The following is a 72089-nucleotide window of genomic DNA, read 5'->3' as shown; positions in this document are numbered from 1 at the left end:
ATATCGCCGAACTAAAACAGGTTGCATTGAACTCGCTTATTGTTTTCTTAAAAAATCAGAAAATAGTGCAAAAGTAGAGTTGTCGAAATTGTTTTTATATTGTTTTACAATTTTGTTTTAAGTAAAACATGTGTTAGGTATTTTATTTCTATCAAAAAGATCAACAGACTATTGTATTTAGTCTTTTCCTCGACATAAGTTGAGAAAAATTCATTTTTTATTTTCATTTTGTCATTGGATTGTAATCTTCTTATTTATACTATTTCGTATTCTTTCTCACTTTACTAGAGCTAATAAAAATACTATTATATACTTGCTATAATGCTAAACCTTTCATCCAATACCGCTTACTCTCCCTCTGTCTGTGGGGAGTTAATAAAAACCTGTGTTAGTTAATGAATGTGGAATAATTACCAAATATAGATAAAAACTGAAAAAATAAACAATAAAAACTGATGGTTAAGAAACTATTTCCACCACGAAAAATGTTTCTAGCGGTTAGAGGCCCCCAATCTACGTGGATAATCTAGATTTCATACAATGAAAAACGGTCTACGGATTTACCGATATGTTTTCCGTTTCGTATGTTATACCAGAAGTAACAATTTTAATGTAAAATAACCACATGTTAGAGCATGATTACGTCAACATTTTTAGAACAATCGTAACGTCGATACTTCTTTGTGTCTATTTTGAGCCAATCACATTGTTTAATATATTGTTATTTAGAGACATATATCACAACGAGCTTTAGTTTGTAAAAAAAGATATTTACATTACAGTGAATCAAATTTTTCATTTATTATGTCATGTCCGTTTCTAGGGAACTGTCGTGGAGTTAGCGGCTCAGAGAGGAGACAAAGACATCTTGACACTGTTACTTGAGAAAGGAGCTGACGTAAATAAAGTTAGTGTCTAAACACATTTCTATAGATACATATGTGTACGACTTATTTATTATGTTGACCGGAAATAAATGATTTGTTTTGTTACTCTCAGTAGGTAATTTTCAGATCTGGCCGATTTCAGTGACATTAGCGGAATTATTTTACCTCTTTAAAACGAAAATAGTACAAATGTTATCAAGCTATTGAAAACATGTTAGTTACATTTCTCTCTTTTAAACCCGTTTATTTTTATAATTAATCTTTCAAAAACACCAGTTTATGCTCATAAGCTTACTTTATATCGCCGAACAAAAACGAGTTGCATTGAACTCGCGAATTGTTTTCTTAAAAAATCAGAAAATAGTGCAAAAGTACAGTTGTCGAAATTGTTTTTATATTTTTTCACAATTTGTTTCTAAGTAAAACATGTGTTAGGTATTCTATTTCTTTCAAAAACATCAACAGACTATTGTAATCAGTCTTTTCCATGACATAAGTTGAGAAAATGCATTTTTTATTTTCATTTTGGCATTGGATTGTATTCTTCTTATTTATACTATTTCGTTTTCTTTCTCACTTTACTAGAGCTAATAAAAATACTATTATATACTTTGTTATAATGCTAAACTTTCATCCAATATCGTTTAATCTCCCTCTGCCTGTTGGGGGTTAATTAAGGACGTTCCGATCAGTGATCGAATGCGCCGTTCGTTCGGACCTCCTCGGGTCAATGAGTCCATTCGGAACTGCACATGAAAACTCTTTTGTGACTAAGATTATGAAGAATAGCGATCTATATGTTATCCGTCTAACAATATCTGACCTTTTAACGTTAAAATTAGGATAGTATAGTCGATAAACGGCGTATTTGTCGATATTGTACTTAGTAAGGTTTGCCGAAAGCTTGATACCGGGTGAAAATCATAGTTTATACGGTAGGTGTAGGACCTAGTTTCGACAAACTAGAAAAAAAATAATGTTGTCAGATATTTGAATTTGGCTAGGCTAATATAACATGAAGCTACATGTAACTTTTGAGAAGCACATTACATAACTCATACAAACGGACTGATATATGCCGATACGGTCTCGATCTTGTACTGAATAAAAATGAGATTTCATAACAATCAAGTGATTAAAACATTATCTGTTCAACTCCGACATATTTGACACTTAATATACATGTATATGTTTTAAGGAAGATGCATAATTAAATCAAGATATTCCAATTTTGGCGATTAATCCTCTAGTATAAAAACTACAGATACAGAAATATTTTCATCTCTCCATCGCCCCACCCCTGATTTTCGTTCAATTTGTACAAGCTAGTATACATATATATACATGTATTTCATGAATATTGTGTATGTAGATGTCTACATGTATCATGTTTAGCTAATATGATCCTCAATAAGCACTAAAATGTTCGGGAAACAAGATTTGTATTTACTGTACGCATGTACGATAAGACATAGGCCTAACTACAATGTAATCTAATTAAATGATGCATGTATTTCCCGTTTTTAGAAAAAGCGTGGAAGTACTCTCATTCAGTTGATCAAATACTATCTTACGAAAAAGCACATGTAAGCTATAGTGTCAACATCAGTATTATATCTGTGATATAGAAACTAAACATGTACATGTAGGTATAGACTAAATTTTTTCCTGTCTACAGTAATCAGCTGAATGTAGATCGAGGATTCAGAATAAGAGATTTTTTTTCTTAGGCGTATAACAGTTAGATTCTACTTGCCGTATACACTTTTTGTAGGTTATATTGAGGATCCAAAAATCTGTTTTAGTTTACTTCGGATAATAAATATATATCTACATGTATTAGATATGCAGATATCTCCTCAAAAAACATAAAAAAAAGTCATACAGTTGTGTATGATGACATCGATTTTATCGACATTGTTTTGATCAAGTTGAAGTTATCAACTTCGATCGTTGTCATGTACACGCTTTTCATCGTTACAATTTTGGAGCCAAATTCAAATTCATGCTTGAATATCTGCCTCAAATGACTATTGAAGCTTAGATATCTTGACGATGGAAAGATAGATTTTGATAAAATATTTTCCCGCTAAAACAATATAAAATTGAAGTATAATCTTTACACGGAATTTTTCATTTCATATTCGTTTTTCAGATATTTTATCCAGGCAAAATAATGGCTTATTTGTGCCATTTCTTAGCTTTGTATAGCATCAAATCGGTGGCATCGTGACATAAAATTATTAGGTATAACAATTTATATTATCAGACTATTACACTTTATAATATTCAATATATAAGATGCTATTTAAAAATATATTACCGCTCGATTTCCGTCTAAAAATATAATTGTGAAAAAAGTCATTTTTAGGGGGTAGGGGTATAGAAAGGCTAATTACTCAAAAATTCCGCGGTCATTTTTTTATATTCTTTCATCATAACCCAAACAACTGTGTTATTATGTGGACAAAAAATAAAGAAAGTTAAACGACACGAATTTTTGAGATTAGGTATTTAAGTTGGAATTCAAATGCACAAATTGGCCCTTTTTAGGCCTCATTTACACGCATTCGCGTGAAAAATTCACAATGATTGTATTTTTAAGAGTGGAAACTACATTTAGGTCATGGATAGCCATATAAACTTACATATTAAAGATAAAAAATGTTGTTGTTTGTAATATTTCAGTCAATTACCAAGCTTTCGAAATATGTGTGTAAAATTGTATTTTGAGAAAAAACAGACGGTAAAGTAGGGTTATTGAGAGTACAATATTTCCAAAACCGCAGGGTCAAATTTCAGATAAGAGCCTTAATAAACAGTTTATCAACCAATCTGTCAGTGAGCAAATTTTCAAGAAAATTAAACGAGGGGAAATTTGTAGGCCTAACTGTATCGAACAACCTTAAAATCCTGTGGAAAAATACCAAATATAGATAAAAACTGAAAACAAATAAAAAACAAAAAATGAAGGATAAAAACCTATTTCCACTACGAAAAAAAAGTTTCCAGCGGTTAAAGGCCCCCAACCTACGTGGATAATCTAGATTCCATACAAGCAAAAACAGTCTCCAGAATTACCGATATGTTATCCGCTTCGTATGTTATACCAGAAGTCACAATTTTAATGTAAAATAACTACATGTTAGAGCACGATTACGTCAACATTTGTAGAACAAGCGTGACGTAGATACTTCGATGTGTCTATTTAAAGCCAGTCGCATTATTTGATATATGGTTATTTAGAGACATACAAATGTATTTCACAACGAGCTTTAGTTTCTAAAGAAAAAGATATTTTTCATGACAGTGAATCATATTTTCTCATTTATTTGTTAGTTTTTTTTATGTTGATGCTGCAAACTTATTAGTTTTCTAAAACAAGTTATTTACATGATGAATCATATTGATACGTTTATGTCATGTTCCGTTATGTTGAGCGGTCGGAAAGGACGCAAAGACATTTGACATTAACTGAGAAAAGGAGCTCTAAATAAAGTTAGTTCTAATATATTTCTCTCATGTAGAGTATTGCCATTTTTGAGAAATAACTGGCCCCAGAATTTCAGTGCAGGCATTCAGTGACGGAGGCAAATTACTTACACTACCTCTTTAAAACGAAAAATAGTAACAGATGTTATCAAGCTATTGAAAACATTGTTAGTTACAGCTCTATCTGTTTTAACCCGATATCAATAATTCTCATTAAATCTTTCAAAAACACCGGTTTCAAGCTTATCAGCTTAACTGTGTATCGGCCGAAAAATCCTCCTCCCCCACCCCAATCCCATCCCGTGGACATTATTCTTTACCTAAGTTTTTTAATATGTAGATATATTGCTCAATGGAATCTAATATGATATGCAACATTTTGTTTGAGGTATATTATGGCACCAGATGAACTTTATTCTTATATAATTCTGCCGAAAAAAGTGATAAGAATAAATCTTTGGTTTACCGCATCATTAGATGAAATTAGAGTATTAACGGAGAAATGTCTTGATGTTTGCTTAGAGTTGTGACGAATAATATATACATTCAGGTTTTGATGAGTTTTGTGTCAATGACATTTGTAAGTAAATGTGATTGCTCATGTCACCAAGTTAACAAATGTAAGGAGCCAGATAAGCCCTGGTTTAATACTGAGTGCAAAAGGATTGTTAAAGTGTGTATAGAAAATCTTTGTATTTGTTTAATATACTGTAGATCCTCCGGACAATAGGGAAATTTGAGTTTGTCCAAAGAAAAAAGTATAAAGTGTACCGAATCCAAAGTTAAGACGTATTAAACTAGTCTTCATATGGCAAGGGAGATATGTGTAAGTATGTTAAAGAAACTGGGACTCCAAATCGTTCCATAAAGCACTTTTTTCCGAAAATAAGAAAAAGAAAAATATGCCAAACATGCAGGAAAACTTAGGCTTGGATCAGTTTTCATGAGTATTTTAAAGCTATTGGCAATATACCGTTGAGTGCTCTGATGTTAATTTAGATAAATGCAAAGTAATCGAAAGTTTATATCTGAAATTTGACAATGATTTTAGACGTTGAAGAATTATTTGTTGCAATCAAAGAATTGTCCTGAAGGTAAATCTCCTGGACTGGACCGGGTATCCTTAATTAATACCCCATTGGATACAGTGATGTTTTTGTTTACCGTGTTCTTATTGAAATTATTTTAATACGATTTTACAAGGTCGGTTATTTTCCACAATGCTTGGTCTTAAGGAGTTATCTTCCCTTTGCACAAGAAGGAGGATAAAAGTGGCGTTAGATAACTATACGGCGGCAATTACTGTGATTTAGTCATTTAGCAAATTTATTTTACATCACTTTTGAAAATAAGCGGCCTTTCTAAGATTGTTTTTTTTTATTTTTTTTTGAGTAGGGGCGATAAACGTAATATCCGATGCTCGAATTTGGGTTTAACGCCCGGATGTGCATGAGTACAAGAGAAGCAATTTCTTGTTCTTAATACAGTTTAATCTCTGTAACTTTGCAAAATAATTAAACGTTTATATTGTGAATTCGTAGATTAAGAAAAAAGCGTTTGATAGTATATATTATCGCATGATAATTTATAGCTAAAGCTTTGGAAATCTGGGGTGAGGGGTCGTTTATTAAATGTTATTAAATCCTTATATATAAAATATCAAATACTGTGTAAAATTACATGGCGAGTTATCTCCATTATGTATGACCTAGAGGTCGGGTTATTACAAGGCGAATCTTTGTCGCGCGATAATGTTTTTCTTTGTTTGTAAATGATATGGAATCAGAATTTATTGAATCCAATTGTCAGAGTTTACCAAATACAGATGCTTAACCTTTTTTTTGTCTTGTATGCTGACGCCACTGTTTTGTTCTCCCGAAAATGTTGATGCTTTACAAAATATGCTTGACTTACTGAAAAGATATTCTGATCGTCGGAATTTGTCCGTAAATATAGATAAACCAAAATTGTAATATCAGAAAAAAAATAAGCGTTTATTACCAAATGAACACTGGAAATATGATGGTATAAGATATTGAGAGTGATGAGACCAGTTTTGTTATTTATTTTTAGTTTTTAATTACATATGGTAAGTTTTTCAAAAGCACAGCAATCAACATTGCAATAAAAGGCAGAAAAATTCATTTTTATCTTCTTAATCGTAAAATGTGAAAAAGTTTATATTGAATGAAAAATACAAATACTTTCTTTGTTTTTGATAGTTACGTATCTTGTATTTTGAATTATGCTTCCGAAGTCTGGGGCTATAATACTGCGCCACAAATTGAAAAGCTACATTTGATGGTTTCTAAAGTCTCAATATTGCGGCGTTGTTCAAAAAATTGTTATAACAATCCCATGGTTTATTTGAATTGGAAACGTTTTCCTTTTCACATTACAAGAAAGATTAATATTGCGCAATATTGTATGCTTCAATTTATTAAGGACCGAAAACTGCATATTGAGGGCTTGTTATGATGAATTAGTTGAGCTTAATATTAAAAAGCCTAATTGTAAAGATAATTGGGTATATCATTTGAAAAAAAAATTATGTTCATTTGGTTTTGGTGATATATGGTATGCACAGAGCATTAAAATGAAAAAAAAATTTGTTATTGTATAAACAACGTTTGCAAGACATTTTTATTCAAGAAATGAGAACTATAGTTTAGAAAGTTCTTCAAAGTGCATTATATACAAACATATCGTTGATAAGCTTATGATACAGGATTATCTCAGTAAACCATTGACTTTCAAAATAAAGCGAACTAAGAACACTGGACACGTCAGAAAGGGCCCCCGCTATGTTATTCTAATCATATCATGTAGCCATTTTGATTCAAATCAAATTGACTTTAATTAATATATTAAGCAATGAATAATTTTATTTATTATGTCATAACAAATTGTTAATAAGTCCAAAAATGGAAAATGTGTCCACAACCTTTGATGCAGTGACCCCATGATCTTACCTTTGGTCAGTCAAAACTTTGATGAGTTGACTTCTTGTTTAATTCTGAACAACTCTGCTTCATTATAAATGTTGTAGCAAAATGTTCATGAGAAAATAATTTTTTTTAAATTTGACCTTGACCTTTGACTTAGTAACCTTGGCCCATGACCTTACCTTTGGACAGTCAGCTCCTTGTTTAATTCTGAACAACTTTGTATCATAATGTTATAACAAAATGTTTATCAGTTAAGAGCAACAACATTGTGATTTTTTTTAAATGTTAAAATCCAAGATGGCCGATTTTTTAATTTAATTTCAGCCTGAAAAATTACCAAGCAGATCTAGGATGGATGGGGAATCATCATGTAAAATATGGGGAAAATACTCCACTCCCTTCCATCATTAATGTGCAAAAGAAAAAAAAAAACGGACAGACGGACGGACGGACAGACAGACGGACGGACGGACAGACGGACGGACAACCTGATTACTATAGGGCACCCGCATCTCGATGCGGGGCCCTAATTATATCCAAATACAGATTAAGTTCCCATTCTTTAAACATTGAAACTGGTAGATACACGGTATCCCTAGACCACAAAGGTTGTGTACTTGTTGTGATAGCCATGAGTTTGAAGATGAAGTCCATTTTATTTTATTTTTCTCCAAGATTTTTCGATTTAAGCGTAAAATATTTAAAACCATACTTTTATATTCGTCGACCATCTGTTTTCAAGATGATTGAATTGTTTTGTAGTACTCATGTAAAAACTTTAAGAAATTTTGGTAAATATTTAATTCAGGCAACGACTTGAAGAAAGGTACTATTAGATAGTTAAGCAGTTTATTTATATAATACATCTATTGAACACAAATTTATCTTAGCAAATTGTACACAAGATCTCTCATTACCAATACTTATTGTCATTTCTATAATTCATGTAGTTTGAAAACTGCAATTGTAAATTAACTGTAACTGTATGATACAGATATATTTTGTTTCTTGTTTTCTTATTGCAAACTTATTGATATTCACACATGCTTTTTGTAATGTATATCATATTTTGTGTTGTATTACATTGGCGGTGTTCTCCGCCATCTTGCACATATTAAATATGTTGTCATATGTATGTTTATTGTAATCCTATATGCTGTTTGCATTCGGAATAAAATGAATTGAATAATTTACTTTACAAAACTAGGTCACTGTGATCCTATATGCTGTTTGCATTCGGAATAAATGAATTGAATAATTTACTTTACAAAACTAGGTCACTGTTACCGATATTTTGACACTAAGTCATATTTTCCAAAATGTTTTTATTTTCAACATATAAATGCATTATTGATAATGAAAAATCATTCAAAAATATCATTTGATTCCAACAAAACTGGACAGAACAGAAAATTGCCCTTCCAGTTTAAACTCCCATAACTCTCAAAGGACTCCGACCTGACCTTAATTATATGTCATTACATGATGTCCTTAACCCAGGGTATCTGTAAACAAAAAAATAATGCTCATCGGTCATGGCCACCAGAGGGCCCAAAATTGACACTCCTCCTTTACCCAGAGTGCATATGGATTTTAAATGTCTGATTTAAACCAGACATAACTTGATGTTTTTGTTTATTATTAGAACTTTGATATTCTGTTTAAAAAGATGGAAAGCGTATAATATGGTTGCCATCGGCTGTATTGTAGGACAGAAACAAATGTGTTTGTGTAATGTAATATGTGTCAACGGTTGCTATTTAAACTGACTTAAGGGGTAGAATTTGTAATCTATATTCCTTTGGGGATATATTTTGCCTAAAATTTGGCTATGACCCCACTGGGACAGGAGGGGCGGGGCTCAGTAGTGGAAATTGCATATAAGTAAACCATTTAAATCCCTACTTGTCGTATAGTTCTGCTGGGATTGTAACCAAATTTGACCCAGACACATCCATTGAGGAAGAGTAACAGAATTTGTATAAATTTTGGCATTACAAACCAGGTGTGCGATACAGGCCCTTTGGGCCTCTTTTTTAAAACATGGAAAGCCATCAACGTGAATACAATTAACTTTTTTTTTTTTTCTGAATTACAAATAGTCAACTTTAATGTGAAACAAAAATCCCATGCTATCAATGATAACCAGCAGTTTATTTATATTTCCCTATTTCTACAGAATCACCTTTCAGACTTTTATCTTGTTTATCGGCTGAGGGTGATCAAATTTTCCAGCTATACTCTGACCGCATCTCATCACTTCATCTATTAAGGTGGATCTGACCTCAGGCCGGATGCGACCTATTTACACAAAAATAGGGGAACTGGCGAGACCACACATATAGTGCATTGTGACTAGCCTTTGTTGCAGCTTGTAAACACTACCTCGTTGGTTTGAACCACATGGTCAGTGTACACACTGTAGATGGTCATCATATGAATAAATTTTGTTCTATTAAGATACAATGCATGGAAGTTCTAATAAAGTTTATCTCTTATATTATTTTCTTTTCAGTGCAGAAAATCCTTTTTGCTATGAATTTATAGATAATGTCGTGATAATTATATACTGCATTAGATCAGCGAGTAAAAAAGCAAGTAAAACACTAGTCCCTGGTATACAAGTTATTGACATCATCTTCTTTTAAAACTATTTATAAATTTCAACGTAAAAAAGAATTATTTACTATTTAAACAGAAGATTTAGTGTATCAGTATAATTCAATGCTAAAATGGTTGTGATGTAATATCAATATCCCTCCCCCAGTACATTATTTTGTCACATCAACCTGACATGTCATGACCTTTATCTATCGGTCGATCCTAAAGACTGACCACCAATCTCTCTCCAGACACTTAGTCAGGAGGTAATAAATAGCAAAACTAGGACATCGTCTAAATTTAATGGAATTTCCCAGAGTTTGTAAAAATTATAATGATTGAAAAAAATGTGTTCATTTCAGATTTTTCATGATGTCTTGTTTACACATGTATTGTAAACGACCATTACGTATGATTCAACAATACATATGATTGCTTTTATACATTGTTTTGATTTTTTGTTTTCTTTGGGGTATATAAAACGATTCTAAATGTTATTGATCGAAGACGACATGAACATAGTAAATTAGTAATACTATACATATTGTGTTGGGTAGTATTTGGTAAGTAGAATTGGTCATTTAGCCGTGCAAGTCACCGGTACAACTGTTACAGTTGGTAATGGTAACAATAATCAGACTATAATCCCAAACCGTGAATAATGTAAAGTCTCTATGAAGTTTTTATCTGTCGGTCCCTTGAATTTCAAAACATCGAGACATGACCGTATTTAAGACAATATTATCTTAAACTTACGGCTTCTGATATCCGTTGCTCTGGATAAGCAAAAGTTACAATACCACCTGTTGATTTACTGGCTAACTTTTGATGTTATTCTGTTATCACGAATAACTTAAAATTGTGATCATGGATCGACTGTACGCTATAACAGATATAGCTTACTTGTTTCAAATAAAATTATATCGAATCATATTGGTTCATTTTAAAGCCTAGTATCATATTTGTAATATATATTTCAAGTCTGAGTATCAGAAAACAAGTTTCCGGTTTAAGTCTAAGATCTACCAATCCAACAGGAAGTCCACAAGTTCAAACACCTTCGTCAAAAATATATTTTGTATGTCACACAATCAAACTATTTTATATTCAGGCCCACTACTTACAAAATTGGACCACTTTATGCAAGGAAGCTTCAGCCCAAATAAGAACCAAATTCCTTCAATCCTACAGATGAAGAAGGATTTTTGAAGTTGTTATCTGTCGGTCCCTTGAACTTTGATACGTCGAGGTACGATTGTAAATTAATGCAATATTATCTTAATCTTACCAGCTTCTGATATCTGATAAAGACTGCCACCTCGATGAAGCTCATACAAAAATTTAATTCCATTGTTCTAGATAACACACAAGCATATCTTTGGATGTTATCTTATAATTTCAACAATAACGTAACATTGTGAACGTGGGACGACTGTACGCTATAACAGAAAAAATATATCTAGCTTTAGTTCGAATAGTTGATGTTATTAGCACGTCAATGGTTGTCTTTATAGAAACAAGTAAAACGAGTAAAATTATTTTAGATGCCAAATGCATTCAATTACTTTTATGGTCATTATGGTGTTAATGTGATTTTTGTATTTATGTCTACATGGGTAACCTGTCCAACAAGTCATAAGTTGTTAATATTTTCTCAGACGAATGTTAATACCAGATTGTTCCCTTTAGTTTGAAACTTAATGACAAAACCTTAATCAGCATTTGCCTTAACGGTCCAGTCGAAACCGTCGGCACCTTCTGTAAAAGAGAATGATGGGGAATGGCCAGATCCTACATACATTTTCTCTCCCATCTGGTTGTAAATTATTCTTTAACGTAATCAATTGCTGCCATATGTAGACTAAACTTTAGCAATACCTTCGATTTTTGTAAAACAATAATATTTTATGCGTTCATAGACAGCAAATGGTCATCGGACATTTCCGATAATAAATGTAAAATAGGTACTATTACGAAAAAAAGTAACCAAGTTGGTATTCTGCAACAATAAATTTGCAATATAAAATTATTTTATATTGCAACAATAAAGTTTGCAATATAAAATAAAAAAAATAATGATATACGTCTTTCTATTTGGTAGAAAATCGCGGGGTTTCCTTAGTTATCACATCGCTAACCCCCACAAAAATCCCACTAGCACATCCTGTATTATTGACCATATTGCCTAACTAAATGTGATTGCAGAGCCTTCAAAAGTAGTAGTTTTGTTCAGCAAATGACAGTGAATACTTATATATAACTTTCTGCTACATACACACCTACATTTAAAACTAGCGGGGAAATATGGCATTGAAAAAGTATTATCAAGATATGGTTGGTTGGACTCGTGTCGACATAATTAAGAATAAATATGAGCATAAACCTAAAGAACGGCATTAAAACGAAGCATTTTGTTTAATGCAGTTTCCAATCAGCTATCGGTTAAATCAAAGTCATCAAATCTATGAATAGTTATGTGTTAAATGGAAGTTAAACGTTCATATATTCATTTATTCAATTTTCACTGATAAATAAACCAAATATGAAAATAAAATGTTGATATTTGTTATGTATGTCGAGAATATTTCTAAATGTATATGATTTCTTTGTGGTCTTGCTTTTGGATTAATTATAAATTGCAGGCATCGTTTACACAAATCTTTTGTTTTATTGTACGGGTTCATAACTTATTTTGAAAATAAAATCACATCAAGACATAAAAAGGATGTTAAGTGATCACCATAATTCCTTTTCTCGTGACAAAATAATGATTTTTTATGATTTAGCGCATTATGAAAATTTATTTTTAAAAGCTGTTCGATCATGAGTAAACTTCAAACAATTATACATTCCCTGGTTTCGTATATAGCCCAAGTTGATATTAATAGAGTCAAATTATTGTTTTCGTCAATGATTTTATATTTGAAAAACAAAAGATAACGGGCGCGTTGTTATAACAGGTTAGTGTAGCATTTCACGTTTAAATATAAATATATTGATTTGGCTTTAATTAGTCAGCTGATTTTATTCAAATTAGAAATTTGATGGAAGTGATGATAAAAGAAAGCTGGTGACTGATTATAGGTTTAATGAAAGTGTATACAACGAATTATCAATAAACATACATAAATATCTTTGCATCAGGTTAATAAGACTAAATGCGAGTCGATAGTGGTTATCAAATGGATCATTTTACCGAGACATCTAAAACTAGTATGACATTACAGCTGTTACATACTTTTAAATGATATTTGAGTCATTTGTGTACCATAGTACATTTCGAAATGGTACACAAAGTATTTGTGATTCACTTGTGTATTGCAGTACAATTTGAATGGTTTACAATCAAGTCATATTTAACTCAAATCTGTATCGCGGTACGAAGAATTTTTACTCGATTCTGTAATACGAAATATTACGAGAAGATATTCTTTATTAAATGATGCCGAACGGTGCATTTTTATTCGTTTATGTACCAGAACACTTTATAGTTTAAAAATGATTTCTTTTCTGCGCCATGATAAACATTTGTGTTATCAAAAACATATATATATAATGTGTGCACACGACTATTATTGCTTTTCTATTTTTTCAAAAGAAATAACGTGATGCTTAGTAATTTGCTGCGTTGTTAAAAAGTTATATGTGTCATAAATGGACGAACATGTTTTCTTTATTTATTCAGTTATCTATTTAAACTGGAGCACAAAAGGATTGGAATATATTATTCTAATTTTTATACCAATTACTGCTACAGTCTTAATGAAATAACTGACATAATCCGTTACTTTAAACTGTATCATGGCGATATGAATTTTAATTAAACTTCCCCGATGACATGTCGAAACAGTGATAAAAAGTACACGCTAACATCACCTTAATTAGCTATGATTTACAGAATTTTGTATTGTTTAAAACTGTTTCATTTAATATTAAAATGTCAAAGACTAAAGTATCAGCTGTTTTCAATCTTGGTGCATATCTATTTTTCAAACATCCGAAATCAATAATGTTTAATTATTACATTATTGAAAATTCTTTGAATGTACTTTACCTTTTTAATGTGTTATGAATTACAAACTTTAATGTGATGCAAAATCCCATAATATCATTGCCCTATTAGCTTGATATCAGCTGAGGGTGATAAAACTGTCCCGCTGCACTCTGTATCTCATCACTACAGCTATAAAAGTAGATCTGACCTCAGGCCGCATTTGACACGACCTTCTTACAAACATATATTGAAGCCAGCCTCTGTTGGTGCTTGTAAACACTACCACTGTCTGCTAAGATATAGTACATTGAAGTTCTAATAAAGAAGTTTACTTTTTAAAATAATTTCTTTTCAGCACAGAAAATAATTTAGTAATTAATTTAATCTATAATTAATGTTGTGATATTTATGCTGAATTAGATCAAACCTACTTTAGAAAAGTAAACAAGAGTTCCTAGTATAAGTTATTGACAGTATTTTCTTTAAAAAAATATTTTTTTTAAAATCAACGTAATATAAAGAATGATTTACTATTTAAACAGTATACTCCGTATAATCCAATGCTGCAATAGTTGTGATGTAAGTAATGAATAACACACACCCCAGTACATTACACTCCCCTCACGGCATTCCTTTGTAACATGAAACTGACATTTCACGCCTTTTATTTATCTTCAGGTCGATCCTAAAGACTGACCATCAGTTTCCCCATAGGCACTTAGTAAGGAGGTTATAAATACCACAACTAGGACATCATCTGGATATGATGGAAATCCCCAGATTTTGTGGAAATTCTGATGCTTGAACATAAACAGGAGAATATATCATAAGGATTTAGAAATTGGAGAGAACAGCTATTTTTTATCAGCAAGACAAAGGAACTAATTTGTTGGGATTCTTGACGAGAAAAAAACATAGACAGACGTGGTGGGAAAAGCATGGCGTTTGGTAAAATGTGGAACTTTTAAACCAGAAGCTCTGTGTTGTAATTCCATCTTATTATATAGATAGTGCATATAATCTGGTAATGGTCGCAAAAGCCTGCCCGTTTGTGAGATTCTGGATATTACCGTCAAAACTGATAACCAGAGAGTATTGTGTAACCTAGTTTTACTCAGCATGTGTAACCATGACCATATTAACTGTGACTGCGTAAACTGATAAATTTACATCCGCTATAAATTTCCGGTCAGATTGACATTACCAGGATAGATACCAAGTAATTGTATGAATTGAAATAACAACTGATTTATAACTGTTGTGATGGAACGAGTTTCTATCATTGTTACATTTGTTTGTACAGTTTGCATATTTGTTATTGCACTCTTCTAAGTCTTCACTTCAGTGATCTGTTTATTTATCTTTGACCTACATTCAGAGGAACACCGTGAGAATAGGTCTTATCTAGGGTGTGTTTCCTGTTGATGGTCACACTAATTAACCCAGTTGCAGTCTCCAGCTGTTGGTCAGTGGCCGGAGTACACGTGTAGTACACGTGGGTAGTGTGTATCGGTAAGTTGAGCCTTGTCTCTGTACGGAAGCGGAAGTTATATTTAGTATGTAGGTGGGTTGTTGTAGCAACGGTTTCACCTAAATATGGTGTTCTGTGCGGACTTAGACCAATCACTGGTCATTTTAGGGTACTGGGTTGATGTGTCGTTATAAAAGTGGCTGGTTCTAAGTAAGCTTTTGTATTGACTAGGGAGAATGGGTTAGGGACAGAACCACGCCAGACGCTGCAAACACTACTAGACTTGCGGGGTCTCTGAACTTTGTACTTAGAGTTATGGCTAACAAGGGTTTGTGAGCACTAGGGGATTGTCAGGGGCTTAGGGCTTAGACATCCATAGGAAACCTACAAGTATTTACACAGCTGGTTATGTCTTTTACAGTTGGAAACATTTGGTAGGTCAGTTGTCTCCGTTACGTGTTGTTGGACTGTGTTTGGAAACACATGGTCTTTTTGTTCCGTAGCTATATTATTAGCGTTTCGCTACATAAAGGATAACTGTATGCTTATTTCTATTACTGTAAGTTGTCTACATCAGGCACTATTGTAAATATATTCTTTGTCAATTCCGTATTACTTGTCTTTATGTAATAAATAGTAATATAGTACATGTATTTATCTAGTTCAGTTATTGGATTAGTATCTGTACTTCCGCTACATCCTAGAGATCGAAACTGTTGTGATATAGGCCTGTAACCTGTGGAGTAAAGTAATCTGGAGTATTCGTTTCGGCTGTGGACTTCTTATATACATAAAATACTATACGATCACCACTCTGGGACTGAAACTATATTTGGAAATTACAGGCGGAGCGCCCTTTCGGGTCTCTTGTGGAGCACGACGGTGTGGGTGAAAAAACCGGAACCACTATTACATTGTTAAATATGAAAATATTGAATATTATCAGATTCCTTACTAACATGTGAATTACCATGACAAAAGTATCAAAAAAGCTGTACATGTAGATAAAATTTGCAGCACGCTATCATTTCAGATAATTGCAATTAATAGCATGCTCATGACCACTGTATTAACAATCATAATATTTCCATTTTGAGAACTTTATTATTCATTTCCTGATTTAAAACCGCAATTGAATTAGTTACCAGTAACTATATTTTGAACATTAATAAACGATGACGCTAATCATTGGTATAGTTGGATATTTTCTCTGCTTCTCTCTTCTTTTCCAATGAAACGTTTAAAAGCATGGGAAACTAAAAAAAACGGCGCATGTACAATTACCAATCAAGGAGAATCTTATTCTTCCGCTTTTCGAGAAATATGAAACATCATTTCAACACATTCTCAGAAATAAATTAAGATACGTGTTGGTCTAAGGACATAGTCGGTTCAATCTGCTCTCTGATAATTGGTCAAACATTAGGAAAAGTACAAAAATTAAAGCCTAGCAGTAATTTTTGTTATTAAACTTCAAATGGCAGTAAACAAATAAATAATAAGGAATTGCTGAAAAATCAAAACATTATAGAATTTGTATTTCAAATTTATTTTTATATAGCATTACTTTTATTTCCAAAAGCGTCCATGGCAAAAAGGTGTGGACACTTACACCTTTTCAAACATGTTGGACTCCACACACATTTCTAAACCAATAAGGGGTGAGATAACTCGTTTTTCCAAACAGCATCAGTCTGGACAAAAAGGTGTGGACACTTACAACTTTTCAAACATGTGGGCCTCCACACATTTCTAAACCAATAAGGGGGAGTAACTCATGTTTCCAACAGCATCAGTCTGGATAAAAAGGTGTGGACACTTACAACTTTTAAAACATGTGGGCCTCCACACATTTCTAAACCAATAAGGGGGAGTAACTCGTTTCCAACAGCATCAGTCTGGACAAAAAGGTGTGGACACTTACAACTTTTCAAACATGTGGGCCTCCACACATTTCTAAACCAATAAGGGGGAGTAACTCGTTTCCAACAGCATCAGTCTGGACAAAAAGGTGTGGACACTTACAACTTTTCAAACATGTGGGGCTCCACACATTTCTAAACCAATAAGGGGGAAGTAACTTTTGTTTCCAACAACATCAACCTTGACAAAAAGATTGGTCATTTATGTTTTTTTCAAACATGTGGGCCTCCACACATTTCTAAACCAATAAGGAGGGGGTAACTCTTGTTTCCAAACGCATCAATCTGGACAAAAAGGTATGGACACTTACAACTTTTCAAACATGTGGGGCTCCACACATTTCTAAACCAATAAGGGGGAAGTAACTTTTGTTTCCAACAACATCAACCTGGACAAAAAGATGTGGTCATTTATAATTTTTCAAACATGTGGGCCTCCACACATTTCTAACACAAGGGTTTCTCAGTCAAAAGGTGTGGAGGCCCACACAATTTTATTTCTGAAATACAAAATTAGTCAAAATAACATCATTATGGAGAATATTGTGTGAGCGCCCACACATTTCCAAAGAATTTGAGGAAAAAAGCCTAAAATCTGAACGAAGGTCCCAAAAAATGTAATGTCCCAAATTTGTTATCTATTGTTGATGAAAGCAAGACTGTAATGTTGGAATTTTTTTCTTCACATTTATTTTTAATGGAAAGAAATTCCTTGGATTAGAGACTTTGTATCCATATTACATCCCTTGCATCGATGTTTTGCTTTTTATGATAGCATTGGCTATTTATATTGAAGTTTTATAGAGATATACACCTGATGGGAGAATTATTACTCACCGAATTGGGGTCGCGTGGCCTCCATTTTTTCAACAAACGTTTCATAAGTTTTCGGAACGATACCGTCGCTGCCTTTGAACTCACTACATACACAACATATCTGAGTTTAAGATGGTATACAAATATAGAAAGTAAATACTGAACGTGTTGCTGCCATCTCAAATGTAAATACTCTCGTTACGATAACGTCATTTATATTACACAGCTAAAGCCAAACATTGTCGTAGAAATGTGTTATTTCGTTTGAATCTATGCATTAGACAGTGTCTTTGAACATAAGTTTTTTCCTCTGATGCGAAATGTAAGACAACTGCCGATAGCAAGTTTTCGTGTACCATTTGCAACCGATATTTAACTTTCTTCAATCACTCAATGCAAGAACAAACATTTGATAAATCAATCCTTATATTAACCGTTCGTAGCCATACCTTTCAAGTTTACCTGACAAATTTTTTCCGTGTTAAACATCTTTGTTATACATCTTGGAGATAGTGCATACAGTCTCAACGATTGGGTAAAAAAATGGCCTCCTACTTTCAATATTTTTAATTAAATTGTGTAGATTAATGCTCAGAGTCAATTACATTTATTCAAGCTTTATTTTATCCACATAAAGGATTTTGTTATTTATTTTGAAAACGGTTTTCATTTAAGAGCCACCATCCATAAAGCCTATCTAAGCTCCCTCATCTATCCGATCATATTTTTTATAGCCCTACATACAATCTTGTTACTCCAACATATCAGATTATTTAAATATCGACGTTTTAAGTGTACGTCATGATTTTGACGTGCGAGTTTTGGTGTTAGCACATGTGCTTGTGTCAATTGTTTACTAATTTGTTCATAAGAGCTTTTACTTGTCAGGTTTAATACTCACGATTATGACATCATCATCGCACGGATCCTTTATTATTCCACGATTAAACACACTTCTTGATATTTTGAATGCACTCTCTCTAAATTTAAATTATCTCACTAATTACTCAACTATTTACATGATTCACCTTGTAAAACAAATTAGTAGATCAAGGGAATCCGCCCCTATTATCTATTACCTTGTCTCAATTATAAGTTATATTGTTAAATTATCTTGTTTGAAATTAAACGATTGTGAAACTTCGTCCTGTTAGAGGGACTTTTTCACAATAATAGACAACTTTTCATACAAGGAATTATTTCGTTAAGGATATGTAGTATTGGATATGTTTATAACTATGACAAGTTTAGTATATGTATTTGTGCCGCTAAACAAGTGCATCAAAATAATGGTATCATTGCAAATTTTATATTCAATATAACCCAAAAAGAATAGGGCCTCTAACAGAGAAGATAATGTCGACTTGATAATACGATTTACTTAATTTTACGGGTTTAAACCGCGTTAAGATATTGTGTCCGAGCTCCCCCACAACTATCCTCTTTAAATTTCTCCCATAAAAGCCAACTACCGACACTTATCCGCACCGATGACTTATTACGAATACCAGATTCGTAACATTAGTACAGTCAGACCACTAACTTTCCAGTGGATCACTTGCACGAAATATTCACATTTGGACCGAAGTCTCCTGCTATTGTATTTTGATGCAGTCAAACTATAATATTTTCAGTTTATGCTGAGTATGTGCTTTACATAGAAACATCGTATCAACTAATGGTTTTTCTTAGCACACGCCGTTAGGTATGGGGGTACCGACATAGAAGCATTTTGTATTACCATAACGTATGGCCTCACATGTCAACAATATCAACCGCGATAATGAAAGATATGAGTATTAATGGAAAAACATGTTATTAACGGTATTTAAAATACAATGAATACATTTATTTATGAAAGAAATATGTTATACATATTCTTTCGATAATCCTACTCAATCTTATTATATATGCAAAACTGGATTATTTTGTTTATGACCACCTACTCCCATGTAAGCAATTTTCTCACAAAATGCGAAACTTATATTTTAGACAATAATAATGTTTTACTTCTAGTATTGACACTATTATTCTATGACATGTGTCTACACTGAATTGTCATACCCAATTTGCACGATTCTGTGCAATCAGAGGAGAAACATATTATCTTTTGATACGGTTTGAATTTCTTTTTTTATATATATCTCATTGTTTAAATTCACAGACAACTTGCTTGCCAAGGATTCAAATGTAATCTAAAGTACTCGATTTCTTCTAGGACTACAGTTAATCGTAGGTTTTCCTGAAAACGTAGCTAAGCTTGTTAGTTATTGTAAACAACGTATTGCCGTACCTAGGCCTACAATAATAACTTAGTACAATCGAACCGTCTTCCAGTTTTGCGGCATTCATATGTCAAGTGATGGTAGCTTCGTCAACATGGACAGAATGGCAAATTCAAATGAAGCGACGCTGTTATTGTCCTATACTTTATCAATTATGGTGTACAATTTTTTCGATGAAATCCTAGGGGATATTGCCATCTACATTATGTTATTCAATGGACTTTTGTATCATTCTATTCTTCGTACACTGGATGGAACATGCCATTTTCAACAGGTCATTTTACCGTAATTCGCTGCGAACGAAAATCGTGACGTCCACACATGATACATGACGTCCCCCCCCTTATCAACTATCGCTCGACTTGGCAGTGTGTACATGGGCTGATATTAGTTGAATGAAACTGGCGCTTGGTAAGGTTACATAAATTTGTACTAGACAGGGTAAGAGTTTGTAAGATAGTATACAGGTTAACCTGCAATAATTGATTACATATTGGACCACCACTGTGTTGGATAACAAGGATCTGAGATTTAGTTACTGATTTTTTATTAATCTATGGATCCAACTATATGCAGTGCTCCTATATAACCTTTTTTAGAGACTTATTAGTGGTTCTATATAAGATACACGGTTAAAAATCTTACAATGTCTAGCTTAGGTAATTTTACCTATTATGTCGAGAAGGATGCGCACAATCACAGTACTCAGAAATGCGCCCTATAACAACGCCGAGCATTTAGACGTATTATTAAAAAACATATATTCTAGCACATGTCGCTCATATTAAAACGTATTAATTTTTTCTACCGCTTTTGAAAAAGAGCGACTAACACACGCACCATACTCCCCACCTGTTACACCACAATTAATCATCTTAGTTCGATTTTGTGGACTCGTATGAACGATCAAAAAACTTATCAAAAACAAATCTCGCATTGACAAATATAAACAGTCATAGCCTAACTGTCATATTCAAACCTTTTTTTTACATTAAGAAAATGTTTTTAATAACGAGTTTGCGAACAAACATTAGCCTCGATAATTCAACACCCATCATGTCAATAGCTAAGTTAACAAAGTTTAACGCTTCAGAGGACACGATGATCGGTTCCATACGACACGGTCGCATTGGAAACGACAATCGTAAGTCGAAATATAATTCCTCATTATTCGAATTTTCAGATTCCAATGTGTCCTAGAAACCTTAAAGTTGCAAGACAAACAGGATTTTAAAAAGAAACGAAAGGGACATATATCTCAGTGACAGCTTATGTAATTATATTATTCAGCAATTATAAATAATATGTACAGACTGTAAACCATTTTGGGGACAAAAACAAATTACTCGTAGGAACTCACTTAATGAACTTTCTTGGTTGACTATCAGCGCTTTCACTTATGGAGGGAAAGTGATACTGAACACTGTAGAAAATATTGCTCTGCCTTTGGTGATACACGTATTATCAAATCTTACACATGGATAAATTAATGTGCGCTTAGTATTCCATTCAATTTAAATCTCCCAGTATTCAATGTCATAATACATTTACTCTAATTAATGTATAATTTCTAATGTTTGCATCTATGAAAGTAATAGAACTTAAAGTATTTTAGGTAGACAAACATAGTCCAATTACCACTTATGTATTATAGAAGACAAAGATATCTCAACAATTGGGATTAAGTGTATTTAACCACTGTAAAGATACTCTTTGGTATGCAACGTGCTATAAGATAAATATAACAATTTATCCTTCGGTCATACTTTTTTTTTTTTTTTCCCCTTGTACACCACCCCCACGGTTAGAACTATTTTATTTTTTAAGATCTGATTATACCCAAGGAGTTAATAATGAAATCCCTCAATCAGGCAAGCCCTAGACGCGCTGAATTTGGGAACAGTCTGTAGTCGCCAAAATTACAAAGCACGGCTTTTATTTGCTCGATGCAATCGACCTTCACTATCTATAAATTTATCAAGAATGGTACTCTATACTATTGTCTATCAATTGTTTAGAGATTTTACTGCCCCAAACATTTTCTAATATCAATTTTGACTATCTTTGTACCACTTAGGCAACGCCTTGATTCTGCTATTAATCAAGAAAGAGTATAAACGCTGAAGAAATTGGCCTACGGTGGTTAAACAGTATGAATACAGATCTGAATATTCACAATATTGGTGAATTAGTAATTCTTATAAGTTTTCTCCGTGACAACTATCAGCAGGGTCTCATGGGTCGGTGGACTTTTTAAAAGAATCCAAGCATGAGCAACCATCAGGCACTTAATTCAATTCACTAATGATTGTATAATCTTTTTTTAACTGATCATACCATATTAAACAACGCCCACCTCATTTGAAAGCAAAAAACAATCGTTGTCCGAGCTGAAAAATACCCCAAAATTGATCATTCAAACATGTGTAAAGAAGTTTTCTTGGGACTCACACAACGTTTGTCCCATCTTCCCAATTGAAAAAGCGAACAGGAAGTTATCTATCTTGGGAAATGGCAGTTGGTTATAGGGTCGGTCAAATATTTTCAAATGATAATGGTGGATCCACATTGCGCTCTTTTTGCAAAGTTGAAGTTCGTGCTTTATCTAACTAAGTAACACATTTTAAGGAAAGGGTCTAAAAAAAAATATCCAATAATTGTATGCTTGGACGTGGCTATTCATCAGTTGATTTATTTGTCAGACTCTACCCATTCAAAGATTTAATCCATCTACCCAATTTTACGGTAGCCATCTGTGCATGGCTGGAATTCCTGATATGCTGGTCCGTTTCACTGCTTTTCACCGACCAGTTTTATTGGCTAAGACTAAACACTGCATTTCCTGACCACGCCTTAACAGTCAAAACAGTCACTCGGCCCTTGATACTATAATGTGTAATCCATGTAAAGATTCAATCATGCACAGACGATCGGTGTTATATGAAACCGATTGTCTGCCCGGAATGTTATTCGCTAATCAGAGACATTTGCCTCGGATTGATAACCTGACTCCGGCTACAGTCAATTTATATACAATTTCCCTCTTCTACGTCTTTATTCAACGTAGCGAAAAGAACGATCATCAAATAATGTCCATTCATACAGAAAATGATCCTACATCGGTGCAGTCCATTCAGAGTTTGGTTACTGTTATTACATTGTCCGATCCCGATGCAGTGGACTATTACAGTGCGTATCAATTTAACTTGCATACATAATTTGTACGCACGAGTCAGGGGATCTACGGTAAATGGTCCCCTGCGACTAAAATTAAAGGGGGAGTGGGGGGCTCGGCGGCAACGATTTTAATATTTAATTTTATGAAAATAACATGATTGATTTTTGGCGAGATATTTAACCTTGTGTGATAACTTAGAGCTTTTGTGGGAGAATTTAATAGTTTTATTCCATAAAGAATTTTGGATTTGTTAAAATCGTCATAAAGCGGATTGTCCCGATGAAAGAGGGGCTAGTTGTGTTAAGGACTTTTTCATTAGTCTAGTGCGCTACTAATTCAACTGAGTAATCTATTTCATCCATAAGAAGAAATTCAGTATAAAATAGGCATTAAAGATGATTGGTGTGTTAAAAACGGATTTGGGTCTCATTTTAATCAAGATAATTCTAGAAAGAAAAGTCTCGATCGCTGTATTTTATTTCTATTAATATTCGCAAGTATATTTGTTTCTTAAGGCAGTGTTGGTGACTTGGGGACTAACTCGAAGAGATTGGCAGTAATGTTTGATGGGAATGTTTTATCTTCGCATTTGAACAATATATGACTTGTTTTGTCTATCATGCGCACCGATTATATTGTGGCGTTTTAACATATCAGATAATAGACCATAAGCTTATTACTTGACATGCATGTCTTAATGAAATGTAAGTCTTCCAAACAGATTAATATTTTAACTGCTTATGACTCCTAAATACACAAACTCAATATAACATTCTTCCTCACTAAAGATCTGATGGAAGATACGCATATATCAGAGTATATTTCATTGCTCTTTTCTGCCTCTGACACGTTTGCGCAAACAACAGTTTTATCCGAGTGTATCGTAATGCACTCTCTATTCCGCGTTGCAAAGCGTTACTCTAAAACAAATCGCGAGACATTCTAGTTATATTCAGCCCTAATGAATACAATACTAAGACCGGTATGAATACAAAATAACTATGATAGTCTAAATATCGCTTAAGTATCAAAATATTGAGGACCTGGAAGTGGCAATTTATCTGACCCGACATTATCAAGTGAAAAAGCAAAGTGAAAGTATGTACTTGCTGATCAATGAATTCTCAGAAATGATCGAAGTCATGATCGTATGAAATGAAGAGATAGAACGACAACTCTGTTACAACAGAGTTTTCGTTCTAAAACGAGAAATGTAAACACGGCTAAATAAACATATCAATCCGATTATTTTCGCGATCTGAGCAATAAGGAAACTATGCTATACATCTTGTTGAAAGGAGAGGTATTACTTTTGGCCGTTTTACGGCCACTCAGTGATAAGCAAAATTTTGCGTTAGCGCCCCATATTCTTAGAGGTATTAGTATTACTCGACTTTTTTGTAGGTTTCCAATTATTTTATGTATATACATGCATTTACATATTTTTGTCCAAAACAAACATAACTACCATTCTTATTACCCACCGGTAACGCTCTACAAGACCGACAATATTACACAATATATTCGCTACCTTAACCTGACTCAATACTTACGCCTTCAGTATACCGACCCCTTCAATAATGCTAATTATGTAATAAGAAACGAATTGCCACGTCAGACTGAGAATTTGCATATATATTATGTGTCGTTTCAATTTTAATTGTCCTAGTGAAGGTAAATCGATTATCGAACAACAAGAGTACGATTCTAAAACAAAAATAAACACTCACAAACGCCGTCTTTAATAGATGGTTTAAGCATAAATCCATTACTTTGCTCTATTTAGCAGCAAAAAGGCATCCGACAAGAAGACGCTCTTCAAATGACGACGACACCATGTTTTCTGTTCTAAAAGTTCTTATTAGAGCTCATCTATATTTTGTCACGACTATTTACTCACATTGTTACTTGTTATAATATTGTTAATCTCTTACACATCTATTTGAGTATTTATTAAAAATTAAGGATATAAAGAATGTGATCCAACCACGGACATTTCATAAGATGCTCCACCAACTGACAGAGCATAAAATGGTATTCCATCTTATGACAATAAAATTTAGTGTTTCATCAGTGTTTATTTACAGTTTAATTAACATAAAAAAATATATGAAATAAATTTCAATTTGTCTTTGGCTACACATGCGCAATCAGTACAATAATTCCATTATAGAGATATAGTGGCACGGAATTCTTTTTCGAGGAATGCCAATTTAATTAGATTATTTTATATTTTGTAACTTGATAGTAAATATATTGAATGCTCAAACTTTTCAATGGTGTAGATAATCGTCTTAATGTAAAGTAACTTTTGTAGTGAAGTAAAAACATCTAAATCAGTCTGCTTCCTGCTTTTTAATAGTGAAAAATAACACCTTTTGTCTAGCGGTGGAGCATCTTAAAGAATTTTTTGCAGCATTTTAATCTCCAAAAATAACACGTTTTTTTATGGTCTTTCATTTTTTTTTTACCCAATATGCTATTAATTCTAGGCAACAAGGGAAACCGCGTCTCATGCTTTAGACTCTTCCACTTATACTGTATTGAGAGTTTCAAAACTAGTTAACGAGCCTCATCAGGTTTTCTAGGCATTACTTTACGAGCAACTCATCTAAAATTTGAAGCAGATCAATGTGTTCTCTCCATATTGTTTATCTGATGTAAAGGTAAAATTTGAAAAAAAATGTAAATTATTTAAATTCAGAAGCCGTTTCAGAGTTAAGTTACATAACCTTATTAAATAAATTAATTGGCACCTTTGACAACATATTTCCGGATCTGTGTAATGTAAACAACACTTGGACAACACAAACAGAAGTTTTTGGCATATACTGATAGAACTTCTTCACACTATAGTAGAACAGTCCGTGTGTTATACTATCACAAAATGAGATGAATAATAAAATAAAAAAGAAGTAACTCGAGCAAGTATAAATTCATTTCTTTCTGCCATGTATGAAATTAATTTGCTTGATTAAAAATCTATTATATTGTGGTTAATATCCACTGAGAGAGGTGAACTAGACAATGTATAGTCCATCAAGTGTTTAAAAATGAGCAACAGACTTTAAAAGGGTACGTGTGTTTTCAATTTAAAAGAAATGTTTTCACGATGAACAGTATTGATTTGTGGATTTGTATACATGGTTAGGAGCATATGACGTCCATTTCCTTTATTATGTTTAAGGGTTATATTTTTATAGCAAAAGCAATTCTCAAAAATTCCAAAAATAATGTGTCGAAACCAGGAGGAAAATTTTATGTGTTTTTTATGGATTGTGAGTGTTCGTGTGCCGAGACTTATATTGTCTATTTTTTAGCAATTTTTCTCCATTATCTTCATGGAGAGAAAAAAGATTAACTTTTGATAGATCTGGGTGTAGCATGGACTTTAACGATGGATTATTCCGGACGTTTATTCGTGATATACAATGATAATCTTCAAATCTTTGATGATGTTATCCACTGGATTTATTTTGGAAACTTTAACGCATTATATGGTTTTTTTGTTAATATCTCTATAGTTATATAAGTATACATACTCAAGGTTGTTTAAGTAAAATGTGATCTTCTGACCGTTGATCTCAAGGCTCACATGAGTCCAAATAGTTAGCATAACCCAACGAAGTTTTACCCCTTTAAGAGTAACACTAATAGAATTATCTCCCCCCTTTCCTCTTCTCTTTATTTCATCTGTCGGGCATTTCGTAAAGGTGGTCTGCCAAACTAGTAGATAATGAAACACACTCTAAAAAAAAAGCTACTAAACTATCACTGTGTGGCAAACTTCGTTAATGAGTTTACATTTGATGTAGATTATAACAGACGTTTAATAAAGGTACGATTGGAAACCTCTAGTCACAAATAAAAACAATCGCTGTCGAAATTATGCTTTATGATGATAAGTGTGACCTTGCAGAAAAGAATCTATTCAATGTATACGGCGAATTGGAGTGTAAAACGTAACCGTAACAAAATGAACGTCCATACTGAAGACTTCTTTTAAGTTAATCAACGTAACGTAAAGGTGTATTTTTTTCTCACTATACGTAAATGATGAACGACAGGCAATACAGATCTCTTAATATAATAATTACTTCTTTTATCACAATACGACAGCACCACCATGACAAAAATATTAAAGTTATTTTTCTTTTTAACACAAGTTATGAAGATGGTAATCAAACTCTGATGCAACTGATACTTTTGGTGTTGGATCCTTCTTCAAGATTCTTCGCGTTAATAATTCTACGATTAATACCATACATCGCGTTAATAATTCTACGACAGATGAACAACGGGTGGAATATACAAAACCTTGCATTTATATACATGTTAAATAAGCAGAAATTGTGGATACTGCACTGTAAACTTCAACCTGCCATCGCAAAAGTTTCGCCAATGAACTGTTCAAATGCATAGAAATTCAGCCTGTAAGGTAAGTCATATTTGTGATGGAGAATTAATTATCCAAAGATAACAATGAGCAGAAAATGCATGTCTCATAATTTTCTGGTTATTTATTTAAAGCTGAAGACAACCTATCAACACAACGATATTTGTGAAACGGCCTTGAATGCGATAGGAATTCAACAAGAATTGTAGACAGTACCCATTGAAAGAAATATGTTCCATGGGAATTAGATGGACCACCACATATACAAAACTTAAAATAATTATAATAGTGACTATTTTCTCACCTGAAATTAATTTACATCAGGAATTGTTTTATTTTTTGGTTGTTTACTGGCTTGTAAACTGCATATTTGTTGCTAATTTACCACTCCATTTATGCAGAATATTATCTCAGATTGTTTTTATTTTCCTGAAATATATTTTTAAGATCTTCACTACGAGTTCAAAATATTTTAATTGAGAAGTTGAAACATACAGAAACAATAAACGCCAAATATTATGCGCATTATCAATACATGCAGAATTTAAGTTTCCGATGTATTCTTGCGCGGCCACTGACTGCGTTTACACAAGCACTTAGTCCTCAAACGATATCCTAGTTTAATAATATTAATAATAGCAAGGAAGTAAGATATTAATATATCTAGTAAACAGATATGAACATAACCACATACACTAATGTCAAACATTTAACGTATATCATCGCAAATACGAGGAAAATGTGAACACAACAAAAACAAGTGTAGGGTATCTAAACAACAGCAAAAAACAATTTAACCACCATAGTTGGGGAAGGGATGGACTGTTTAGTTAGAAATGATTATCTACCGCTAAGAAGTAGAAAATCTTTTTTGAATGACCCCTCAAGATAAATAGACGGACTCTACTTCCCATCTCAATGAGATATATAATCTTCCACACAAACAAGATTGTGATCGACGTTTCTTATTTTAAATGCGGGTTTTTTTTTGCTGTATTTATTTTTATTCAGGTATTTAACATTTTCTAAAAATAAGTTATACCGGATCACTGACATCAAACAGTAATGTAATCCCGAAAATAATTAGATGAACGACAAAACGGAAGACAAATTGCGGCACATTAATATCAGCTATGGAATATAAAAGAACATCCTCAGTTAACCAAGACCGAATTAAGAAAATACTACCAAGATGGAAAAATATAGAGTTAAAAAACAGTTTCATGTAATCACATATACCCATTAACGAAATAATTTGGAAAAAAAACATCATTTAACATAACAACATAAAGAAGTGTACTCCTTGAACCTTGTAAGAAAGTGCTAATATAATTTAACAAGAGCCGATCCTGAGGTTATAGGAAGGAAGCAACTAAACTTAATAAAAGCTTGCACCAGTGTATACAACAACTTCCAATAAACACCAAAATGACATCCCCCCCCCCCGCAACAGACCATTTAAAACTGCCTATTTAATAACCGATAAGTTCGCATTTTTAGCTCTATGCAGAACTAGCCACAGAATGGTCAAAGTCAATATCATTCTTGCAACACAAATGACACCAATCAAAAGTAAGTTACCCTTCCCGAATCCATGCTCTATTATTCATTCATTTAGCTGTTGTCAGTGTAGATTTCTTTGCACATGTTTTACGTAAAAAATGCTCACAGGATTTTTTATTATTTTTTTCAATTTTAATTTCAAAACTTCATTTTTAATTTCAATTGTCAGAAAATCACTTTTTCATAATAACAAGCTTGACAATTGTACTTTGGCAAACAACTCCAATCATAAAGATTTTTTGTATGCAAATACATAATTTTTTATTGTACACATGAGGTAAGAGTAGAAGACATAGCGTAGTGTCAACATCATGATAAGGGTTATTGTGGTACGCAGTGACCGAGAATATATGATTTCCAGTTTAACAAAATACAGATGTTTGAAGAATAAAGTGAGAAAAATAAGTGATAACCCCTGGAGTATAATTCATGCTCCATCAGGATTCCAGCGATATACCCAGTACGATGTTCCACTTTCTCTTCTGAGCCACAAACCCACATATTTTTTTTGACTCGAAAATAAACCAGCACAAAACACGAGAACAAAATAAATAGGCTGAATCCAATAATATGAAAACAAGCAACTGTGGAACGATACCTTCAAAGAAACTATGTAGCTATGGCATTATTGAATGTAAACAATCCTCAGGATACTCATGTCTATAAACACAGGGTTGAACAATTATATTCAGTCTTTTACCGGCCCAGGGGTAAATATTTTTGACATCTTATAGGCGCTGGACCGCGATTTGACAGTCAGTAGTCGTCAATACAAGCGGCAGTTATGTCGATGCATTTAACTTCCACTATTAATGTTAATTGGTGGGGAAAATAATCAAGCATGATACTCTATATATCACTTGATTTGTTACGTATTTTCTTACAAATATTTCAATCAATTTTGATATCACTGATCTCTTGGCAAACCGCTTCAACATTATATTAGTCAGATTTTAGTAATTTCAGTTTCTCATCGTATCAAATAAGGTATTACCGTCTATATATGAAATGAAGAGAAAAGAGCGATAACATTGTTATCGTTCTTGAACGAAATGTATAACACGGCTAAATAAACCTATCAACCCGCTTATTTTCGCGATTTGAGTCAGTAGAAAACCCAACGATACTTTTTGCTCAAATTTTGAATGTAAGTAAATCTCGGCATGATCTATCTATAGAAATAATCGTCTTAGCTGTGAAAATTCAAAATGGCGAGATATTTTGATGTAAAACCCCAAAAATCGGTATTTTGGCCTTAAGTTTCTGTTTAAGTCAACTCCAAAATTTCAATAAAAATGCTGACGAATAGAAACTATCATTAGAAAAAACAGAGGTACAGGTATTTCTGAATAAAATGGTTTCTTCAAATCTTTGATATGTGCCACAAAACCCCAATGCGATGGTCTCGAAGTTGGGTATATTTTTGACGTTGTCAGGGATTTCCACAGGAATGTTCTAGAATGTTCTAGAAGGTTCTAGAAGCGTCTATACATATGACGTCATTTCCGGAAATCCCAATATTGTGTATTGAGCCGGTTCGTTGAAGCCGCCTTGCTGTTCAAAATAAAACAGGCAATATAAGGTAAGTTTACATGCATTTTACGTTTTATAGACATTGATACCACTATCGTTGGTTATTAGTATTATTCTGAGTGTAATGTTTGATGTTAGAGGTTGTTGTTGTCTGATTTTATTGTTTTTGTAAGCCTCCTGTCAGTGCTGAAGTGTTTCCTCACACCCTTGATTAGTCCTAGGTCAGGATAAGGGTAATTGATATTTAAGCCTCCTGTCAGTGCTGAGTCTGAATGTTTATCATCGCGACTGACTGATCATGACATCAGAATCAAGCGTTCTAAACTAGTAGTGGCTTAAAAACTAAGAGTTGTACTGTCTCTAAGATAGATGCCGTTTGTATATACGTCGATGCTAATATCTTGCTTGATTGTATAATGAAATTCGACTACATAAGCCATAGGTTTATCGTCTGTTGTTTAGAATGTTTTGTTGACTGCAGCTAAAAAATATAGCACCGAGCTTCACATTTTGTGTAGTGCTATACATCATGACGAGTAGGGTTAGTGATGAGATTTGTAATTACATTTGAGACTTCATTCATAAATTAATCTAATAATATAATTAAAACGTATGCATTGAATTTGAATGACTTTCATTGACGATAGTTTCAAGATATTTATGATTTCCTTGACAATTTTTTTTTGTAAATAGTGACAAAAATAATTATGTTACTGAAATAATTATGTTACTGGAGAAGTATCTAGCCTATGTGGGAAACAAAAAACAGACATGCTACATGGCTTTGACAATTAGGCCTTAACGTAGTAGGTATGTGAAGATGGGGCTTCAAACATGTCTTTGCACCCCCCCCCCCCCCCATTTTATACAACTGAAATGTTCTAAATGTAAAAAAAAGACCCCCAAAACACCAAAATATCGCGCCTTCGGCACTCGCACACACTCTTTGTTTTCGAATTTGCGTATACATTAATTTAAAGTGTACAGATGTCTACAAGGATTATAATGATGTAGTAAAAAAAAATCAGAGAAAAATATATGTAAAGTTTATCTGGTTGTGTTGAAATAATCTCCTGTTGTAACGACACTTAATGATATATATTATTTAGATTTTTTGAATGAAAAAAAAAAAAATATTTGAACCTAAAAAAAACCTAGCTTACAAATCAAATATGTCAAGATTGAAGAGGGGGGGGGAGGGTTGTAGAAAATCTTGAGGACTGTACCTGGCCCCCATTACGTTTCATCTTTCATACAACCACTGTATTCTAAACCGCTAGTTTAATCCGACAAATTTTATATCAATGGTTCAATATTGGTTAATGAGGCCAGATGTTTCCGATGAGGTATCTTAATTAAATGACAGAATTAATATAATAGAGTGTTTTTGTTACATAATGTATTACTGTTTTTATAATACACAATATGACCTACCAGGTATATTTTTGCATTATCTTATGGTTTTTTTTTTCGATACTGCAACATATGAAAATGTACATGTATTGCGTTTAAAAAAACGGCTGTGGTTGCCGAATGATTGCGATGTTCAGACAAATACAAGTATTACCACAAGCTTCATGATTTCTGATGGGGACAGTTACTGATTTTCGATGGTGTTTCTCCTGGTACTCCAGCTTTTCTCCGCCTTCTAACCCTGGCACATACAAAATGTATGCGTCGTGATTTTTAAAATGACAAACATACATGTACGGTACTGGAGAGATAGATGTTCATTTACTTGACTTTTTTTTAAAACTTTGAATAAAACATCAACAAAGATAAGTTAAGAGATTATTGTAGATCGTCATTTTAATGCATGACAAACAGTTACTAAGTTAAACAAAAGCTTTCAAGTTTCAAGCTAAGAGTGAAGTATAGACCCCTCCCCCACACCCATGAAAGAAAAACAAACACTTAACACAAAGCCCATTTATTTATGATCAATTAACACAATTAACTACTGAAGGAAGTTTGCAGTTTGATTTTTCTTTGAGAGTATTTAATTGACTGCTTTGTATTTAGCTGTACTTTAGCTTCATATCATTTATTACAAATGTAATACTTGAACCACATGTCATTGAAAAGTTTTCATTTGGAATTGGTAAAGAGAGGTAATCTGCTGTATTGTTAGTTTCAAAATTACTTAACAGGATAATGATGAAATAATTAAGAGATATTAGCTATGGAAACACCTTATTTTTGATAAAATGGGGTAAGGGAATGAGCAAATTTATGTGTACACCTCCTGGGCTCCAGCCTATATAATTACTGCACACTCTCAAATACCTAAATCACATGTTTAAGCAGTTATACAACTTTGCAAATATCTACACAACGTGTATGTATACATACCACATCATACCAAAACCGGTGGTGTCCACGACTGCGCATACCAATGATTGCGTACACCGAAATAAAACGCTCGGTACTGTGAATTCAGTCATTTCTCACAGTGGAAACAGGGTTAACATTGTTTGAAAGGTTATTTTACAGGATTCTGTCTATCATATGGCTGTTCTAACGAACTACAATTTCACATTCAGCGAAACAAATTCCTGTACCATGCCCAGGTGCTGCTTTTAGCGTGAAAATTGCGTGTTTTTCTTTTATTACAATCATTTTGTCACCGAAACGCAACATCTATGAGAGTGTTGTATGAAACATAGAAGAGGCATGAGTGATTTCCCAGTCACTGTTGACACTCGAAGCGGAGATGAATGACTCGATTACAAACAGCTGTTCAATTAATTTCGTTGTCAATGACAGGAGAGAGAAAATATGAATATGTCAATAAAAATATGCAACTGTTGCGAGAATAAATAATATTCATTTACATGAAAAACTGTAAATATAACGAACTGATTTTTGTTGAGGTTATAAGGGTATAATTATAATGCAGCCCATCTTAATTAACGAAAGTTTAAAAAACTAAAAGTGAATCACATATATACATATCGGACATATACCGGCACATGTGTATGTATGTGTAAAGAAAAACAAAAAAAAACTTCCATTATGAGAAATGTCTATAAGGAATAAACACGGCTATTGAAGAAATTTGACTTTCTTCCATAAGCATGATTTAAAAAAAAATCATCAATATAAGATATCAAAAATGTAATAATTTTTTTTCGGATTCTAGAACCTGAACTAGCCTTTCATAAAATTATTGCACAAAACTCACATAATAGGCAATGTGTAGCCTAAGACCAAATGTTGAAAGATAAATTATTTACATTATATATAAAAAGCCACAAGTAGAACACTGCTATATAAACATTCATTGTAGATGCACATACAGTTTCACTAAGAATGACTCTTTTAGCTATATTCTGAAACCAAATATCAATTTTCGCAAGTTTAAGTGCTGGCTGGTGCTCACAATTGCCTGCAATTTTGGAGTTATCTCCCCTACTGACAAGAATACAAATACATGTTCATGTATAATATATCCCTTCACTGACTGAAAATGCTTTACAAGAATTATATGTAATTTGTTACACGTTTAAGATATAATACATATAGAACTCTTTGGAATCTCTAAGTTTGATATTAATGACATGATGTTATCATAGCAGCATTTTAATGTTTTACTGCAGTTTTAATGAATTTTTAAAAAAATAGACTTACAATGTTGTAACTTTACACAAGACAAACAGTACAAACCAGTACTGTAAACGCGATTCTAACAAGGGATGGAAAACAAATTATGGAAGGACGTGGGATGGATAAGGGGAGGTAATTGGCTTAATTGCTTGATTTCATTGTAGCTATGCAAACATAGAAACTTATAGCAATTAAGTTGTTTTGTGATTTTTTTTTTTTTTTTTTTTTTTTTTTGTAAAAAAACCTTATTTGACTGTTCTTGTTCTCTAAAATACTTATCTATTTGTAACTGAGTGTTTGGTCAGGTCAAGTTATTTATTATTGTTAATTTCTAACTTATACAACAGATTCGTTTTGATGAAATGTTGGTAGCGGAGACTTGTAAATGATTATTTATGAAAATGTATATTTCCAGGTAGAATCCAAAACTTGTGATGTCATATGCATAATATATCCGCTTCGAATCAGTTTATATTTGGCAGAACAACAGTGTATATACTTAAAAATTACTTAAGGCCGACAGGTTTGTTATTTCCAAAACTGCGCAAGGTAAGATAATATAATGAAGCGGTCTTGTAAATGATTTGTGTTTTATAAGAAATATATGTTGTTTTATGGTCCTGTGTTGGTTGAACTATTCTGGTGTATCCTGTCCACGAGTACATGTCATCCATATTAGGTCATTGTATCTAGTATCTGTGTTTTGTCTTTTTTATCGGTCGTGCATGTATTGTTACTACTGTACATGTATGTTACTAGTATTATATTTGCGTACACGGAAAGCCCCGAAATTGCGTCGAATAAATCCGTAAAAGTCATTCCAGATCTTAAAAAATAAATTAGCCTAACCCTTTACTGTGCGGTTTGGGACCGCGGTGGCCGAGTGGTTAAGATGTCCGACATATTACCACAAGCCCCCCCCCCCCCCCCCCCCCCCCACCTCTGGGATGCGAGTTCGAATCCCATGTTGGGCAGTTGCCAGGTACTGACCGCTGGCCGGTGGTTTTTCTCCGGGTACTCCGGCTTTCCTCCACCAACAAACCTGGCACGTCCTTACATGACCCTGGCTGTAAATAGGACGTAAAACTAAACAAACCAAAAAACTGTGCGGTTTTCTGAAGGATTAAGTTCCAAATAGGAAATAAAGATGTATAGTACATAAGGAGGGATAGAAGCACGTTTGTAGCGGTGTTATAGGGTTTTAGAGAGGGTATGAAGGGTGGCGGGGTCTACTTTTATAAATATGCATTGTATGTATCTACATGTATAGCATGTAGTCCCATTGTTGTTTGGGTCCATTTTCTTGTAAACTTATATTTCCTTTTGTTGATATAAACCTTAAAGTCTATGTTTAGAGTTTTAATTTACAGACACAAGTTAAGCGCAACCCCCTTAAACATGAGTTGACACACACGTAGCCTACACGATATTAAATGGCTTACAGAACATAACAATTTTATAGCCCGGAATATGACGATTATGACGATACATTTCCACTTATCAATATAGCAACTATACGTAGCGCGACTTTTTTTTTAAAAATGTTTATAATCGCCAATACTGCAACACTGCCCCATTGAATTCCCCGGCTCTAGTCAAAGCTATTTGTCTCAGAAGGCGTCACGAATCTACGACCACCTTGTGATATCAGGGGCGATAAGCGATGCTATCGTTCTAGAAAAGGGTGTTTGTGGACTTCGTTTAAAGCACACGTTATTGAATTCATGTCAAATACAGCCTGTATTTTCTGTTGGAAATCATAAAGTGCATCACGATAAAACAAAAATCAACACAAAAATAGCATATTTAAACAAAAAATTATCACCTTTAAGCAACTTTTTATCAAGAACCTAGATGTCTAGACAACTGATATAGCCTGGGTCATACATAGATTTGTTTTATTTTCTTGTATGTATAAGGCCAAAGAAACCTGTCTGTTTAGAGTTACCCGACCGACCCTAATGCTTTACCTTCAACCCTATTTGTTCCCATTTTTGTACAAAGACAAATAAAATAAAATGGAGAGGAGAAATAGGTTCTCATGTACCCCTCTGGCAGTTTTTCGAAACATGGGTAATGGGAAACATGATTTTTTTACGACCGGTATGATGTCTAGTTTCATTTGATGCTTGTTGCAAATAAACATGTTTTTAAATATTATTGAATTATGCTGAATACGATTAAATCATAATAATGACGTTACGTCTTCTCATTTTTGTGAAATGACGGGAAAACAATGAAATTTTCAGCTTTTTTCCCCTAAAAAATCGATAAATGTCATAATTTACATCACAAGTAAAACAATTGATGGACAAAACACCTTGTACCAGTCATTTCGAATTGCACTTACCCTTGTGTAAACATATGTGTATTTTAAAAGGATTTTATGTTTTTTAGCAGAAGAATCGTGGACATCCCCCCTCCCAACACTACTCATAGAGGATAAAAAATCTCATAATTATTATTACATAAATTACATATTTCCTGATCTATGATTCATTTACCACAAAACACTAAATCCTTTCGGTATCACGCCTTGGTTTCCATCAAACTGCTGCATGTTGGCGTAGAGGGGTACATGGGAACCTATTTCTCCTCCCTCATATCTAGTCCGGCCATTCATTATTTCGAGTGAAAGAAACAAAAACAAAACCCCCCCAGAAATCCTGACATTTCGACCCTATTTCTTTGCCAACTGTAACCCTTCACATGCATATTTTTGTTGGCCTTATAAGTATACACTTTGCAAGGTATGCCTCTTGTCCTTCGCTGTACGTTCGTCCGTCGGGTGTTTATAAACAATTTACTATTTTTGGACTTTCAAATTCAATGACACATTTTGCCCCCCCTTATAGATATATTTATTGCATAAGTACTAAACCCCAAATCGTGAATTATATGGCCCCTACTCCTCAAGGGCTGTGGGAGGGGCCAAAAGGGGTAAAATTGACTAAAATTTCAACAAGAGGCCCATAGGCCTTAACAGTCATCTGACTATTAGCACAATACAACATAGTCTTTTAAAGAGTTTAGCCTATTTGACCGCTGTGGCCTTGAATGAAGGCCAAGGTTATTAATTTGAACAGACTTGATTGCCCTTCATCTCAGCATGCTGCAGGCCAAATATGTGTATCCCGGTCCTTCTGTTTTTTTGAGAAGAAGTCTTTTAAAGAGTTTAGCCTATTTGACCCCTGTGACCTTGAATGAAGGCCAAGGTCATTCATTTAAACAAACTTTCATTCACTTGAACAAACATTTTAGCCCTGTGACAAGCCCAATATCAGGTATCTAGGCCTCCTGATTATTCTCAAGAAGTTGTTTAAAGATTTTAATCTTTTATGACTACTTTGACCTTGAATGAAAGTTAAGGTCATTAATTTGAAAAAAAAACTTGGTAGATATTCATCGAAGCATGCTGCAGGCCCAATATGAGCATCATAGACCTTTGAGTTATTGAGAATAAGGTGTTTAAAGATTTAAGCCTATTTGACCCCATGACCTTGACTGAAGGTCAATTATTTGACTTGGTAGCTCTTCATCTCAGTATGCTGTAGGTTCAGTTTGAATACCCTGAGCCTTTCGGCTCTTGAGAAGAATTCGTTTTAAAGATTTAAGCCTATCGACCCATGTCACCTTGAATGAAAATTAAAGCTCATTCATTTCATCAAACTTAGTTGCCTTTCAAACCCAGCATGCTGCAGGCCCAATATAACTATCCCGGGACTTTTTGTTCTTAAGAAGAAGAAGTTTTAAATATTTTAGGCTATTTGACCCCTGTGACCTTAAATAAAGGTCAAGGTCATTCATTTGAACAAACTTGGAAGCCCGTCATCCCAGCATGATGCAGGCCCAATATGAGTATCCTGGCCCTTTTGGCTCTTTAGAAGAAGTCGTTTAAATATTTTAGCTTATTAGACCCCATGTGACCTTGACTGAAGGTCAATATCATCCATTTGATTAATTTGCTTTATCCAAGCATGACATGGGCCGAATATCAGGTATCTTGGCCTCTGAGTTATTCAAAAGAAGTTGTTTAAAGGATTTTTGCTTTTTTGACCCGTGTGTCCTTGAATGAAGGTCAAGGTCATTCATTTAAAACAAACATGGAAGCCCTTTATCCCAGCATGCTGCAGACCAAATATCGGTATCATGGGTCTTTCGGTTATTGAGTAGAAGAGTTTCGCCTATATTACCGGCCAACGACTACGGACGGTTTCATGATGACAATAGGTCAGTCCTGAAATTTACATATAGTCTTATATTGTGAAAACACATTTATGAGCATATTTGCTCAATTTTCAATGGAATTTGCTCAATGAGTCAAACTTGGTTAGAACTATTAGCCTGAGATAGCAGTTTAACATCATATCCATATTGGTTATGGTTGACCCCCTGGGAGCAGAGGGTTGGGGCCAAAAGGAGTCAAAGTGACTAAAATTTCCGCAAAAATTTCTTCTCCTCTCGCAGCATGTGGTCCTACATCAATATTAATGTTCATAGATTGAAAGACGACCAAGGCCCCTGTTGCCACAAACTGTGATATTACAAGCCTCTGTGGTATATCCACGGGAACGTTGTGGTCAAACTTTACTATAGTATTTATATACGTATAATACATAATTGCTGGCTCAATGGTTCGCAGAAAATGAGTCAATACTTTGTTAGAGTATTTATCTGGCTGACTCCACAGGGGCATGCACGGGCCCCTGGGCCAAAAGAAGATCAAAATGGCTAAGATAAAAAAAATCATCTTCTGAATTCTAAGATATGATGGAACCAAAATACTCAAAATATATTAAGATGGAGCTGGGGTTCTTCAGATTTTTATCTGGTGAGGGGAGTTAAATGTTCTTAAGTTTATACAGGGGAAAATTCATTTATGAGTATTATTTTCTCAGATTTCATATAGCAAATCTCACAGATGAAATGGAACCAAAAATCTTATGAGGTTAAATAGGTCAAACTTGATATAAATGCATTGACTGATTTTACAGAGCCCGATGAGCATATATTTGTCTTTGTTTCATTCTTTATCCTAACTCAGGTGACCGTTAAGGCCCATGGGCCTCTTTATCTTTAATCATATCTTCTTCAATTTACTTCAAACACCGTGATATGAATTCTTAAACATATATGAAATAGTTTCTTAGAGTGATATCCCTTCCGTCTCTTCATTTAAATCTGCGACACTCCTTCAGGTGTCGCCCCACTATTAAATATCAGAATCACTGGTTAACCACAATGACACCTACTTTTATTTGATGATCGAGGCCCCGATGAATTACATAGGAAAAGAGATTGGCTGAACTTGAAGTAGGCGGAGTTAAAAATAATTGAAGTCTCATTTGCTGAAGATCGGCTGAACGTTTTGGCTAAATAATATTTCTAGCACATCCTAATAAAAACGGCTACTACCGTTGAAAAGAGCGCTCATTTTCCTTTCAAATTTATCATACACACATATACATAATCCCTTACTAATAATTACAAACCCTATTTGCAAAAACATTTGTCTAGATTTTTGACAATCGGTTAATGAAAATCCATGTCTCCTGCTCGTAGAATACGCATGAGCGAGGCCAAAACTATGATTATACGTATTGATCATAAACCTTAGGGATAATAATTATATATATTTCATATGCAGTTTAGCTTATCTGCTTGTAGAATGGAGAGTTTGAAATGACAACTTGATTTCATTCACCTAGACATATTTTTTTTAAATCAATTTTGTAGCTCTAGACTTTCTTGATAAAAAAAGTTCCATTTCCTTTTAACAGTGATTAATTATATTTTATATTATCATATAGATTCAGTATATCCACATCATAATATGTCACAAAATATAGATTTCGGCATTATCTAAAACTTCACGAGGATTTTACTTAATTTATGTTTAAATCATCATATCTCTTGCTTTCTTTTTTTTATATATTATTTGGAGATGGTAACATGCTGACTTTTTTTAAAAGTTTACATTTGTTTTTTTCAAGTAAATGGTCGCTGCTTATCCCCACTTATTAAACTTTTTTCAATAAAGTTAATTATTTCCAAAAGCTAATTTTATATTAAATCCACTTAGATTTAAAAATTGAGTTGTACTTTTTGTTATCGTTGAAATCAGGTTCTTTACCATAAACGGTGTTTTTATTATTTTAAGTATACATTCACATGTCACTATAATTCATTTTGCAAATATTGTATCAGTTTATAAGAAAAATCATTACGGTTTTTGGTATACGTACATGTATCTGTCTTTCATATTTAAAACCCCTAGTTTATTAGATTATGACGGGTTTCATGGTACCTAATTATAAGCTTACATATATTTGTATTGCATTTAACACATTTAACACCGGTCCATTTAACACATAAATTGTGATTTGTTACCAGTTTACAGAAATCCTAACGATTATTAATTTGTAATCGTAAATGTATATTAAGATCAAATTTGATAGGTTTTCAAATTTAAACAACGCCCGCGTCTTAACTTTCTTTGTGTCACACATATTCGCGTACAATTAAGAATTACATGTGATAGGCCTATGCATGTGACAAAATTATAACCTTTCAGTATAATAGGCAAAATATACCAAAAGTACCAGAGATGGAAGATGAAGATTTCTACATGCATTACATGTGTGTGTATCTCCAAACTTGAACTGCATGTAAGGTAGATCTTATATATAGATCATGAGTTTCCTGACCTTCCAAAATTCATATTGTCGATAATGAAAACTAAGCCGCGAACTAATTAATAAATGAAATAACACCAACTGTAATTTGATCAATCTTAGAATATTACAATTGTTTATGCTGACATATCATCGGTCCGTCTTCGGCACAAACACCAAATTGTAACATCCAAACCCACGTGACCTTCAAGTCATATTTGGCCCCGGCCATCTTGTAAACGAACCATCCAATGAGAAAACGTTTTGATTCTCGAAGCCGCCGAGTACTTGTCTTTGATCACAGGTTTACGACGCGCAAACAAACAAAAAATACTAAAAATACTGAAAGGTTGTTTACTTAGCCCTGTATCCCATTTCCAGAAAAATGGGGTAATTAATTTTAAAATGCTCTGAACACCACAAAAGTCATCTGTTCTGAATAGTTTAGCTTACATTGAAGACAATTCCTTACTTGTCACTATGGTATATGATATGATGCGATTAAGGGCGAATTTTATTTCATATCGAAAGTTGAATTACGAGGATTCGTTAGTCTGAAAAGTACACGCTACATCCCCAGGTCACGATTCCTTACTGAGCACAGACCGAATCAAATCGCCATCCATTCAACGAATGCATTCCTCAAGTGCAGATCCTCAATATAAGCTCACTTACTTATAAAAAAATGCATATTGGTATCCCTTAACGGTCACACACAACAACACGCCACACAAGCATGACAAGGGTACCGAAGATAACATGTTCGAGCAAAAATGATTACAAATGTGTAATCGCGATCGATGCACATTCTACTGTAGAAATTCGCTCAACATCAACGGAATGCGTTACGCTTAACGTATATCAAGATGAAACAATAACAGGTGAATTCAACTTTCCAGTCATGTGACATTGAGGCCTACATAAATATATGAACACAAATGAACTTCGTAACTGTTAGAAATGCAATTGATGTGTTTATTTATTGTCTCCTTTGTAATGCATGCATACCAAATTTACACTTGAATAAAGGAATTGCATGCATTATGCATTAACATTCCAAATTATGAATGATACTTTGATTGTAATATATTTATTTTTAATGTTTACACCACGAAAGTAAACAACTTAAAGTATTTTTGTAAAATAGTCAATTATCCTTGTCCTTTGTAGACAGTGATATCTCAACAATCGTGATAACTTTTTTTATCACTTACCTATGCTATGTTACAGTAGTGATACAACCAATTTCGCTGAAGATTTTCTGTTGGTTTGTATCACATATGTGTGATAAAATATCTTGTATCACCCTACTAGCCCGAACTACTTCCACGGGGAATTCCCTGTTCACAAAACACACGCATTTTAGGGAAATCCCCTCTGCAGTCGAATTATGCAATAAAAAATCAAGAAAACAACACCTGTATTTAAATGCATTTCTAAAATACCATGCTAATATTTTAGAAGTGGGTTGCATATGTATTTAACAACATAGATTAATAGAGCATTTCCCATGATTTCTGCATGGATATATCAATCAATGTAACACTAAAACGTTGCGTTCGATTGGCCCGCGGTACAGTACATATATGAAACCTAGCCAATATGATTTAAGAAACAAACTGTGGATTTATCTACTCAACTGATGGAAAACGAATTTGTCCAATTTCTTTAAACTGTTCCTATGTACGCGTCCAACTACACTAGACTAGGACTAGGTACGTTTCATAGTCCTTTTTATACACTTGCACATGTTCCTTCTCATACCACACAAGAAACCCAGTAAAATCCAATATGACATATGATTTTTTTATAGTGACCTCCATCCTTGTGTATTCATTATTTCATGAATGAATTGTGACGCGTTTTGACGAGCTATGACGTAGTAACTATGTTGGGAGAATTTGTGTTATAGACGAGAAAATATTAGTTTAAGGAAATTTAAGGACATTCCTTAAATCATAGTTTGACCAGCATCATGTAAATGTGAAATTTGGCGGTATTTGATAAAAGCAAAACCACCCATATGTGTTGATCTGACGAGTTTTTTGCGCGGATGGAAAATATCAATAAAAATATATATTTTCTTCCGCACAACAAACTCATGCATTCCGACTCGTCAGATCAACACATATCGGTGGTATTGCTTATTTAACGTGTATAACACTCGGTAAGCTTTGTGCAATTAACTATTAAAATTTGATCCCTTGTCTCCTGAACACAGTGTTGAAAAAAAAATCAGTCGTTTACCAGGGTAAATATATATGACAGATTACAACCGCTAGACCGTGATTTGACAGTCTGTAGTCATCCAATACAAGAGGAATTTATTTCGATGCATTGAACTTCCACTATTAATGTTAATGGATGGGGAAAAGAATCAAGCAGTTTCCCCATATATATTATTTCATAATCTATGCTAAAAAATTCAGTCAATTTTCATATCTCTGTCCACTTGGTAAACCCACTGAATAAGATATTAGTTATATTTAAAAATATTAGTTCATCAACGTATCGAAGTCGGTATTGCCGTTTTATATACATACATGAAGAATACAGCAAATTGAGATTTTTTATTAGAGCTGCTGGTTAATCACAATGATACCTACTTTTATTTGATGATCGGGGGCCCAATGAATTATATTGGATAAGAGAGAACATGGTAAAATTGACATGGTCCACTAAAAACAATAATTATAGAAACAAGTGCGATCCGCTGTATGCTTTAAATTCCAATATGTTGCTTTTATAATATTTGATTACGCAAGATGTCAGTAATTGTTATGGATTGTTTAATTCATGAAAATGTATTGTGTGTCTACTTTGCACAAATATTTGGTCATTACTATAATACAACTTTTGAAGTTCATGATCAATATTAAACAGTACTTAAATTGTTGGCATGTTTGTGTAATGCAATAAAACAGTAAAATATTACCGTTATTCTCAAACATTACACAGAAGCAAATACATCTCATCCAAGATATGTTTGAGACCGATATATATATCGTATACTCACCATATTTGGGTCAAACCCGTTGCTCAACAACAGCTTTACGATGTCTGTATGCCCAGTAAATGCTGCCAGTTCCAATGCCCTGCACTAAAACAAATCGAGATATTTTAGTTATATTAGCCTACATGACATAACACTAGACATTGAATATTCTATTAGTCAGATTTAAGTAATTTTAGTTTTTCAACGTATCGGAGAAGGTATTACCGTTTCATTCACATACATAAAGAATACAGTAATTAAAAAAATCAGAATTACTGGTTAAGCACAATGACACTCACTTTTTCTTAATAATCAGTCTTCCGATGTTTTTTTTATAGGAAATGAGATAACGTGGTAAAATGGACATGGTCCCACTAAAACAATAATTATAAAAAAAAACATACGCTGTATCCTTTAAATTTCAATATGTTGCTTAACTTGTTGGCATGTTTATGTCATTTAATAAAACTTTAAAAATATTACTTTTCGCTCATTATTAAAAAAAGCAAAAACATGTCCTTAACGATATGTTTGAGACCGATATATATATCGTATACTCACCTTCCTCGGGTCTGACCCGTTGCTCAACAACAGCTTTACGATGTCTGTATGTCCATATAATGCTGCCATTTCCAATGCATTGTACTAAAAAAATCAAGGCATTTTAGTTACATCAACCTACATTACATAACACTAAACTGGAAAAAAATGGTATGATAGAAAGTATTGATAAAGTGTTCAATGATGAGGGCCTGGATGTGGCAATTCATCGGACTCAACATCATCAAGTAAAACAGCAAATTTAAAGTCTGTACTTGCTGATCAAGGATTTCTATTCATAGTAAAAATAATTATAGTTACGATCGTATAATGAAATAAACTCTAAATCTACTAAACTATCACATCGTTAAATGTATTACAGGTGGATAAAGTAGAACATACGCCATTCTATGTATACAGCATTTCATTCCTAGATACTATTAACAGAGGTTTTGACAGAAATGTACTCAAAAACCATTATAGTATATCAAACATAAGTGTGATACAATTCAGTAATCCTCATCCTCAATAGTAAATATTTCGGCGCGAAACTACAATGACTCATTGTAAAATTCAATCAAACCAAGGTTTTACACGCGGTTATTTCAGCTTAATAGTTATTCTTCAACGCTAGGAGTCCATACATATGTGTGTATTTTCTCAGCATGGATACATGTAATCGACAATAAAATTGATATATTGTCACCTGATTCACAAGTCTTGATCAAGCTCGTCAGATAAACTTCTGATCATAAGAGGGCCTGGGCGTTGCTGCGGACAAGGGATGTGTCAAAAGGAAGGGGTCAAGTCGCGGTATTAACACACAAAAAAAAAGAAGTACCAAATCAGGGTGAAAGCTGAACCTGGCAGCGACAGGGGTACTGTAGATGTATATAAAGCATATATAGACAAAAGACCAGCTCGCTGCTAAGCTGATGCCGATCACTTCTACCTAGTCTCGGTCATACACACAAAAACGCCACAACAGAATGACCAATGGTGTCTTAGAGTACATGTTCAAGCAAACATGATTGCAAATGTGTCTTCGCGGTCGGTCAAGTACTGTGTAAATGCGCTCAACATCAACAGAATGCATTAAGCCAAACGTATGTCAAGATGAATCAATAACTGGTGGATTAAATTTTTCAGTAATGTGACCATAACATTGAGGCCTACATAAGTATATGAACAAAAAATCGTAACTGTTTGCAATACAATTGATGTGTTCACTCACTGTCTGTTTTGAAAATGCATGTATACCAAACTTACAGATAAATTAATTCCATTATGCAGTAAAACCTATATCATAAATTAAACTTTCATCATTTGATTCTGATATATTGATTTTTAATGTTTACACCACGAAAAGTAAAGTACTAAAAGTTTTAGTGAAATTGTCAATCACCCCTGTGCTTTGTTGACAGGGATATCCCAACAATTAGTATAAGTTTTTTCACATATATAGCACTCGGGAAGCAACGTGCTATAAACTATTAGCATTTTTATCCTCGAATTAAGATATCTGCTAAACACAAGGTAGAACAGCTTTATGAGTTGTTTACCGTGAAAAATATCAAAGCTCATAGGCGCTAGATCGCGATTTGACAGTCAGTAGTCGTCAATACAATCGGCAGTTATTTCGATGCATTGAACTTCCACTATTAATGTTATTCAATGTCAAAAAAACAATCAAGCCTGGTACGTTATATATATCGCAACAATTGCAACATATTTTCTGCCAAAATATTTCAATCAATTTCCATATCGCTGTCCACTTCGCAAACCAATCGAAGAGTCAGAAGAGGTGAACGCTGACGAAACGGACATGGATGGTACCCACAGGAATGAAATATTAAAATGAGATATTGAGCGATATTCATACGTGAGTTACTCTTTATACGTTATACATGGTCTATAGCAAATTGAATTGCTCTCACATGCAGACACTCATTACGTGTTATATCAAACAAAACCATAACAGGTGTTTGAAAGGGTTCATCACGAAAATGGTATTCCGGAAAACTTTTCAATTTGTAGTGCAGCACATACATGACGTTATCTGACTGCTCAATGGGATGACACTATTTACATTGGTAGACCATTTCCCACCCCACCGTGTAATCAGAAAATACATGTTTTGGGTTTACTTGTTTTAAGAAATGTTCTGTTTTTATATGCTACAACATCAACTAGAATTCTACCATGTGTCCATCTTCTTATGTATGTCATAATTGGAACGGAAGTCGAAGATCGATGTTCCATAGCAATGTTATCATATAGTATTAATATACTAGCAGTGCCAAATTCGAAGACATCATTCGTACTTCAAATTCGGTTATATGTCTATTGAAAGTGACAGTTAACATATCGTATCGTATCAATCATCGAAACTTCATACATAGATTTTCCACTTGTGTGACATTTTCATTACAACAAACTGGCCTATGACGTCATCAAATTGTCCCGTTATGTCTTATGGTGTACACGTGAACCACAGCCAATCAGGAAACCATAACATTATATCACATTTTTTAATGATTGCGATATTTTATTGAAGTTTAAGAAATATTACGTTGATAGACAAAAACAACTCACCAAATTCTGATCTGCTCCATGGCTCAACAACAGTTTCACAATTTCTGTATGACCATTCCCAGCTGCCTTTGACAATGCAATATCTGAAACAATACACATCCGAAACATTGTACTTCAAATTATGTTATATGTCTATTGAAAGTGACAGTTAACATATCGTATTAATCATCGACACTTCATACATTAAATTTCCACTTTTGTGTGACAATACCATTACACAAACTCGCAATGGCGTTATAAACTTAACCATTACGTCTTTGGTGTACATCTATACCACAACTAATCAGAACAGAGTTATACGTGGATGACAAAAAACAACTCACCAAATTTTGATCTGCTCCATGGCTCAACAACAGTTTTGACAATTTCTGTATGACCATTCTCAGCTGCCACGGACAGTGTAATACCCTGAAACAAAACATATCCGAGTTTTTAAAAGGTGTATAACTGCAGAAACTAATACTGAGTGTTTTGAGGTATATCAAAGTAAATTGTCGTTCGACAGCTTTTGATTACAACTAACGCCAATACATACTGGTAAGGATTGCTAATTTTGTTTCTTACATTAACAGGATTAAGAAAGTTAATCCCGTGCAAATGAAACGAACACCGAACACATTCATTCCGATAATAACTTCATTCTTTGGACGTTGTTGATTATCGGCGAATTGAAAATGCAAATATCTTTATTATCATGCCTATTCTTACGTTAAAATAAATCTTGAATATGCATTTAATTTCAGGCAGAATCCTGAGTAATATATATAAAACGATAATGTTATTTTTCTTGAAAAAATATACCAGAAATCAACATTTGATCTTTCTACCACGTTGGGATTTACAGTTTTACAGAACAATTCTTGTTTGAATCTTAGAATATACTGATCAGCGAAGCAAGTCGGTGTCTCTGTTACATAACCAGACAATTGTCATGATACTAGCCTACCTAATTTGTAAATAATCCATGGACAAAGTTGACAACTACTGTACGGGTTGTTAAGTAGGACAACTTCTGTTTGTGTACGGGTACTAGATATGGTATTGTACGAGTAGTTGAGATTGTTCATTTAATCATAATCTGTTGAATTTGTGTTTTTTAAGTGGTGACGTTTCTGTAGCTTACATGTACTAATTTGTTTCATTAATTAAAACAAACACATGCCATACACCTTTTAGATGAAAGCATCAAGTTGTAATATTAGTCACCGGAACTCCTTATATAACTACGTAATCTCAAAATAATAGAACTATGTTAGGATATTTTGTTAATTATGAATCTATTGAACGCTACGTATCTTTAGTAGCAATAAAGACGATACAAAAAATCTTGCTTCTGAAGCCCTATATGTGTATCCAGATTAAAACGTGTCAAAGAGGTCACTTTACAATAATTGATTAATAAGTGTGAACATGTGAAATTAGATTTTAGACCACTGCTTAGCTTCTCGGTTTGACTTAATATGTACTCTCTTTCTGGCACAATCCCTATTTTTAAATCTACCCTATCTCGAATTGCGTATATACTATTGTGTTGTATAACCTATTGATTACTTTTCCCGATTTCTGTGTGTAAACATTATAGCACATACAACTTTAGGACTAGATTAAAAACATCTAAAACAACAATTGTTTGTGTCTATCATTTTGAACAACTTAGGCAACAACTACATCATCCGATGGTTTAGAGATCTTGAACGACAAAGCTGTCAAATCTATTGATGAAAATATCATGGTTAACTGTCATGTCATTTTTTTTACATAATGAAAATCCAAATAAACGAATTGAAAAAATACCATCCGATCAATTCAACAAAAGCATATCAAAATTTTAATTACATGTACGTAAGGAAGCTGGCAGTGAGTACCAGAATAGCAATATCCGATAAATGATGTTCGGTTCATTGGAACGGTGCTTGAAAGGTCATTGATACGGATCGAGTTTTATTATCAATTGTCCTGTTCTCATGTGTTAGAAAAACCTTAAAAGCAATCAAAAGGATTTACAAAGAAAGGAATTGAACATATATGCATAACGTCTGATATAATTATAGATTCAGAAATAAATGAATTGGCGACTGTAAACAACTGGGGACAGCAATACGTGAGGACCTACTACATACACAGTCTAATTTACTAACATGCTTCAATTTAAGGGAAGGGGAAACAAACAGAAAATTATGCTGTGGAAATATTCAGCTGAAATATGACCAAGGACCTGAACAAGAGGTTTAACAATTTAATGAATATCAAACAAAAAACTAGAGCCGCTATCATCATAAATAAATGAAGAATAAATCCAGGTTTGAACGTTGAACCCGAAGGTGACAGGTGTACTGTAAATGTACATAAAACATATAAAAAAATGACCAGCTCACGTCCGTGACGATCCCGTCCCTTTTACCTAGGCACAGTCACACAAACCAAAACGCCACATCAGAAGGGTCAACGGTGTCTTAGAATACATATTCGATCAAACATGATTACTATTGTGTATTCGAGGTCGGAGCACAACTACTGTGCAAATTTGGCTCAACATCAACGGAATTCGTTACGCCAAAAATATGTCAAGATGAAACATTAACTTGTTGATGGAGCTTTTCAGTCACGTGACCATAACATTGAGGCCTACATAATTATATGAACAGAAATGTAGTTCGTAAATGTTAGATATGCAATTGATGTGTTCACTCATTGTCTCCATTGGTAATGCATGTATACCAAACTTACACATGATTAAATTAATTGCAGCTGCCTTTGACAATGCAATATCCTGAAACAATACACATCCGAAGACATCGTTCTTCAAATTCGGTTATATGTCTATTGAAAGTGACAGTTAACATATGGTATTAATCATCGACACTTCATACATTAATTTTCCACTTTTGTGGCAATACCATTAGACAAACTGGCCATGGCGTTGTAAACTTGACCATTATGTCTTTGGTGTACATCTATACCATAACTTATCAGAAGCAGAGTAATACCTGGATGACAAAAACAACTCACCAAATTCTGATCTGCTCCATGGCTCAACAACAGTTTCTCAATTTCTGTATGACCATTCTCAGCTGCCTCCGACAATACAATATCCTGAAATAATACATATCCGAAATCGAATACATCGTACTTCAAATTTGGTTTAACGGGTATTGAAAATGACAGTAAACATATCGTATTAATCATCGACACTTCATACATTAATTGTCCACTTGTGTGACAATACCATTACACAAACTGGCCATGGCGTTATAAACTTAACCATTATGTCTTTGGTGTACATCTACACCACAATTTATCAGAAGCAGAGTAATACGTAGATGACAAAAACAACTCACCAAATTCTGATCTGCTCCATGGCTCAACAACAGTTTGACAATTTCTGTATGACCATTCTCAGCTGCCACGGACAGTGCAATACCCTGAAACAAAACATATCCTAGTTTTAAAAGGTGTATAACTGCAGAAACTCATACTGAGTGTTTTGATGTCTATCAAAGTAAATTGTCGTTCGACAGCTTTTGATTACAACTAACGCCAATACATATTGGTAAGGATTGCTAATTTTGTTTCTTACATTAACTGATTAAGAAAGTTAATCTCGTGCAAATGAAACGAACTCCGAACACTTCATTCCGATAATAATTTCATTCTTTGAACGTTGTTGATTTTCGGCGAATCGAAAATGCAAATATCTTTATTATCATGCCTATTCTTACGTTAAAATAAATCTTGAATATGCATTTAATTTCAGGCAGAATCCTGAGTAATATATATAAAGCGATAATGTTATTTTTCTTGAAAAAATATACCAGAAATCAACAGTTGATCTTTCTACCACGTTGGGATTTACAGTTTTACAGAACAATTCTTGTTTGAATCTTAGAATATACTGATCAGCGAAGCAAGTCGGTGTCTCTGTTACATAACCAGACAATTGTCATGATACTAGCCTACCTAATTTGTAAATAATCCATGGACAAAGTTGACAACTACTGTACGGGTTGTTAAGTAGGCCAACTTCTGTTTGTGTACGGGTACTAGATATGGTATTGTACGAGTAGTTGAGATTGTTCATTTAATCATAATCTGTTGAATTTGTGTTTTTAAGTGGTGACGTTTCTGTAGCTTACATGTACTAATTTGTTTCATTAATTAAAACAAACACATGCCATACACCTTTTAGATGAAAGCATCAAGTTGTAATATTAGTCACCGGAACTCCTTATATAACTACGTAATCTCAAAATAATAGAACTATGTTAGGATATTTTGTTAATTAGGAATCTTTTGAACGCTACGTATCTTTAGTAGCAATAAAGACGTTACAAAAAATCTTGCTTCTGAAGCCCTATATGTGTATCCAGATTAAAACGTGTCAAAGAGGTCACTTTACAATAATTGATTAATAAGTGTGAACATGTGAAATTAGATTTTAGACCACTGCTTAGCTTCTCGGTTTGACTTAATATGTACTCTCTTTCTGGCACAATCCCTATTTTTAAATTTATCCTATCTCGAATTGTATATATAATATTGTGTTGTTTAACCTATTGATTACTTTTCCCGATTTCTGTGTGTAAACATTATAGCACATACAACTTTAGGACTAGATTAAAAACATCTAAAACAACAATTGTTTGTGTCTATCATTTTGAACAACTTAGGCAACAACTACATCATCCGATGGTTTAGAGATCTTGAACGACAAAGCTGTCAAACAATCTATTGATGAAAATATCATGGTTAACTGTCATGTCATTTTTTTTTACATAATGAAAATCCAAATAAACGAATTGAACAAATAACATCCGATCAATTCAACAAAAGCATCTCAAAATTTTAATTACATGTACGTAAGAAAGCTGGCAGTGAGTACCAGATTAGCAATATCCAATAAATGATGTTCGGTTCATTGGAACGGTGCTTGAAAGGTCATTGATACGGATCGAGTTTTATTATCAATTGTCCTGTTCTCATGTGTTAGAAAAACCTTAAAAGCAATCAAAAGGATTTAAAAAGAAAGGAATTGAACATATATGCATAACGTCTGATATAATTATAGATTGAGTAATAAATAAAATTGGCGACTGTAAACAACTGGGGACAGCAATACGTGAGGACCTACTACATACACAGTCTAGTTTACTAACACGCTTCAATTTAAGGAAAGGGGAAACAAATATAAAATTATGCTGTGGAGATATTCAGCTGAAATATGACCAAGGACCTGAACAAGAGGTTTAACAATTTAATGAATATCAAACCAAAAACCAGAGCCGCTATCATCATAAATAAATTAAGTATAAAACCAGGTTTGAACGTTGAACCCGAAGGTGACAGGTGTACTGTAAATGTACATAAAACATATAAAAAAATGACCAGCTCACGTCCGTGACGATCCCGTCCCTTTTACCTAGGCACAGTCACACAAACCAAAACGCCACATCAGAAGGTTCAACGGTGTCTTAGAATACATGTTCGATCAGACATGATTACTATTGTGTCTTCGTGGTCGGAGCACAATTATTGTGCAGATATCGCTCAACATTAACGGAATTCGTAACGCCAAAAATATGTCAAGATGAAATATTATCTTGTTGATTGAACTTTTCAGTCACGTGACCATAACATTGAGGCCTACATAATTATATGAACAGAAATGTAGTTCGTAAATGTTAGAAATGCAATTTATTTGTTCACTCATTGTCTCCATTGGTAATGCATGTATACCAAACTTACACATGATTAAATTAATTGCATGTAATACGCATTAAAATTCAATGACACTTTGATTGTAATATATTTATTGTTTGATGTTTACACCACGAAAGTAAAGAACTTAAAGTATTTTTTTTGTAAAATAGTCAATCACCAGAGTGTTGTAGACAGGAATGTCTCAACAATCGGGATAAGTTGTTTAAGAAGTATAACGCTCGGCAAGCATCGTGCAATAATCTATTAAAATGTTATCCTCGAGTCAAGATACCTCAGCGTACTAAGCGCAGAGTAGAACAATTATTTTCAGTCGTTTACAGTGTTAAATATGTATGGCAGGCTAGACCGTGATGTGACAGTCAGTAGTCGTCAATACAAGCGCCATTTATTTCGATGCATTGAATTTCCACTATTAATATTATTCAATGCGAAACAAAAACAATCAAGCATGGTACTTTATATATATTGCAACAATTGCAACATATTTTCTGCCAAAATTTTTTAATCAATTTCCATATCGCTATCCACTTCGCAAACCATTCGAAAAGTCCGAAGAGGTGAACGCTGAAGAAACGGACATGGATGGTGCCCACAGGAATGAAATATTAAAATGAGATATTGAGCGATATCTATACGTGAGTTACTCTTCATACGTTATAAATGGTCTATTGCAAATTGAAATGCTCTCACATGCAGACACTCATTATGTGTTATATCAAACGAAACCATAACAGGTGTTTAAAGGTATTCCGGAAAACTTTTCAATTTGTAGTGCAGCACATATTTGACGCTACGTGACTACCCAATGGGATGACACTATTTACATTTATGGACCATTTCCCATCCCACCGTGTATTCAGAAAGTATATGTTTTGGGTTTACTTGTTTAAAGACATGTTCTGTATTTATATGCTACAACATCAACAAGAATTATATCATGTGTCCATCTTCTTATGTATGTCATCATTTGAACGGAAGTCGAAGATCGATGTTCCATTATGATAGTAATGTTATCATATAGTATTATATACCTAGCAGTGCCAAATTCGAAGACATCGTACTTCAAAAATTCGGTTATATGTCTATTGAAAGTGACAGTTAACATATCGTATCAATCATCAAAACTTCATATATAGATTTTCCACTTATTTGATATAAACATTATACAAACTGGCTATGACGTCATTAAATTGTCCATTATGTCCTTGTTGTACACGTGTACCACCGCCAATCAGAAACCAAAACATTGTATCAAATGTTTTTATGATTGCGATATTTTACTGAAGTTTAAAGAGATATACGTTGATAACAAAAAAAACTTACCATAATAGGGTCTGCTCCACTGCTCAACAACAGTTTCACAATTTCTGTATGACCATTCTCAGCTGCCTTAGACAATGCAATATCCTGAAACAATACATATCCGAATACATTGTACTTCAAATTCGGTTATATGTCTATTGAAAGTGACAGTAAACATATCGTATTAATCATCGAAACTTCATACATTAATTTTTCACTTGTGTGACAATACCATTACACAAATTGGCCATGGCGTTATAAACTTGACCATTATGTCTTTGGTGTACATCTATACCACAACTGATCAGAAGCAGATTTATACGTGGATGACAAAAACAACTCACCAAATTCTGATCTTCTCCATGGCTCAACAACAGTTTCACAATTTCTGTATGACCATTCTCAGCTGCCTCGGACAATGTACTACCCTGAAACAAAACATGTCCGAATTTGAAAATGTGTACACCTGTCGAAACTAATACGGAATGTTTTGATGTCTATCAAAGTAAATTGTCGTTCGACAGCATTTGATTACAACTAACGCCAACATATACTGGTAAGGATTGCTAATTTTGTTTCTTACATTAACTGATTAAGAAAGTTAATCTCGTGCAAATGAAACGAACTCCGAACACTTCATTCCGAAAATAATTTCATTCTTTGGACCTTGTTGATTATCGGTGAATTTCATTCTTTTCCAAACACAGAAATTAATGGCTTAAATCTCATCATAAAAACATTCTTATGTCGCTTCAAATACAGAACGTGTTGCCCAGAACTGGCAGTGCAGTGAATATGTCATCCGGTTGCTCTCTTTAGCAGTGGTCCGGTTTCGAAGAAATTGACGAATGCTGAAAATATCAAACAGTTGGTATCTATATGCATAATCAGAACTCCATTTCAAACCTTTTAGACCTAAATGTCAGTGATTTTGGAATGTAACCAAATGTTGCATTTCGTCTGGTAATCAATTGCAGCTAACATTTAAATTTCAAAACATATCTAATTTAAATATGACGTGAAACTCAATCCCTGCGTCTGATACCGTCACATAACACGAGGCTTTCGGTGCTCAATAAAATGTTTTCAAAATTGTATCAAGTTACAGTTCACTAGAAAACATCTGTGCTATTCCTGAAATGTGATCACGTTATAAATGGTCTATTGCAAATTGATTAATGGATTTTATTTTTTTTCAAAGTTAGGAATTCATACATATTGGTATATTTCTTCAGCAGGCATATATTCAATTGGCAATTAAATTGATATACTGTTATCTGATTCACAAGTCTTGATCAAGCGTGTCAGATAACCCCCAGATCATAAGAGGAGCTGGGCTTTGCTGAGGAAAAGGGATGCGTCGAGAGAAATGGCTCAAGTGATTTGACAGTCAGTAGTCATCCATACAAGCGTCATTTATTTCGATGCATTGAAATTCCACTATTAATGTTAATTGATGGGAACAATAATCATGCATGGCACTCTATATATCGCTTCAATTGTTACATATTTTCTGCCAAATATTTCAATTAATTTTCATATCGCTGTCTACTTGCAAATCCATTGAATATTCTTTTAGTCAGATTTTAGTAATTTTAGTTCTTCAATGTATCGAAGAAGGTATTACCGTTTTATATACATAAATGAAGAATACAGCAATTTAGAATATTAATTAAAATTACTGGTTAATCACAATGACAACCACTATGACAAAGATAGTTTTTTCCTTTCAGAGCAAGCTATGAAGAACGTCGTAAACTAAATGCAGAGATCATTTGATGCAGAAAAATCCGTAATGATGTATGAGTATATCACGTTAATAATTCCACGACTTGTGGTGGAATACAGATATTATTCTAGGTATGCAGCATTACATCCCTAGATACCATTAACAGAGGTTTGACAGAAATGTACTCACAAGCTATCATAGTATACCAGGCATAACCAGAAGCGATTGATGCAGTGTCTACATTAAGTACATCGTCAACAGCCGGCGGTATATATAACCGTGTGCTAAGATTGATATATTTGTCTACTCACAAGCCATCATAGTATACCAAGCATAACCAGAAGCGATTGATGCAATGTCTACATTAATTACATCGTCAACAGCCGACGGTATACATAACCTTGTGCTAAGATTGATATATTTGTCTATATTTTGCAAGGGGTGATTGGTGATTAATACCTAATTGGAACAACGGTCATCGGAAACAGATTTTGTTAGATAAAGGTACATACATGTACTGTTAATAACAGGAAGTGTGATACAGTACAGTAAACTTCATCCTCTATAGTAATATTTCGGCACGAAACTACAGTGACACATTTCCATCATATGTAACAATGGCAACAGGATTAAAATGAAACGAGACATCATTACAGTCCTAAAAACATGTTTTGAAAAAAATGCCCGAGGGGTACATTAAAACCGATTTCTTCTCCCCCACTATACGACTTATTTCATCTTCAACTGTATTGTCGGTGTTAACTGCATTCCCGACCCCTACATTCACTAAATCACTGTGTATCTGATTCAGCAAATATCATTACACTAAAACCTTATGTTCTAAAAATGTCATATACAAAGTTTTATGCTTTCTTCATAAATCTTTTTTGCCAAAAAATCAGCCTTTGCCGTTCCACTATAATGGAAATATCAATAGTAATTTTAATACAAAACATAACCATAAAATATTGTTGATAATCATATCATCAAACTATGTTTGTTTTGTTTTTTTTGCTAAATATGCATTTCCAATCTTTGGATTATTGAATGTTTAATATATAATATCTCAACAATTAAAACATAAGAAAAGTATCAAAATTCCTAAAGTTACAAAAAGACGCCTTCGTGTGAATGTGTAAACAATCGGAATAAGTCAAGTTGAAATATGTGTCGCAATATAGAACAATGTATATGTTACACAAACATTACAATGAATAACCATTGAACGCGACATTAACCAACATGAATGAGGCATGTACAAGTGTAAGAACAATGTAACTATATATCCTTATATAGAATAGGGGAGCATGGCTATTGTTTCAAAATATAAAACCGTGTTTATATTACCAATTCTATTTTCATGTGATAATGAATACGTTTCATGTTTATTCAGAAATTCCAACTAGGCCAGTTACATCATTAATCCTATATCCTATTCGATTTTTTGTTTTTGTTTAACTGCATGAAGTAATAAGCATAATTAAATAAGAAAAAGGATATCTTTGTGGATTATTTCAACAGAAAAGAAACTATACATTTGACTGTGTTCTTAACATAGTGCTACAGGTGTGATTCTCAGTTGTAATCAATATGCTTCTCTGCATATGTAGGTATGTGGTGAAACAAACAGCACTTAGTTTTTTATCAATGTTCTATCGCTCTATGCTCTGACAAATAGTTTATCATTGATTGTTCACAAATGTATAATTATTTTTTCTTTGTTTTCATACCAAATCTGGCTTTCTGATTGGCCAATATTTTTTTTTGCATACCACTATGAAAAAAATCCGAGAATGGCGCAAAATCCCGACGTTATCGTGACGTCACAATAGAGACATTGGCGTTGCGTATTTAAATACTATAATGTTACATTTAAACATTCTTCATTTTATCAAATAGAGTATAAAATTAATTATAAGTATTTATGTCACTTTTTTAAATTTTATCGGGGTATGAAAAAAAAATGTTTGCAAATTTTTGTGATTCACACAGTTTGCATTTTTTTTCATATCCCGATAAAATTAAAAAAATAGTGACATAAATGCTTAAACAAATTCATTATTTGTAATATCAAATTTCAAAACTAAAATAACTGCATCCATTTCATTTGCTACTATTCATTATAATTGTTATACATTTGTAATGAAGGAGAATCGTTTGTATATATACATGATAAAAGGTATAACAAAACATTTGTAAACCGAACTGTTTGGTCATCTAGTGAAACATTACATTTGTGTGACCTCAAACTGAGTCAACAAAAATCTACATTATCGACCCCATCGAAATGTTATACTTGTATAATATTTAAACATAACAAGATCACACAATCACCATTGATTTTGTATTTTTGATTTGATATATCCTCAAACATTTAAGGATTGATTGCCAATTTTGTAGCCTGCATTGATTGACGAAGAAAGTTTATTTTGTGCAAAGCAGTTCAGGTACCATTTGCACGATATTAATTTTCTTCATTAGCCAATGTAAACAGCAACATTGATAATCAATCCTTATATTTACGATAACCAATTCAAATTGCCGCTATTGCAAGAATGTCTAATTTTAAATATTCGGTATAACATTATTATACATATTTGCAACATTGTATCAGTTATCGTATATGTATGCACAGCCGTGGAACAGCCGCCAGCCAGTTTTCACGTCACCACGGCAACACAAAATATAGTTCCGAAAATAGCTTCATTCTTTTGGACTTTGTTACGATAAAAAACGACGATTTTGAAGTATCATTTTCACGTATAATAATTATTGGATTAGATTTTATCAATCGTCGTGTCGTTGAAAATAGACGTCAGGCCTAATGTCAATGCAATTAGCATATTAATACATGTACATGAAATTTGAGCGTATTTTCATAGAGTCTATAGTTTCTACTTGTATGTCACCGTACAAATATCGTACCGATTGGTGTTCGGTTGTGCCTAGGCCTAGGTGCGTGGTGAACATCAATGCGCTCGGTACAGTAGCCTTATCCTACTGTAAGTTAGGCCTATGTTCAGCATTTTAAGGGGGCTTCGGCGTTTCATCAAAGTACTGTAGACGTGTATATTACTGACAATTTCTAATACCAATTTATCAAGTTTTTCTGTTTATGCTTCTAATTGTACAACGGTATTACTAGTAGACCTCATCGCGGAAAGTACATACCCCACCTAGTTTTAGCGGTTCAAAAATAAAATTCCTACCAACTCTGAGAGCGCTAATTGTCCTTTCAGAATCATTTTAAAGAACACTACAGATTGGCCTTCAATGCAAGTACATGCAACACAAATATATTGAATAAAAACTTAAATCCATGATATAGGCCTATCGACCATCATGCTGACCGATCGATGGTGGACGGCGATCGATTCCAATTATTCTTTTCTATTCCATGTTTGTCAAGTTCGTCAGATGACTGCTAATGTCATTGGACCTCTTCTGCCAAAAATATTCTAGCATGATCACGATCTGTTAAATTTAAAAACGATTTATCTAATAAAAAATACAGTGTTACCTCCTCGTTTTTTCTTTCTTTCTCGTCCATTTGATCCATCATATTGGATGACCCTATAATGACAAGATATTCTTATTCCTTTGAGAAATAAGTACTGCTTTTTCAATCATATTGGTTATAATTTACTCAGTGGAAATTCGTTATAATATACTTACTCTTTTAATGGTCTCTTCCTACATAAATGTAGATATAAATATCGTTGTGTGATTCGAACCATGATCGAATATGGTCTTTCATCTCGAGGCAGCAGCAGGTACAAAAAAAGCGGCAGCAAATTATCATTTATGTTTGTTTATCAAACACTTTCGTACACATGTTATACTGCTGTTGTTCAGCGGTCCATGGATCTTGAAAAACCCTCATCGGAGGTAGAACGAAAATGTGATGCTGATATTTCCCTGGTTACCACCTATCCGTGCTCCTTCCGGATTTAGTTTTCTCCGTATTTTTCCTCGTTCTTGTTTGAGTCTTGAAATGCGTGTATGCACTCCCGGTGATAGTATATCAACCTTCTTTACATTAATATGCATATTTACTGCATAAAACGGCAAATATTTTTTTTAAAATCTCATATAGACCTACCGATACTAGTACTAGTACATGTAATAAGTATTTCATTTTGCCGCAATACCTGTGTACTCTCTTTTTAGTTAATCTCCGCTTACTAATTTAGCTCCAGACACAGGGAGCAAATTTCAGAAGATTAACGATAAAGTGTTTGTTTTAAAACGAAAAACAATAACTTACTCTACTTACAATAAAATAGGTACTGCTGTGAAAACCACGTGATGGTTGGTTGTGTCAGTATTTGATGTTATAAACTTAACTGCGTGAAATGATGGGTTGAAATCGAAATGTAAAACTGAATTGGAGCACGAGGACTGCAAACCAACTGTCTTCTGTGTCTGATTGATATTTCAATATTCGTTCTAAAGCTAGTTAACTAAGAATAACTTTCGCGGAATGAGACATATAATGGAAATTCCTATTGATATAGGTGGTGTTGCTATCGATATTCGTTCATATAAACATTCACAATTTTATTAGGATCACGTGACCACCGACAGTTGGTTTACGGTATGTTCCAGTTATATTTAATATGTTTTAAAGAACTATATTTTCATTTTGTGTGTGTTTATTGTTGTAAACAATGATTTATAATGCATGGCAATAACATTAATTATAAAACATTGCCATGGGCGACAAAACATGGGAGGTAATTGGTATTTTAATGCAAATGGCTGGTGCATATATACTAGATATATATTGAAGGTCACACCAGTTGCGGAAAATTACTGCCATGATCGTTCAAATCAATTACATATACTCATAATATCAAGGCTAACATATTTAAATAGTTTCTCCAATAAATCAACGAAGTAGTCTAAAATGTATGGAGGACTTCGTGCTAAAGGATAAACATTTTAGATACAAGACAATCATTTACGCAGCATTTATGTTGTTTTCATTGTTGTGTTGTTATACGTATTTTTTTTTCCAAATTCAAATAAAAAATGCTTAATATACAGTTTAAATGCTTGATAAATTCCAATGCAAGTGTGACATCGAGGAAGGACGATTTTCTTCATTTGATTGGACATTTATGTAACGTTATTCGAAGTCAAATTACTGTAAACGTTTAGATCTTCAGTATATTATACGGTGGGGGATATTTTCGAGATCCAATGACAATCGCATAAATTATAAAGATATGTTGCCTTCATTGATTCCTGTTTGATCTCAGATTCTTACGGACGGTGTATGGATGTGAAATTTGAATAAATATCATTATATTACAGTTCAGGCTACCATCAATTAACGTAAAGTGCCCCTTTAGTTTGATAAATTGGACACGTGTTTTTATACATACTTGGTGTGCAGCGACCCGTGAATTACTGTCGGTTTGTGATTTCAAATTACATGTATATGATATATGTTTGAAGGGGAAGGTGTCATTATCAGTTTCTTGTTGACTATTCAAGATATTATCCGTATATGTCGGTTGTTTGTTTACCAATTATCTGCCAACATGAAACCATGTATAACAGCCAAGATAAAGTCTATTATTACAAAAAATAACTGTTTTATAAATCGAAACACTTGCAGATAAATTTTTAATCATTAACGCTCAAAGATAAAACACGTTCCTACCTACTATTAATTAAGTGCTTGGTTATGAAATAAAATACATCGGAAGGTGTTACAAATTCGCAGTCATGATAAAAATTATTTTGCAATTTACAAGATATACAATTTTCATGATCGCGCGACCTTTGCGTAATTAGCGTGAATTTTCCATCGCAGAAATGCTCACGTTTACAGCTTACTGGTTTTAACTTGGTCAAATTATTTGTCTATTGTATACATAATGTAGCATCATAATGATTAATGTAAATATTAAATAAAAAATATATCAATGTAAATTATCTGTGTATTGTATACATAGCATAGCATCATAATGATTAAATGAAAAATATATCAATGTGTATTATTTGTTTATTTTTCATCACTGCTTTTGTAAAACTATAACCCCGTCCAAGTACATCTGATGCCCATAGTAACAACGTCCGGTCTCCATAACCACCCTGACACCATAAAAGATGCATGATAACATCAGCGAGTTGAATCCCATAACACCGTCCTCGTATGCTACTGATAACATCACACGATAATCATGATACCGTAATTCGTATCCATAATAACGCAGCGAAATAAAAACATGTATATAAAACGTTAATATATGTATTTTTCTATACTTCACGAAATGGCGTTTATGATAGCAATTATTAACACCACAGAGGTCACTGACAATACCACAGAGGTTACTGTCAACACCATATATGTAAATGACAACACCACATATGTCATTGACAACACCATAGAGGTCACTGACAACACCACAGAGGTCACTGACAACACCACAGAGGTCCGTGACAACACCACAGAGGTCACTGACAACACCGCATAAGTCACTGACAACACTGTAGAGGTCATTGACAACACCAGAGAGGTCACTGACAACACCGCAGAGGTCATTGACAACATCACAGAGGTCACTGACAACACCGCAAAGGTCACTGAAAACACCACAGAGGTCACTGACAACACAACAAAGGTCACTGACAACACCACAGAGGTCACTGATAACATCACAGAGGTCACTGACAACACCACAGAGGCCACTGACAACACCACATAGGTCACTGACAGCACCACAGAGGTCGCTGACAACATCACAGAAGTAATTCACAACACCACAAATGTCACTCACAACACCAGAAAGGTCACTCACAACACCACAGAGGTCACTCACAACAACACAGAGGTCACTCACAACACCAAAAATGTCACTCACAACACCAGAGAGGTCACTCACAACACCACATAAGTCACTCACAACACCACACATGTCACTCACAACACCACAGAGGTCACTCACAACAACACAGAGGTCACAAACAATACCACATAGGTCACTGACAACACCACAAAGGTCACTGACAACACCACGGAGGTCACTAACAACACCTTAGAGGTCACGGACAATACCACATAGGTCACTGACTACACCACTGAGGTCACTGACAACACCATAGAGGTCACTGACAACACCACAGAGATCACTGACAACACCACCGATGGCACTGACAACATCACAAAGGTCACTGACAACACCACAGAGGTCGCTGATAATACCACAGAGGTCACTGACAACACCACAAAGGTAACTGACAACACAACAAAGGTCATTGACAACACCACAGAGGTCACTGACAACACCACAGAAGTCACTGACAACACCAAAAAGGTCACTAAAAACACCACAGAGGTCATAGACAACACCACAGAGGTTGCCGATAATACCACAGAGGTCACTGACAACACCACATATGGCACTGACAACACCACAAAGGTCACTGACAACACCACAGAGGTCGCTGATAATACCACAGAGGTCACTGACAACACCACAAAGGAAACTGACAACACAACAAAGGTCATTGACAACACCACAGAGGTCGCTGACAACATCACAGAGGTCACTGACAACACCACATAGGTCACTAACAACACCACATAGGTCACTGACAACACCACAGAGGTCAATGAGAACGTCACAAAGGTCACTGACAACACCACAAAGGTCACTGACAACATTACAGAGGTCACTTACAACTCATCATATGTCACTGACAACACCAAAGAGGTCACTGACAACACCACAATGGTCACTGACAACGCCACAGAGGTCACTGACAACACCACAGAGGTCACTGACAACACCACAGAGGTCACTGACAACGCCACAAAGGTCACTGGCAACACCACAAAGGCCTCTGACAACACCACAGAGGTGAATGATAACGCCACAAAGGTCACTGACAACATCACAGAGGTCACTGACAACACAACAAAGGTCACTGAGAACACCACAGAGGTCAGTGACCACACCACATATGTCACTGACAACACCACAGAGGTCAATGACAACACCACAGGGGTCACTGACAAAACCACAGAGGTCACTGACAACACCACAGAGGTCGCTGACACCATCACAGAGGTCACTGACAACACCACATAGGTCACTAACAACACCACATAGGTCACTCACAACACCACAGAGGTCAATGAGAACGCCACAAAGGTAACTGACAATACCAAAAAGGTCACTGACAACACCACAGAGGTCACTGAGAACGTCACAAAGGTCACTGACAACTCCACAAAGGTCACTGACAACATTACAGAGGTCACTTACAACTCATCATATGTCACTGACAACACCAAAGAGGTCACTGACAACACCACAATGGTCACTGACAACGCCACAGAGGTCACTGACAACACCACAGAGGTCACTGACAACGCCACAGAGGTCACTGAGAACACCACAGAGGTCACTGACAACGCCACAAAGGTCACTGGCAACACCACAAAGGCCTCTGACAACACCACAGAGGTGAATGATAACGCCACAAAGGTCACTGACAACATCACAGAGGTCACTGACAACACAACAAAGGTCACTGACAACACCACAGAGGTCAGTGACCACACCACATATGTCACTGACAACACCACAGAGGTCAATGACAACACCACAGGGGTCACTGACAAAACCACAGAGGTCACTGACAACACCACAGAGGTCACTGACAACATCACATAGGTTATTAAAAACACCACAGAGGTCGCTGATAACACCACAGAGGGCATTGACAACACCACATAGGTCGCTGACAACATCACAGATGTCACTGACACCACCACATAGGTCGCTGACAACACAACAGAGGTTGCTGATAACACCACAGAGGTCACTGACAACACCACCAAGGTCACTGACAACACAACAAAGGTCATTGACAACACCACAGAGGTCGCTGACAACACCACAGAAGTCACTGACAACACCAAAAAGGTCACTAAAAACACCACAGAGGTCATAGACAACACCACAGAGGTTGCCGATAATACCACAGAGGTCACTGACAACACCACATATGGCACTGACAACACCACAAAGGTCACTGACAACACCACAGAGGTCGCTGATAATACCACAGAGGTCACTGACAACACCACAAAGGAAACTGACAACACAACAAAGGTCATTGACAACACCACAGAGGTCGCTGACAACATCACAGAGGTCACTGACAACACCACATAGGTCACTAACAACACCACATAGGTCACTCACAACACCACAGAGGTCAATGAGAACGCCACAAAGGTAACTGACAATACCAAAAAGGTCACTGACAACACCACAGAGGTCACTGAGAACGTCACAAAGGTCACTGACAACACCACAAAGGTCACTGACAACATTACAGAGGTCACTTACAACTCATCATATGTCACTGACAACACCAAAGAGGTCACTGACAACACCACAATGGTCACTGACAACGCCACAGAGGTCACTGACAACACCAAAGAGGTCACTGACAACACCACAATGGTCACTGACAACGCCACAGAGGTCACTGACAACACCACAGAGGTCACTGACAACGCCACAGAGGTCACTGAGAACACCACAGAGGTCACTGACAACGCCACAAAGGTCACTGGCAACACAACAAAGGCCTCTGACAACACCACAGAGGTGAATGATAACGCCACAAAGGTCACTGACAACATCACAGAGGTCACTGACAACACAACAAAGGTCACTGACAACACCACAGAGGTCAGTGACCACACCACATATGTCACTGACAACACCACAGAGGTCAATGACAACACCACAGGGGTCACTGACAAAACCACAGAGGTCACTGACAACACCACAGAGGTCACTGACCACATCACATATGGTACTGACAACACAACAGACGTGACTGACAATACCAAAAAGGTCACTGACAACACCACATAGGTTATTAAAAACACCACAGAGGTCGCTGATAACACCACAGAGGGCACTGACAACACCACCAAGGTCACTGACAACACAACAAAGGTCACTGACAACACCACATAGGTCGCTGACAACATCACAGAGGTTGCTGATAACACCACAGAGGTCACTGACAACACCACCAAGGTCACTGACAACTTCACAAAGGTCATTGACAACACCACATAGGTCGCTAACAACATCACATATGTCACTGACACCACCACATAGGTCACTGACAACACAACAGAGGTCACTGACAACACCAGAGAGGTCACTCACAACACCACAGAGGTCACTAACAACACCACATATGTCACTCAGAACACCACAAAGGTCACTGAGAATGCCACAAAGGTCACTGACAACACCACAGAGGTCACTGACAACACCATTGAGGTCACTGACAACACCATAGAGGTCACTGACAACGCCACAGAGGTCAATGATAACGACACAAAGGTCACTGACAGCATCACAAAGGTCACTGACAACACCACAAAGTTCACTGACAACACCACAAGGGTCACTGACAACACCACAGGGGTCACTGACAACACCACAGAGGTCACTGACAACACCACAAAGGTCACTGACAACACCACAGAGGTCACTGACAGCACCATAGAGGTCACTGACAACGCCACCGAGGTCAATCATAACGGCACAAAGGTCACTGACAGCATCACAGAGGTCACTGACAACACCACAAAGTTCACTGACAACACCACAGGGGTCACTGACAACACCACAGGGGTCACTGACAACACCACAGAGGTCACTGACAACACCACAGAGGTCACTGACAACACCACAGAGGTCACTGACAACGGCACAAAGGTCACTGACAACACCACAGAGGTCACTGACAACATCACATAGGTCACTTACAACTCCACATGTGTCACTGACAACACTAAAGAGGTCACTGACAACACCACAATGGTCACTGACAACACCACAGAGGTCACTGACAACACCACAGAGGTCACTGACAACACCACAGAGGTCACTGACAACACCATAGAGGTCACTGACAACACCATATAGATCACTAACAACGCCACTGAGGTCAATGATAACGGCACAAAGGTCACTGACAGCATCACAGAGGTCACTGACAACACCACAAAGTTCACTGACAACACCACAGAGGTCAGTGACAACACCACAGAGGTCAGTGACAACACCACAGAGGTCACTGACAACACCACAGAGGTCACTGACAACACCACAGAGGTCACTGACAACACCACAAAGGTCACTGACAACACCACAGAGGTCACTGACAGCACCATAGAGGTCACTGACAACGCCACCGAGGTCAATCATAACGGCACAAAGGTCACTGACAGCATCACAGAGGTCACTGACAACACCACAAAGTTCACTGACAACACCACAGGGGTCACTGACAACACCACAGGGGTCACTGACAACACCACAGAGGTCACTGACAACACCACAGAGGTCACTGACAACACCACAGAGGTCACTGACAACGGCACAAAGGTCACTGACAACACCACAGAGGTCACTGACAACATCACATAGGTCACTTACAACTCCACATGTGTCACTGACAACACTAAAGAGGTCACTGACAACACCACAATGGTCACTGACAACGCCACAGAGGTCACTGACAACACCACAGAGGTCACTGACAACACCATAGAGGTCACTGACAACACCATATAGATCACTAACAACGCCACTGAGGTCAATGATAACGGCACAAAGGTCACTGACAACACCACAGGGGTCACTGACAACACCACAGGGGTCACTGACAACACCACAGAGGTCACTGACAACACCACAAAGGTCACTGACAACACCACAGTGGTCACTGACAGCACCATAGAGGTCACTGACAACGCCACCGAGGTCAATCATAACGGCACAAAGGTCACTGACAGCATCACAGAGGTCACTGACAACACCACAAAGTTCACTGACAACACCACAGGGGTCACTGACAACACCACAGGGGTCACTGACAACACCACAGAGGTCACTGACAACACCACAGAGGTCACTGACAACGGCACAAAGGTCACTGACAACACCACAGAGGTCACTGACAACATCACATAGGTCACTTACAACTCCACATGTGTCACTGACAACACTAAAGAGGTCACTGACAACACCACAAAGGTCACTGACAGCATCACAAAGGTCACTGACAACACCACAAAGTTCACTGACAACACCACAAGGGTCACTGACAACACCACAGGGGTCACTGACAACACCACAGAGGTCACTGACAACACCACAAAGGTCACTGACAACACCACAGAGGTCACTGACAGCACCATAGAGGTCACTGACAACGCCACCGAGGTCAATCATAACGGCACAAAGGTCACTGACAGCATCACAGAGGTCACTGACAACACCACAAAGTTCACTGACAACACCACAGGGGTCACTGACAACACCACAGGGGTCACTGACAACACCACAGGGGTCACTGACAACACCACAGAGGTCACTGACAACACCACAGAGGTCACTGACAACACCACAGAGGTCACTGACAACGGCACAAAGGTCACTGACAACACCACAGAGGTCACTGACAACATCACATAGGTCACTTACAACTCCACATGTGTCACTGACAACACTAAAGAGGTCACTGACAACACCACAATGGTCACTGACAACGCCACAGAGGTCACTGACAACACCACAGAGGTCACTGACAACACCATAGAGGTCACTGACAACACCATATAGATCACTAACAACGCCACTGAGGTCAATGATAACGGCACAAAGGTCACTGACAGCATCACAGAGGTCACTGACAACACCACAAAGTTCACTGACAACACCACAGAGGTCAGTGACAACACCACAGAGGTCAGTGACAACACCACAGAGGTCACTGACAACACCACAGAGGTCACTGACAACACCACAGAGGTCACTGACAACACAACAAGGGTCACTGACAACACCACAGAGGTCACTGACAGCACCATAGAGGTCACTGACAACGCCACCGAGGTCAATCATAACGGCACAAAGGTCACTGACAGCATCACAGAGGTCACTGACAACACCACAAAGTTCACTGACAACACACCACAGGGGTCACTGACAACACCACAGGGGTCACTGACAACACCACAGAGGTCACTGACAACACCACAGAGGTCACTGACAACACCACAGAGGTCACTGACAACGGCACAAAGGTCACTGACAACACCACAGAGGTCACTGACATTATCACATAGGTCACTTACAACTCCACATGTGTCACTGACAACACTAAAGAGGTCACTGACAACACCACAATGGTCACTGACAACGCCACAGAGGTCACTGACAACACCACAGAGGTCACTGACAACACCATAGAGGTCACTGACAACACCATATAGATCACTAACAACGCCACTGAGGTCAATGATAACGGCACAAAGGTCACTGACAGCATCACAGAGGTCACTGACAACACCACAAAGTTCACTGACAACACCACAGAGGTCAGTGACAACACCACAGAGGTCAGTGACAACACCACAGAGGTCACTGACAACGCCACAAAGGTCACTGACAACACCACAAAGGTCACTGACAACACCACAAAAAAAAACACTGATAACACCACAAAAATGTCACTGACAACACCACAGAGGTCACTGACAAAACCACGGAGGTCACTGACAAAACCACAGAGGTCACTGACAACACCACAGAGGTCACTGACAAAACCACAGAGGTCACTGACAACACCACAGAGGTCACTGACAACACCACTGAGGTCACTGACAAAACCACGGAGGTCACTGACAAAACCACGGAGGTCGCTGACAACACCACAAAAAAAAACACTGATAACACCACAAAAATGTCACTGACAACACCATATATGTTACTGATAAACACCACAGAAGTCACTGACAACACCGCAATGGTCGCTGACAACACCACAGAGGTCACTGACAACACCGCAATGGTCGCTGACAACACCACAGAGGTCACCTACAATATAAAAGAGGTCAAAGACAACACAAAATAGGTCACTGGCAAAACATAGAGGTCACTGACAAAACCACAGATGTCACTGAGAACACCACAGAGATCACTGACAAAACCACAGAGGTCACTGAAAACACAGAGGTCACTGACAACACCATTATGGCCCATAACATATATCTATATGATTAAACAATGCTTATTGTTCAAATGATGAGTATTATGTTTTGTCGACGGTGAAGCGTCATTAAATATGATTCAGATGTATATATTGTGTTTATTTCATTTGTATCTATTTTATAGCTTGTCCGTAATTTCACAACAAATGTGTAACACTGTCCTTTGTATAATGTTGTTTAACTATATAAATCGAGTTTGGTAAATTGTTTTAAAAGTTTTTAGGAATGACTATTGATCAATGTTCGACTTGCCAAAGTCTTGACAGTGGGCAGTTTGTTTACATATTACAGATTGGTACCAACATACCTGTTAGTATTTTAGAATAAGAATACAAGTAAAATCTAAGATTGCATAATATCGATACATAAGCACTTCGTGTATGCTTAAAATCCATTATTAAGAATGATCGTTCTTGTTGGTAGAATGTAATTCTGATAACCATGCAGTATAAATCATTCAGATATACGTGTGTACGTTTCTCGACGTCTGTTATACAATTGTATGCCCGATTCGATTAATCTCACTACCAGACGAAGTACATACCCATCTAACAATACCAATATGACAAATAAGCTAATTTATTCCATGCTCTGTTTTATGTGGCAGTGTTAGGGTTGGGGGACTCTTAACACCTCTATGTATATTTTACTGTTAATCATTATTTATACATAATAAAGATGCCGCCTTGGTTCGTCTTGTAAGTACATATACTTCAGGAGTTGTAGTAAGTGAACAAATTCTAGTTGTTGGTAAAAAAAGCATACAATATAATAGAAACAATCATACAAACTGGCATACTTTTCACTTGCAAATTAAAACTACCAACACCAGTTTCTTTATTTTGTCCTTATGCATTGCATGTGTAATTCATATATTTAATAAATAATAGGGTATACTTTTTTATATCGTTTACCAAGATATATTCTCACTAGATCTTGTCATCAAAGACACAATGCAAACTAACGATACTTTTTTCAAACAGTTCGGCTAATAAATTCAGAATATCCCTATAAACATGAGCGATTGGCGAGATGATTAGTGTATATAATTAGATTATGTAACATTCTATAATTACACCATTCTCTTTTTAAATATATAAACATCTAAACCCATTTACCAAGAGAACAGTACTTCTGTTGACGCCGAAGCGACACGAGTATATTGTATGATAACGGCTAGCATTACAACTGTAGGTATCAGAGAACAAAATGTATGCAACTGTTTAATGATTTTGATCTATTTCACAATTCAAAGTCACGATAGTAAAATTTTGCTGACGAAAAGAAGTTCTTGAACTGCAGACTATGCTAATCAAAGTCAAAGACTTTTACAGTAAGGGATATATACAATATTTGAAGCAGCATTTTAGAATATTATCTACACAAGCCATATTTCTTCACGTGAAACAATTCACATGAATTTCACTTGAAAATTGTAACGCCAATGTCACGTTAAAAGGGCCTTCGCATAAATATCACGTGAGAGAGCCTTCACGTGACTTACCCATAAAAAATCACGTAAAATTCAAGTAAATAATTATTTGCTTTTTATTTAAATGACATTTACCTCTAACGATCTGATTTAATTCTAACTTTTATCTTCGTTAAAATATATCCGATACACAGATAAACATTTGAAATGCGCTAAACTGACGACGGGTAATAATATTTATCTACTAAAACAGGAAAAACTAATTATTGTAAGTATTCAATCTGACTCTCTCAATGACT

General features: G+C 35.0%; 5 protein-coding genes across 5 annotated transcripts; 4 read left to right on the top strand and 1 right to left on the bottom strand.

The window, feature by feature from the left end:
* Positions 1 to 45099: 45099 nt before the first annotated feature.
* Positions 45100 to 60310, bottom strand: LOC138305735 (ankyrin repeat and SOCS box protein 3-like). Its single transcript, XM_069246015.1, has 8 exons — positions 59766 to 60310; positions 54861 to 54944; positions 54538 to 54621; positions 50835 to 50918; positions 50506 to 50589; positions 47820 to 47904; positions 47497 to 47580; positions 45100 to 45179 (listed from the first exon to the last, which is right to left on the bottom strand). The coding sequence occupies exons 1-8, from the start codon at positions 59805 to 59807 to the stop codon at positions 45100 to 45102; spliced, it is 627 nt and encodes a 208-aa protein (XP_069102116.1). The 5' UTR covers positions 59808 to 60310.
* A 2219-nt stretch (positions 60311 to 62529) lies between these two features.
* LOC138305734 (glutamate--tRNA ligase-like) lies at positions 62530 to 63825 on the top strand. The gene is made up of 2 exons (XM_069246014.1): positions 62530 to 62691; positions 63322 to 63825. Exons 1-2 carry the CDS (start codon positions 62530 to 62532, stop codon positions 63823 to 63825), a joined length of 666 nt encoding a protein of 221 aa, XP_069102115.1.
* Positions 63826 to 63990: 165 nt separating this feature from the next.
* On the top strand, positions 63991 to 64350 carry LOC138305733 (oviduct-specific glycoprotein-like). The gene has a single exon (XM_069246013.1). The coding sequence runs from the start codon at positions 63991 to 63993 to the stop codon at positions 64348 to 64350; it is 360 nt and encodes a 119-aa protein (XP_069102114.1).
* A 228-nt stretch (positions 64351 to 64578) lies between these two features.
* LOC138305732 (glutamate--tRNA ligase-like) lies at positions 64579 to 65442 on the top strand. The gene is made up of 2 exons (XM_069246011.1): positions 64579 to 64812; positions 65044 to 65442. The coding sequence occupies exons 1-2, from the start codon at positions 64579 to 64581 to the stop codon at positions 65440 to 65442; spliced, it is 633 nt and encodes a 210-aa protein (XP_069102112.1).
* A 228-nt stretch (positions 65443 to 65670) lies between these two features.
* LOC138305731 (mucin-22-like) lies at positions 65671 to 69558 on the top strand. Its single transcript, XM_069246010.1, has 5 exons — positions 65671 to 66135; positions 66409 to 67038; positions 67228 to 67710; positions 67879 to 68256; positions 68929 to 69558. The coding sequence occupies exons 1-5, from the start codon at positions 65671 to 65673 to the stop codon at positions 69556 to 69558; spliced, it is 2586 nt and encodes an 861-aa protein (XP_069102111.1).
* Positions 69559 to 72089: the final 2531 nt, after the last annotated feature.

Source organism: Argopecten irradians, chromosome 13 (genome assembly GCF_041381155.1).
Source record: "Argopecten irradians isolate NY chromosome 13, Ai_NY, whole genome shotgun sequence".
Lineage (NCBI taxonomy): Eukaryota > Metazoa > Mollusca > Bivalvia > Pectinida > Pectinidae > Argopecten > Argopecten irradians.
This window is presented reverse-complemented; position numbering and strand designations above follow the sequence as displayed.

What these genes read in the sequence shown, in the direction of transcription:
- LOC138305735 (XM_069246015.1), bottom strand. Translation starts at nt 59,807, where the DNA reads ATGATGGATCAAATGGACGAGAAAGAAAGAAAAAACGAGGAG. An exon ending in ATGGAGAAGATCAGAATTTG is followed by an intron (nt 54,622 to 54,860) that starts GTGAGTTGTTTT and finishes GTATTGTTTCAG; the next exon opens with GATATTGCATTGTCTAAGGC. An exon ending in ATGGAGCAGATCAGAATTTG is followed by an intron (nt 45,180 to 47,496) that starts GTGAGTTGTTTT and finishes ATCCTTGATCAG; the next exon opens with CAAGTACAGACTTTAAATTT.
- LOC138305734 (XM_069246014.1), top strand. Translation starts at nt 62,530, where the DNA reads ATGGCGTTTATGATAGCAATTATTAACACCACAGAGGTCACTGACAAT. An exon ending in TCACTGACAACACCACAGAG is followed by an intron (nt 62,692 to 63,321) that starts GTCCGTGACAAC and finishes AATACCACATAG; the next exon opens with GTCACTGACTACACCACTGA.
- LOC138305733 (XM_069246013.1), top strand. Translation starts at nt 63,991, where the DNA reads ATGGTCACTGACAACGCCACAGAGGTCACTGACAACACCACAGAGGTC.
- LOC138305732 (XM_069246011.1), top strand. Translation starts at nt 64,579, where the DNA reads ATGGTCACTGACAACGCCACAGAGGTCACTGACAACACCACAGAGGTC. An exon ending in TCACTGACAACACCACAGAG is followed by an intron (nt 64,813 to 65,043) that starts GTCAGTGACCAC and finishes ACCACCACATAG; the next exon opens with GTCGCTGACAACACAACAGA.
- LOC138305731 (XM_069246010.1), top strand. Translation starts at nt 65,671, where the DNA reads ATGGTCACTGACAACGCCACAGAGGTCACTGACAACACCAAAGAGGTC. An exon ending in TGACTGACAATACCAAAAAG is followed by an intron (nt 66,136 to 66,408) that starts GTCACTGACAAC and finishes ACCACCACATAG; the next exon opens with GTCACTGACAACACAACAGA. An exon ending in TCACTGACAACACCACAGAG is followed by an intron (nt 67,039 to 67,227) that starts GTCACTGACAAC and finishes AACACCATATAG; the next exon opens with ATCACTAACAACGCCACTGA.